Here is a 71,281-nt window from a genome sequence, read left to right on the forward strand (position 1 = left end):
CAATGTCATCGGTAGCTCCCATCTTAGATATAAAGTCACTTGCCTTTATTGGGCGGGTATTTTGGACCACCCTCTGTCTCTGCAACTGCAATTCCTCTGCCTTCAGAAGGTTGGCTTTCTTTTGCTCCTCCAAGAGAGCCACGTTTGCTTGCATCTGGGCTTGCTGGCCAGCAACAAGGGCTTTCAATATGTCCTCCATTTCAGTCGGGCGGGGAGCCTACGGCCAACTTGGAAAACTGGGTGATCAAACCTTCGGTATCCTCCTCTGACATGCACTATTAACGCTTGAGCTTGCCCGTATTCTCCACCATCTGTGACGTCACGAGAGGCTACACAGCTTTCAGCGGGATTGCTCAAGTAGTGCAAGGAGACAAGGTTCAAACAAAACAAGGATTTTATTATAGGTCTTGGGAAATTAACGAAAATATAACAGAATTCTGTTCTCTTGTGGCTCTTTAAGGGTTAACAGTTCAGGGATGTCTCTTCCACATCCAAAATCATAATTCTCACTCACTCAGATAACTTTTCCCCAGCCTTACTGTAGTCCACGTTGCAGCTAGTGGCCAACCCAGCAAAAAGTCCTTCCAAAAATCTCTCACGTATTTCCACAGGTGCATATATCCAAAGGTGAGTATTTCCCAAAGGTAAGTATCTCCAAATCCTTATATTCCTCATGGAAGTGGACGTGCAGCACTCTTGTTCTCCAGAGAGCCCAGGTTGGAGACTGTGTCTCTTCCCTTCCCAAACCTTCAGCTCATCAGCCCCTCATTTGTTTCAGCTGCGTGGGAAGATTGGCCATAGAGGGGTGGAGTTCCCGACCATACCAGCAGATGGAGCCATAGCTGTCTGGGTTTGCAGCCACCTCAGGGGGATGTAACGTCCCTCCAGGACACAGCCTCTCGTGACATCACAGTGTATAAAATCGAGCACACAGCCATGCAATCTCCATAGACAAACAGGGGAAGGGCCTTTCCTGTTTCAGCATGACAAGGCACCCGTGCACAAATCGAGGTCCATACAGAAATGGTTTGTTGAGATCGGTGTGGAACAACTTGACTGGCCTGCACAGAGCCCTGACCTCAAACCCATTGAACACCCTTGGCATGAATTGGAACATGACTGCGAGCCAGGCCTAATCGCCCAACATCAGTGGCGGACCTCACTAATGCTCTTGTGGCTGAATGGAAGCAAGTCCCCGCAGCAATGTTCCAACATCTAGTGGAAAGCCTTCAAAGAAGAGTGGAGGATGTTATAGCAGCAAAGGGGGGACCAAATCCATATTAATGACTTTGGAGTGAGATGTTCGACGAGCAGGTGTCCACATACTTTTAGTCATGTAGTGTATGAGAAATCACTATACATTTCCTTTTCAATTATGATTTTTTTTTTTTTATGTTGCACCTCAACTCACGTTGGTTGAGCACCCTCCACTTCTTTCCAAGTTACTATAGCAAAAATAAACCCTGGGACTGATTGCAGTTAATTACCAGTAGTGTAGTGTATATCACTGTGTAGTGCTAAATAATCTTCATAAATAGTTTTCTGAATACATTTCTTCACTGTTGTATCTGTCTTTACACTGATTCAGACAACAGCTGCCACTGCTAAAGCTACACCAGTGAAGCAACCAAAACCAAGATTAACAGCCAAGACGAAAGCCGCTCCTGCTACCCCAGCTAAACCAGTGGTTGCTGCTACTCCAAGCAAGGCACCAGCTAGTAAGGATTCCAGTGATTCCAAGCAAACTGCATGTGGCCCTTATGTGTGTTCTGCATTGATGGTGGTGTGCATTACAGTATGATTGTCTCTTTCCCTTGTATGTAGCTGCCCCAGCCACACCGAAAAGAAAGAAGGTGACCGCAAAAGACAAGAAAACAACAGCAATGAAGAAAGCACAGGTACAGATAACGCTCTTTAAGTTGACTTTTCTCATCTGTACATGCTCATGTTGAACCACATACTGTTAGCTAGATAACTCCCCCTAACTTAATTATTCTTAACATCCCTGGTTTCAGGCCTCATCTCCATCAGCCAAGAGGAAGAGATGTGAAGAGAAACCAGGGGACATTCTCATTAAGGGCAAGAAGAAGAAGCCTTCCCCTCCACAGGCTGAGACTGTCATGGTCGCCCTGCCTCAGACCCCCCTGTTCCTCCTCATACTGGGGGAGACGACTCTGGCTCAGACTCTGACACCGATCTGGATGTGGAGAAGTGGAAGAAACTGGCACTGGAACTGTCAGGTGAAAGAGGGGGAGAGGAGAGGAGGGAAAGAGGGGAAAGAGTGAGAGAGGAGAGGGAGAGAGGGGAGGAGGGGAGGGAGAGAGGGGAAAGAGAGTGAGAGAGGGGAGGAGGGGAGGGGAGGGATAGGGGGAGGAGGGAGGGAGAGGGGAGGAGGGGAGGGAGAGGAGAGGGAGGGAAAGAGGGGAAAGAGTGAGAGAGGAAAGGGAGAGAGGGTAGGAGGGGAGGGAGAGAGGGGAAAGAGAGTGAGAGAGGGGAGGAGGGGAGGGGAGGGAGAGGGGAGGAGGGGAGGAGGGGAGGGAGAGGAGAGGAGGGAAAGAGGGGAATGAGTGAGAGAGGAGAGTGAGAGAGGGGAGGAGGGGAGGGAGAGGAGAGGAGGGAAATAGGGGAATTATTGAGAGAGGAGAGTGAGAGAGGGGAGGAAGGGTGGGAGAGGAAGGAAAGAGGGGAATGAGTGAGAGAGGAGAGTGAGAGAGGGTAGGAGGGGAGGGAGAGAGGGGAAAGAGAGTGAAAGAGGGGAGGGAGAGAGGGTAGGAGGGGAGGGAAAGAGGGGGGTAGGAGGGGAGGGAGAGAGAGGGGAAGGAGGGGAGGGAGAGCTGGGGGGAAGGGGGGAGGGAGAGAGGGAGGAAGGAGGGAGGGAGAGAGGGAGGAAGGAGGGGAGAGAGAGAGGGGATGGAGAGAGGGAGAGACAAGAAGAGAGCAGGAGGAAGATGAGAGGATGGAGAAGGTTGTGAGTCAGAGAGTGGGTGAAGGATTTAAAATCATAACAGCCAGAAGACAGACAGCATCAGCCTTTAATAACTTCATTATAGAAAACTATGCGTCAATATAAACAGAACAGCATTATGTATTTTACATAAAGTACAGGAGGTGTTGACAGTTCATCAGCATGATGTATTTTATATTAAGTACAGGCGGTGTTGACAGTTCATCCGCGTGATGTATTTTATATAAAGTACAGGAGGTATTGACAGTTCATCTGCATGATGTATTTTACATAAAGTACAGGAGGTTTGACAGTTCATCTGCGTGATGTTTTTTACATAAAGTACTGGAGGTGAATGACAGTTCATCTGCATGATGTATTTTACATAAAGTACAGGAGGTGTTGACAGTTCATCTGCATGATGTATTTAATATTAAGTACAGGCGGTGTTGACAGTTCATCTGCATGATGTATTTTATATAAAGTACAGGAGGTTTGACAGTTCATCTGCATGATATATTTTACATAAAGTACAGGAGGTTTGACAGTTCATCTGTATGATGTATTTTACATAAAGTACAGGAGGTCTTCATAGTAGGTCTCTGTTAGCCATGTTGTTTATTTACTGTCTACCTACCTCTGTCCACAGACACTGATATCGCCAAAATGAATGCCATCACTGCGCTGAATGCTCCATCTGCTCCCACCTCACCTGCCTCTGCAGCAGAGAAAACAAGAGCACCGAGGAAGCCCAGGGCTAAAGCTGCATCAAAGACACAAAAACCCAAGGCTGACCCTGAAGTGAAAAAGGCTGGTCCTGCTAAAAAGTTCAAAGCTACAGCTGAAAAGAAAGACACGGCTGAGGGGAATGGGAAGACCAAGACACCAGCAAAAGCCAGTAAAGCCAAATCTAGTCAAGCGAAGAAGGCAGCACCCCCCACCCCATCCCCTGAAGGCCAAGCAGAGGAGATCAACAATAATACAGCTGACCTAAGAACTGTAGCAGACAAACAGCCAGCCTCCATGCCCTCTACCAAAACACCTAATGGAAAACAGACAGCCAAGAAAGGAAAGAGGAAAAATGGGAACATTAGTGAGGCTAAAGCAGATGAGAATCCACCAGAACCAAGAAGAAGAAAAATAAAAAGGAGATTGTAGAATAGAAGACGGAACCAGAGAAGAAGAAAAAGGAGAATGGGGCAGATAAAGAGAAGGAAACAAAGAAGAAACAGGAGAAGATGAGCAGGGACGAGACTGAGAAGAAATCGACAAAAGAAAAGAAGAAGACTAAAGGAAATGGCGTTAAAACTGACCCACTACCTCCATCCACCACAGGAACGCCTAATCCTCCAACAGAGAAGAAGAAAAGTGAGTGACTTTCTCTAAAAACCTTGTTTCAGACAGCGAAATAACTTTATACTGAAGATTGTCTGTCTAATGTGTGTTAAAAACTCTACAGAGAAGAACAAGCTGAAACTCTCAGTGGAGACTGCAGTGCCTGAGACTCCGGTCACCCCCGCCCAAGACTCCATCACTGTACAGTCACCCACAGAGACCCCTCCTAAAAAGGTAAGGAAGCTATCATCCTCATCTTTACCAAGGTGTAGAAGTAGTAGACCGACAGACATGCTTTTTCTTGACCTTGCATTCCAGCATGTTTATACTGCTCACTGCATGCCTTAGTCCTCAGACCTATAGCTGTTGCAATGACAGAGCCTTAAATGTTTTTGTTTTTCTCAGAAAAAGAAATCATCTAAGAGTAAGTCGGGCCTTTCGAGATGAAGGTCATCTACAGTGGGGCTGTCTCAAGTGTGGACCTGGACCAAGGATTCCACCTAAATGGTAGTAGCGCAATAATGGTAAAGACGGTCTGTCCACACAATGGTCTCTTTAGACCAAATCAACTGGGCCCAGTTTTTCTAAAGTTATCTATCTGGATTTCACCTATCGGATAGGTTTAAATGCATAGAAATAGAATGAATAGAATAGAACTCCCCATTCAAGTCAATGATGCGTCTGTCCTATGCATTCTATTTCTATGCATTTAATTATATCCGATAGGCGAAATCCAGATAGATAACTTAAGAAAAACCGGCCCCTGGGGATTTGTTAGATTTTTTAAATAACATTGTATACTGTATTAAATGAACACTTCTCCTGTTGGTACATATAATTAAAGTTAAAACAGTGTTTTATTAGTTTATCCCCAAATAATGATTGTAAAGTTTGCTGTTTTGCATACTATGTGATGTGCTGCAGCTATCTGTATGTTACTGTACATTTTAGTTATGACGTTTCCTTGCATGTTCGTGTGATAGCAAAAAACAGAATGTTTTATGGAAATGTCAAGTTTAGAATAGCATTAGCCCAGGGGTGTCAAACGTACGGCCCGCGGGCCGGATCAGGCCCGCAAACGGGTTTAATCCGGCCCGCGAGATGATTTTTGTTTTTTTGGGGGGGGGGGGGTTTAAGTATAAAAATGCGCTGCAATTTTTCAATAAAATAAACTGCTGTTCCAATTGCGTCCACTGGATGGCGCAATAGCAATTGTGTTAAGCAAGCAAACTGTTTATACCGGGGCAGAGCAAGTAGGTCAAGCACGTGCAGCCAATGAGCTACTTTGTTTTGCCCGCGATATTTATTACGGCTTCTACTTTTAACATTATGTGCTTTGGCACCCTCATTGCCCCAATATGTCTCTGTCAAAAAAGAGAATAGTGGACGAGAGTGCAGAGTGTTCCAAGAAAAATTGTCATCCTATTTAATCACGGAATTGAATGGGAAAGCTGTATGTTTGGTGTGTTCAGAGCATGTTGCAGTGCTGAAAGAATATAACCTTCGTCGCCACTATGTGAGTCTTCATGCCGACAAATATGACAACTTTCAAGGACAGCGGAGATGAGAGAAGGTGAATGAACTGTTGGCGGGTCTGAAGAAACAGCAGTCTGTGTTTACTCACAGCCGAGACATCAGTGACGCTGCAGTGAAAGCTAGCTACCTCATTGCTAATGAAATCGCAGTGGCTTCAAAACCATTTAGTGAGGGTGAATTTGTAAAAACATGCATGATGAAGGCAGCGGAGATTGTGTGCCCTGAAAAGCGGCAGGCTTTTGCAAATATCAGCCTGACAAGAAACACAGTTGCAGACAGGATTTCCGATCTTTCAGTGGATTTGGACAGCCAGTTGAAGCAAAAAGTAAAGTCATTTATTGCGTTTTCGGTTGCAATTGATGAAAGCACGGACATTACAGATGTTGCACAACTGGCCATTTTTTCATCCGCAGAGTTGATGACACATTGACCGTCACCGAGGAGTTCGTGGAGTTGGTGCCGATGACAGATACAACGACAGCAGCTGATATTTTTACCGCACTCGTCGGCGCACTGGACAGGGTCGGAGTGGACTGGTCCCGCGCTGTCAGACTGGCTACAGATGGTGCGCCCTCAATGATCGGGAAAAAAGCAGGCGTTGTGACAAAGTTCAGAGAGAAAGTGCAATCTGCAAATGGAGGACGTGATTTTTTGACTTTTCACTGTATTTTGCACCAGGAGGCTTTGTGTTGCAAGTCATTAAAGATGGATAACGTCATGAAGGTGGTCATCCAAACTGTTAATTTCATCCGATCCAGAAGCCTGAATCACCGTCAGTTTGACAGCCTTCTCAGAGAGAAAGACCACATCTATGGCCTGCCATACCACACTGAGGTAAGATGGTTAAGCCGAGGTGCTGTGCTGAGGCGTTTCTTTGATTTACGAGAAGAAATTCAACAGTTCATGGAAGAAAAGGGCAAACCAGTGTTAGAATTTCATTCCGCAGAATGGATGCCGGACCTTGCATTTATGGTGGATGTTACAGAGCACCTGAATAACTTGAACAAACAGCTGCAAGGGCGCAACAAAGTTGTCACGCTGATATAGTTCTGTGATCTGTGATATACTTCTGTGAATCACTGAGGCATTGTGTGTTTGTGTGTTCTTTGTCCTCAGAACTTTCAAATAACTTGAGGTGTTTTATGATTAATAGTGATGTTGTGCTTTTGTACACTGTCCTCAGGCTCCAGCTTTATGTTTATATGTTTTTATGTTGATGTGCTATTGTTTTTAATTGATTTTATTTTATTTGTATATTTAACGTATTCTTGACTCTGTGGTTCTTGCACTTGTTTGGGGAACAGGATTTCATTATTTTTATCTACATTTCTGCCTGAGAAATGACACCCTGATATAGTTCTGTGATCTGTGAAACAGTTCTGTTAATCACTGAGGCATTGTGTGTTTGTGTGTTCTTTTTCTTTAGAATTTTCAAATAAACTTGACGTGTTTTATGATAAATAGTGATGTTGTGCTTGTACTATTTTGGACACACTGTCCTCAGGCTCCAGCTTTATGTTGTATGTTGATCGTATTAAAACAAAGAAAACAATCTGAAGTTGTTGTTTTTAAGTTATATATACCATGATTTTTCCGGTCCGGCCCACTTGGGAATAGATTTTCCTCCATGTGGCCCCTAAGCTAAAATGAGTTTGACACCCCTGCATTAGCCCATTATAGACGCTAACTACCTTTAGCACCTACTGATGATAGTATCTTCTGACCAGGGGAGTTTTGTTAAGAGCCCCGGCGCTCATTCTGAACGTTAACATGCATCACTTGCGGTATGGTTTTTGAAACATAAGGAACGTATATTTCATATCAGTGAGAAAAAAATAAAAAATAAAGGTTCAATTACTAAACACCTTTACAGGGTTAAGGTTCCCACACAGCCATGTCTCCATGTTACAGTGCTTGTTTATGGAAAACAGACGGAAGACAGAAGCGACTACCTGTGCTAATTAGCGATCTTTGTCTCCGAACACCTGTGTGTTAATGGAAGACAGACACCACAAACGTGTTGTCACCTGAAAAATACTGTTGGCTGCGTCTGTGTTAATACTTGTTAAAACAGTGTACAGTAAGAATGTATTTTCCATTTGTGAAATTATTTTGATGTGATATGAAAGTAGAGGGATTTATGTTTCTAGAACTGTACCGCAATTGAGAATCGATTTCCATTTAGATGGAGTATCTGGCTGCTTTGGCTGCCAGAGCCATTTCGCCTCTAAACAGAACACGTAAGGTCCTTGGACTATAAGGACTAACGTTAGGCTACTTTAGTCCATTATTGGGCTACGACAGCATCTGCTGCTGTATGTCTTACGTGGTGAATACATAAGGCCGATCCTAAATGGAGGTAAAGATCAAATTAACCTCAAAATAATAATGAAACCCAGAGCCATTGTTTTTACCCAAACACCCTAGTGATGAATGCATAACCTAAATGGTAAGAGAATCATGAGGTTGAAAAATATTTTAAAGATATTAGGACTAAGAAGACATTTCTACATGTTTCATGGTCAGAAAGTATGTTACTTTTCTACTATCTTTCTCATGGAATTAAGTCATATTTTTCTACAGTTTGTGTTTTTAAGTGCATTTTGTTGGAGTGGGTTTGAGGCACTGGTGCCAAGAATAGCTTTATCTCGAAGCACTCATGAAGCACTTTAGTGCTGGCCCACTTTATCACCATTTTTTAACTGCTTTCCTGAAAGATGAACCATGCCGCATGTCAGCCACGCCTGTCCGATAGATGACGTCTCACACCTTGCCTAAAAACATTACTTTGACTATTCTACCGACGAAGAAGATAACGTCAACAACTCTCTGTAAAACGTAATGCTAACAAATTAATGTCTTATCAACGTAGCTATCTAACTTATTAAAACAGATAGATTGGTAGATATATGAAATGTTTAGGTTGAACGCAGTCTGCCACAAGGCTGGTCATCAGGGCAGCGGCTTAGAGGAGTTCAAGTTCAAGAGGCGAGCACATGAAAAAGGTGAGTTCAGCCAGATTGAGACAAGGCAATGCACAACGAGTAGGTAAAATCAGAACCATGGAGGAATAATTCAACCTAATCATCTGCTATACAATAGGCTACTTTTGCTTTCAAGGGCAGAACATTATCGTAAGACTACTCACCAAACAGATGTGCCGTGGGGTAAAAGGTCATTTTGAAATGTCCAAAGAAGAGTCAGTACCTAATCCAAACAAATGTCTATATTATCGAAAAGAAGAAGTTTGAAGGTTTATAACCCTGAATATGAAAGATTGGCGCCGGAGGTGATGGCCGCCGTTTTACGTGCGCCTGACCAATTGTGCTATTTTGTGTTGTTTTTTTTGCTCTGTTTTTAACTTTTGTTTTGTACATACTGTTTCCTATGACCGAAAAGAGCTTCTGGACATCAGAACAGCGATTACTCACCTTGAACTGGAGTCGGAGGGATATACTGCTCTTCCTAGACCAGGCCCAAAAACCCATCATTCATATGAAGAGGAGACGTAATTACAGTGGTCGAAAAGCCGGATGCCTGGCGAAACTGCGTCGGCAAGTGGATAATCCACCTTCCCCCTCCGTTCTACTGGCGAACATGCAATCACTGGAGAATAAACTGGATGAGCTCTGTTTGAGACTATCCTATCAACGGAACATTACAAACTGTAGTATCCTGTCTCACAGAGTCGTGGCTGGACCAGGACATGGATAATATACAATTTGCTGGGTTTTCCGTGCATCGGCAAGACAGAACAGCAGCCTCCAGTAACAACAGCTGGTGTGCGATCTCTAATATTAAGGAAGTCTCTAGGTTTTGCTCGCCTCAGTTAGAGTACCTCATGATAAGCTGTAGAACACATTATTTACCAAGAGATTTTTCATCTACAGTGCCTTCGGAAAGTATTGAGATCCCTTGACTTTTTCCACATTTTGTTACGTTACAGCCTTATTCTGAAATGGATTAAATAAACCAATTTCCTCAGCAATCTACACACAATACCCCATAATGACAAAGCGAAAATAAGTTTTGGGACATTTTCCAAAATGTAATAAAAACTGAAAACAGAAATACCTTATTTACATAAATATTCAGACCCTTTGCTATGAGACTCGAAATTGAGCTCAGGTGCATCCTGTTTCCATTGATCATCCTTGAGATGTTTCTACAACTTGATTGGAGTCCACCTGTGGTAAATTCAATTGATTGGACATGATTTGGAAAGGAACACACCTGTCTATATAAGGTCCCACAGTTGACAGTGCATATCAGAGCAAAAACCAAGCCATGAGGTCAAAGGAATTGTCCGGAGAGCTCCGAGACAGAATTGTGTCGAGGCACAGATCTAGGGAAGGGTACCAAAACATTTCTGCAGCATTGAAGGTCCCCAAGTACACAGTGGCATCCATCATTCTTAAATGGAAGAAGTTTGGAACCACCAACACTCTTCTTAGAGCTGGCCGCCCGGCCAAACTGAGCAATCAGGGGAGAAGGGCCTTGGTCAGGGAGGTGACCAAGAACCCGATGGTCACTCTGACAGAGCTCTAGAGTTCCTCTGTGGAGATGGGAGAACCTTCCAGAAGGACAACCATCTCTACAGCACTCCACCAATTAGGTCTTTATGGTAGAGTGGCCAGACGGAAGCCACTCCTCAGTAAAGGCACATGACAGCCCGCTATGATTTTTCCAAAAGGCACCTAAAGACTCTCAGACCATGAGAAACAAGATTCTCTGGTCTAATGAAACCAAGATTGAACTCATTGGCCTGAATGACAAGGGTCACGTCTGGAGGAAACCTGGCACCATCTCTATGGTGAAGCATGGTGGTGGCATCATGCTGTGGGGATATTTTTCAGCGGCAGGGACTGGGAGACTAGTCAGGATCGAGGGAAAGATGAACGGAGTAAAGTACATAGAAATCCTTGACAGGACAACGACCCTAAACACACAGCCAAGACAACACAGGAGTGGCTTGGGACAAGTCTCTAAATGTCCTTGAGTGGCCCAGCCAGAACCTGGACTTGAACCCGATCGAACATCTCTGGAGAGAACTGAAAATAGCTGTGCAGCAACGCTCCCCATCCAACCTGATAGATCTTGAGAGGATCTGCAGAGAAGAATGGGAGAAACTCCCCAAATACAGGTGTGCCGAGCTTGTAGCGTTATACACAAGAATACTTTAGTTTGTAATCGCTGCCAAAGGTGTATCAACAAAGTACTGAGTAAAGGGTCTGAATACTTATGTAAATGTGATATTTCAGTTGGATTTTTTATAAATTTGCTCAAATTGATTAAAAAACGTTTTTTGCTTTGTCATTATGGGGTATTGTGTGTAGATTGATGAGGGGAAAAAAACGATTTAATCAATTTTAGAATAAGGCTGTAACGTAACAAAATGTGGAGAAGATCAAGGGTTCTGAATACTTTCCGAAGGCACTGTAGTTGTCTATTTACCACCACAAACCGATGCTGGCACTAAGACCACATTTTCAACCTCTCCCTGTCCCAGTCTATAATACCTACATGTTTCAAGCAGACCACCATTGTCCCTGTGCCCAAGAATGCCAAGGTAACCTGCCTAAATTACTACTGCCCCGTAGCACTCACATCTGTAGCCATGAAATGCCTTGACAGACTGGTCATGTCTCACATCAACACCATCAGAAACCATGGACCCACTCCAATTCACATACCACCCCAACAGACCCTCAGATGATGCAATCTCTATTGCACTCCACACTGCCATTTCCCACCTGGACAAAAGGAACATTCTACGTGAGAATGCTGTTCATTGACTACAGCTCAGCATTCAACACCATAGTGCCCTCCAAGCTCATCACTAAGCTAAGGACCCTGGGACTAAACACCACCCTCTACAACTGGATCCTGAACTTCCTGACTGGCCGCCCCCAGGTGGTGAGTGTAGGCAACAACACATCCGCAACACTGATCCTCAACACCGTGGCCCGTGTTTAGTTTCCTCCTGTACTCCCTGTTCACCCACGACTGCGTGGCCATGCACGACTCCAACAACATCATTAAGTGTGCCGACGACACGGCGGTGGTAGGCCTAATCACAGACAACGATGAGAAAGCCAAGTGGTGCCAAGACAACAACTTCTCACTCAACGTCAGCAAGACAAATGAGCTGATCGTGGACTACAGGAAAAGAAGGGCAGAGCACGCCCCCATTCACATCGACGGGGCTGTAGTGGAGCGAATCGAGAGCTTCAATCGAGTTCCTTGGTGTCCATATCACCAAGGACCTATCATGGTACAAACGCACCAAGACAGTCGTGAAGAGGATACGACAACACCTATTCCCCTTCAGGAAGCTGAAAAGATTTGGCATAGGCCCGCAGATCCTCAAAAAGTTATACAGCTGCACCATTGAGATTATCCTGACTGGTTGCATCACCACTTGGTATGGCAACTGCTCGGCATCCCGACCGCAAGGTGCTACAGAGGGCAGTGCGTACAGCCCAGTACATCACTGGGGCCGAGCTTCCTGCCATCCAGAATCTCTATACTACGCAGTGTCAGAGGAAAGCCCTAGAAATTGTCAAAGACTCCAGCCACCCAAGTCATAGACTGTTCTCTCTGCTACCACATGGCAAGCGGTACCGGAGAGCCAAGTCTGGGACCAAAAGGCTCTTTAACAGGTTCTACTCCCAAGCCATAAGATTGCTGAACAGTTCATCAAATGGCTAACTGGACTATTTGCATTGACCTCCTAATTTTATTTGTATTTATTCATATTTTTTGCACTGACTCTCTTGCACAGGCTCGATATACACTCACTGGACTATAACCACATACACACATACACACACACACACACACAAAATATGCATGCATATTGACGCCACGCACACACACACACACACACACACACATTCCTTCACACTCTTCACATACGCTGCTGCTAGCTACTCTGTTTATTATCAATGCATAGTCACTTTACCCCTACCTACATGTGTAATTCTGGAACCCGATTTTTGAAATATGTTTGATCTTAGTCTGTTCAATCCAGGCAAAATGGCTTCCTGCAATAATGGAGCAATGCCCGAAAGTGTTTGTTTAGAGGAGCAGCTGAAGCGCGCACTAGATTAAATCAAAAACATGGGTTATTGCAACGGTCTTTGTCTGGAAACTTTCTACTTCCACAGCTTGATATTACCTCAATTACCTCGACTAACCTGTAACCCTGCACATTGACTCGATATCCCAAAAATATAAACGCAACATTTAAAGTGTTGCTCCCATGTTTCATGAGCTGAAATAAAAGATTCCAGAAATGTTCCATAAACACAAAACGTTTATTTCTCTCATTTTGTGCACAAATTTGTTTACATCCCTATTAGTGAGCATTTCTCCTTTGCCAAGACAATCCATCCACCTGACAGGTGTGGCATATCAAGAAGCTAATTAAACAGCATGATCATTACACAGGTGCACCTTGTGCTGGGGACAATAAAAGGCCACCCCTTAAAATAATATCACACAACACAATGCCACAGATTTGAGAGAGCATGCAATTGGCATGCTGACTGCAGGAATGTCCACCAGAGCTGTTGCCAGAGAATTGAATGTTCATTTCTCTGCCATAAGCCGCCTCCAACGTCGTTTTAGAGAATTTGGCAGTACGTCCAACCAGCCTCACAGCAGCAGACCACGTGTATGGTGTTGTGTGGGCAAGCAGTTTGCTGATGTCAACGTTTTGAATAGAGTGCCCCATGGTGGCGGTGGGGTTATGGTATGGGCAGGCAGGCATAAGCTACAGACAACGAACACAATTGTATTTTATCGATGGCAATTTGAATGCACAGAGATACTGCGACAAGATCCTGAGGCCCATTGTCATGCCATTCATCAGGCGCCATCACCTCATGTTTCAGCATGATATGCACGGCCCCATGTGGCAAGGATCTGTACACAATTCCTGGAAGCTGAAAATGTCCCAGTTCTTCCATGGCCTGCATACTCACCAGACATGTCAGCCATTGAGCATGTTTGGTATGCTCTGGATTTACGTTTACAACACCGTTTTCCAGTTCCCGCCAATATCCAGCAACTTCACACAGCCATTGAAGAGGAGTGGGACAACATTTCACAGGCCACAATCAACTCTATACCAAAGAGATGTGTCACGCTGCATGAGGTGCGACACACCACTTTTTTTTAAGGTATCTGTGACCAACAGATGCATATCTGTATTCCCAGTCATTTGAAATCCATAGATTAGAGCCTAATGAATTTATTTCAATTGACTGATTTTTTATTAACTGTAACTCAGTAAAATCTTTGAAATTGTTGCATGTTGCGTTTATATTTTTGTTCTGTGTATATGCTTCTCTGCAAAAATCTGGGTAAAAGATTGAAAGGAATGTGAGTCTAATTCAGTACATTTAGTTATCACTTGCTTTTCTATAGTCTACCAACCTTGCCAGCAGGCTTGCCAGCTAAGATAGTTAGACAAGCTAGCCACTCTAACTTGATTGATAGTCTGAAATGGCTTCTTGGTAGCTAGTTATGAGGTTGGGTGTCAGGATGTCAGTGTGATGCGGTAGGACGAAGTCAGGCGCATGACACAGAGCTAATCGAAAACATACTTTACTCGTAGATAACGTAAATAACATGACCTCCACGCAGGGCGGAAACAAACCCACTCACCAGACGACAACCAAACATGAACAAACACGCACAACATACAGTGGGAGCCAGAGGGTTAAATAGGGAAGTAATCAATACCTAATGGGAACCAGGTGTGAACAATAAAGACAAGACAAGTAGAACTCAGAAACATAGATCGGTAGCAGCAAGTACTCCGGTGACGACGAACGCCGAAGCCTGCCCGAGCAAGGAGGAGGAGCAGCCTCGGCTGAATCCGTGACATTGGGAGATTGGGAACCTATCTGGGCTAGCTAAAGCCAACTTCATAAAAGTGCTAAGTGGCTAGTAGAATTACATAGAAACAACAAATAAACAAATGTATTTTATATGTATTTATTTGCGTGCCCCTGTGACCCCTATGGGCATGACACCTCTGACCCTGATGATTTCACGCTACTGTTTGTACAATATGCTATAAACACTGTGCTACGGTTGTCATTTGATAAGCTGCATTCACTGTAGAGTTGAGATGGGCCCGGAGGGACAGCCACTTGGTCAGCAAGAGACTCCAACTGAGTGATGAAGAGGATGGCACCATGGACACACGGTCGTTGCTATCCGGGCTCCTTGGAACATCCCTACCGCATTGAAATTGAAATTTTTAATGGTTACGGTAGGGTTTATGGGCAGGGACTTCCCATGGATCCCGGATAGCATTAACCATGGAAACAGCGATCAGGTATTGTGCTCTCATATAACAACCATGTGTCAGAGACGAACATTCTAGTCAGTAACCCAGCAGAGAAGTACAGCAACTGTCAGCTGAAGGATACTGAGTTCTCTCTATCTTGAGACTGTTGTTCTGCCTTCTCTTCCCTAGTTGGTGGACCTGTTCAAGATGCTGGAAAAAGAGGTTCACCTGAGAGCTCTGAGGAAAGCCCTCCTCAGCCCACCTCACCCTCATCATGTATGAGGGTCTTTCTCTATCTGTATGTATCTCTCTATATCTGTGTGTACGTGTGTGTATGTAAGTGTGTGTGTGTGTGTGTATATCAGTAGGTGATATTCCTTGTCTCTGTCTATCCTATCTGTGTTCAGGCAGCAGAGCAGTATTGCGGTCCTGGTGACCAACTTCAGTGGCCCCAACCCTTAGTGGCATCTGGAGGCTGCATGCTGTCTCCACGAGCTGTCCCACTCCCCCCACCGCGAGGTGGACTCCTGGAGGGCACGCTGTCTCCACAAGCTGTCCCACTCTCCCCACAGTGAGATGGACTCCTGGAGGCTCTGACAGGCCACACGCTACCTCATCATCTACCTGTCTGGACAGAGCCCCAAATTCACAGTCAGTCCCACAGTTCTGTTAATGGCGTGGACCCACCTGCCATTGTCTTTCCCAGCTCGTCTCAGCGAACCACACAGCAGGGACAATCATCCCGTAAGTTAACATTATGGCCTTATCTTGGAGATAATAATATACTATATTATAGAAACGTCATTAGACACCTTTCAGAGACGCCATTGAGAGATCCCTGCATAGTCAGTGCTATGCTCTCCTGTCTGTCTGTCTGTTTGTCTGTAAGGTGGTCTTGGCGTCTGGTTTGATCCGTCACCTCCTCTAAGTGTTGACCCCTGACCCCCAGTTTGGCCTGGGACCAGCCATCGAGTGTGCCTGGTGTCTGCACTACCTGGCCTGCAGGTGAGACACTTCACCTTAGACTCAGGGTGCATCCCAAATGGCACCCTATTCCCCATATAGTGCACTTCTTTTGACCTGAGCCCTATGGCCCTTGTCAAAATTAGTGTAATATGTAGGGAATAGGGTGCCGTTTGGGGATGAACACTATAACACCTTAACCTGGGTGTAACATGTCATTCAGGAGGGCCAGCTACTATGTATTGTTGCCATGGATATATTACTGTTATACTGGATGTGGTGGAACTCTGTAATTCATAGTGTTTGTTGCTCTCTTGTCAATAGCAATGCACACAGTGCACTTCCCTCCTGGTGACACTTGGTGGTGCTGTTTCTAAAGGGAGTATAGAGGAGGGAATGGAGCTGATGAGTAGTCGCTGAATCCAAATGCTTTAGAAATTACTCTTTCAATCAAACAATACAAGAACGTGTGTTGTAACTGTGTGGCTGATAGACATACACCAACTGCACCAGAACGCAAGGAATCCATTTGATGAAATGAATTGATATGTAGCTCAGTTGGTAGAGCATGGCGCTTGCAACGCAAGGGTTGTGGTTTCGATGCCCACGGGGGGCCAGTATGAAAAATGTATGCACTCACTAATTGTAAGTCGCTCTGGATAAGAGCGTCTGCTAAATGACTAAAATGTAAAAAAAAAAAAATTGATACAGTGAGGGGAAAAAGTATTTGATCCCCTGCTGATTTTGTACGTTTGCCCATTGACAAAGAAATTATCAGTCTATAATTTTAATGGTAGGTTTATTTGAGCAGTGAGAGACAGAATAACAACAACAAAATCCAGAAAAACGCATGTCAAAAATGTTATAAATAGATTTGCATTTTAATGAGGGAAATAAGTTTTGACCCCTCTGCAAAACATGACTTAGTACTTTGTGGCAAAACCCTTGTTGGCAATCACAGAGGTCAGACGTTTCTTGTAGTTGGCCACCAGGTTTGCACACATCTCAGGAGGGATTTTGTCCCACTCCTCTTTGCAGATCTTCTCCAAGTCATTAAGGTTTCGAGGCTGACGTTTGGCAACTCGAACATTCAGCTCCCTCCACAGATTTTCTATGGGATTAAGGTCTGGAGACTGGCTAGGACCTTAATGTGCTTCTTCTTGAGCCACTCCTTTGTGGCCTTGGCCGTGTGTTTTGGGTCATTGTCATGCTGGAATACCCATCCACGACCCATTTTCAATGCCCTGGCTGAGGGAAGGAGGTTCTCACCCAAGATTTGACAGTACATGGCCCCGTCCATTGTCCCTTTGATGCGGTGAAGTTATCCTGTCCCCTTAGCAGAAAAACACCCCCAAAGCATAACGTTTCCACCTCCATGTTTGACGGTGGGGATGGTGTTCTTGGGGTCATAGGCAGCATTCCTCCTCCTCCAAACACGGCGAGTTGAGTTGATGCCAAAGAGCTCGGTTTTGGTCTCATCTGACCACAACACTTTCACCCAGTTCTCCTCTGAATCATTCAGATGTTCATTGGCAAACTTCAGACAGGCCTGTATATGTCACTAAACCGATGTGGATGTGGTGGAGGAGTCAAGCGCAGGAAACAGAGGTTAGTCCAACAAGACTTTAATAGTCCAAATGCCACGAGTGGAAAACCCCGACCTCGAAAATACACGAAGTGTCGAGGGAAAATTACGCACACGCGTAAAACACTAAACATGAAACAAAACGGAAAACAAGCACGTAGCATAGACAAGATGGCAACAAAATAACAACACACAATTACCCTAGAGCAAAACACGGAACTTATAGGACACGTAATCAACACCCAAACAGACACAGGTGTGACAGACAGACAAAAGCAATCAAATACAGAAACATAGAGCGGTGGCAGCTAGTACTCCGGGGACGGCGAACGCCGAAGCCTGCCCGAACCAGGAGGAGGAGCAGCCTCGGCCGAAACCGTGACAGTACCCCCCCCCTTGACGCGCGGCCCCAGCCCCGGCCTGGGGGACGGCCAGGAGGATGCGGACCTGGGCGCGTGGGATGCCCACGGTGAAACTCAGTCAGGAGGGATGGATCGAGTATGTCCCTCCTGGGCACCCAGCACCGTTCCTCCGGACCGTACCCCTCCCACTCCACGAGATACTGGAGACCACTCCTCCGGCGCCTCGAGTCCAAGATGGTCCGGACCCTGTACGCCGGGGCCCCCTCGATGTCCAAAGGGGGCGGAGGGGTCTCTCCTATCTCATCTTCTTGGAGTGGGCCAGCTACCACCGGCCTGAGAAGAGACACATGGAACGAGGGGTTAATATTTTTATACTCAATTGGCAGTTGTAACCTGTAACACACCTCGTTCAATCTTCTCAGGACTTTGAAGGGCCCCACAAACCGCCGACCCAGCTTCCGGCAGGGCAGGCGGAGGGGCAGGTTTCGAGTCGAGAGCCAGACTCGATCTCCCGGTGCGTACAACGGTCCCTCACTGCGGTGGCGATCGGCGCTCGCCTTTTGTTGACGGATGGCACGCTGCAGATGGACATGGGCAGCGTCCCACGTCTCCTCCGAGCGCCGAATCCACTCGTCCACCGCAGGGGCCTCGATCTGGCTCTCGTGCCACGGTGCCAGGACCGGCTGATAACCTAAAACACACTGGAAAGGTGTTAAGTTGGTGGAGGAGTGGCGGAGAGAGTTCTGGGCCATCTCTGCCCAGGGGATGAACCTCGACCACTCCTCCGGCCGGTCCCGGCAATAGGACCTCAAAAACCTACCCACATCCTGGTTGACACGTTCCACCTGCCCATTACTCTCTGGGTGGTACCCCGAGGTAAGGCTTACCGAGACCCCCAACCGTTCCATGAACGCTCCCCAAACTCTGGAAGTGAACTGGGGACCTCGGTCAGACACAATATCCTCGGGGACCCCATAGTGCCGGAACACATGGGTAAAGAGGGCCTCAGCGGTTTGTAGGGCAGTAGGGAGACCCGGCATGGGAAGGAGACGACAGGCCTTGGAAAACCGATCCACAACGACCAATATGGTGGTATTCCCCTGGGAGGGGGGTAGGTCTGTTACGAAATCCACCGATAGGTGGGACCATGGTCGTTGTGGAACGGGCAGGGGATGTAGCTTACCCTGGGCAAATGTCTAGGCGCCTTACACTGGGCACACACCGAGCAGGAGGAGACATAAACCCTCACATCCCTAGCTAACGTTGGCCACCAGTATTTCATGCTAAGACAGTGCACGGTCCGGCCAATACCTGGATGTCCAGAGGAGGGTGATGTATGAGCCCAATAAATAAGACGATCACGGACCTCGAGCGGAACGTACGTCCGCCCCACAGGACACTCGGGGGGAGTAGGGTCGGTACGCAGTGCCCGCTCGATTTCCGTATCGACCTCCCATACCACCGGAGCCACCAAACAAGATTCCGGCAATATGGAAGTAGGCTCGTTGGACCTCTCCTCCGTGTCATACCGCCGGGACAGGGCGTCTGCCTTACCATTCTGGGACCCTGGGATGTATGTGATCTTAAAAACAAACCGGGTTAGGAACATATTCCACCTAGCCTGACGAGGGTTCAATCTCCTAGCTGCCCGGATGTACTCCAGGTTACGGTGATCAGTCAGAATGAGGAAAGGGTGTTGAGCCCCCTCAAGCCAATGCCTCCACACCTTTAGGGCTTGGACTACGGCTAACAGCTCCCTGTCCCCAACATCATAGTTGCGCTCCGCCGAGCTGAGCTTCTTAGAGTAGAAAGCACAGGGGCGGAGTTTAGGTGGCGCGCCGGACCGTTGTGACAGGACTGCCCCAATACCGGTCTCGGACGCGTCTACCTCAACCTGGAATGGTAAAGAGGGATCCGGATGCGCCAGCACCGGAGCCGAGGTGAACAGGTTCTTCAGTTTGACAAATGCCCTGTCCGCCTCAGCCGACCACTGCAACGAACCGGACCCCCCTTTAGCAGGGACGTAATGGGAGCTGCAACCTGTCCAAAACCCCCGAATAAACCTCCGGTAGTAATTAGCAAAACCCAAGAACTGCTGCACCTCTTTTACAGTGGTTGGAGTTTGCCAATTACGCCACGGCCGATACCCGGTCTACCTCTATCTCCACACCAGACGCGGACAACCGATAACCCAAAAAGGAGACGGACTCCTGGAAGAACAGGCATTTCTCTGCCTTGACATACAAGTCATGCTCCAACAGTCTTCTCAACACTCGGCGCACCTGGGCTACATGCTCGGCTCGAGTAGCAGAGTACACTAGGATGTCGTCGATGTAAACTACTACCCCCTGCCCATGCATGTCCTGGAAAATCTCGTCAACAAAGGATTGGAAGACTGAAGGAGCATTCATTAACCCGTATGGCATGACGAGATACTCGTAATGACCCGAGGTGGTGCTAAATGCTGTCTTCCATTCATCCCCCTCCCTAATGCACACCAGATTGTACGCGCTCCTGAGATCCAACTTTGTGAAGAACCGCGCTCCGCGTAATGACTCCGTCATCGTCGCAATCAGTGGAAGTGGGTAGCTGTATTTAACTGTGATCTGATTGACACTACGATAATCAATACACGGGCGCAATCCCCCGTCCTTCTTCTTCACAAAGAAGAAACTCGAGGAGACTGGGGAAGTAGAGGACCGTATGTATCCCTGTGCCAAGGACTCGGCTATGTATGTCTCCATAGCCGCTGTTTCCTCTTGAGACAGGGGATACACATGACTCCGTGGAAGAGCCGCTCCTGTTTGGAGATTTATCGCACAGTCCCCCTGTCTATGAGGAGGTAGCCGTGTTGCCCTCGATTTGCTAAACACGAGTGCTAAATCCTCATACTCGGGGGGAATGCGCAGTGCGGGCACTTGGTTCGGACTCTCTACCGAGGTCGCCCCTACGGAAACACCTAGACATCTCCCTACACACTGGGCAGACCACTCCATAAGAGCCCTCTGTTGCCACGCTATGGTAGGATCATGGGTGCTTAACCAGGGAAGGCCCAACACCACGGGGTACGCAGGAGAGTCAATCAGATAAAACTGAATGATCTCCTCCTCATCGTCAGTGGTGCTGTGACCTCCCTGATCAGGCCCGACCCCAACGGCCGGCTGTCTAAGGCGTGGACAGGAAATGGAGCTTCTACCGGCCGAAGGGGAATTCCTAACCTACTACAAAATGCCCGATCAATAAAGTTCCCAGCTGCGCCTGAATCTACTAGCGCCTTATGCTGGGAATGAGGTGCCACCTGTGGAAACCTCACAGGAATACTCATGTGACCAACAGAGAGCTCTGGGTAAGTGGGGCGCCTACTCACCTGAAATGACTCCCCAGTGCGTGGCCCGTTGTCACCTCTCCCAGGAGACCCTCCCCAGCACCTGGCCGCAGTGTGTCCTCCACGACCGCAGGTGGTGCAGGGGATGGCCCCCCTCGGGTTCCCTCTCCTCCTCTCTCTAGCGCCAGCACCCCCGAGCTCCATGGGAATCGGCTCGGGGGTGCTGGAGGGTGGACTGGACGACCCCCACTCGGGACGTCCGCGGGTAGCCAGCAGGGTGTCCAGACGGATGGAAATGTCCACCAACTGGTCAAACGACAGGTTGGTGTCCCTGCAGGCCAGCTCCCGACGAAAGTCCTCTCGTAGACTACACCGGTACTGGTCGATGAGGGCCCTCTCATTCCACCCCGCATCCGCCGCTAGTGTCCGGAACTCCAGTGCGAACTCCTGTGCGCTCCTCTTCCCTGTCGGAGGTGGAATAGACGCTCTCCCGCCGCTTTCCCCTCAGGTGGATGATCGAAGACAGCCCTGAAGCGGCGGGAGAACTCCGCGTAGGTGATGGTAGCGGCGTCTATTCCCCTCCATTCGGCGTTGGCCCACTCCAACGCCTTGCCGGAGAGACAGGAGATGAGGGCGGAGACGCTCTCGTATCCCGAGGGCGCCGGGTGTATGGTGGCAAGGTAAAGTTCCACCTGCAGGAGGAATCCCTGACACCCGGCTGCAGAACCGTCATATGCCCTCGGGAGTGAGAGCCGAATGCCACTGGGTTCCGGTGCTGAGAGAGGAGGACTGGCCGTTGGTGATGAGCTGTTGTAAGGGTCCTTGGCCACCTCTTGATTCACCAATCGGCACAGAGTGTTGGACACCTCGTCCATGGCGGTCCCGAGTTGCCGGATCATGGCGTCCTGGAAGTTGATCCGGTCCAGCAGGGATTCGGGTGCCGCCGCTGTTCCTACTGACTCCATGATGGTGTGTTGTTCTGTCACTAAACCGATGTGGATGTGGTGGAGGAGTCAAGCGCAGGAAACAGAGGTTAGTCCAACAAGACTTTAATAGTCCAAATGCCACGAGTGGAAAACCCCGACCTCGAAAATACACGAAGTGTCGAGGGAAAATTACGCACACGCGTAAAACACTAAACATGAAACAAAACGGAAAACAAGCACGTAGCATAGACAAGGTGGCAACAAAATAACAACACACAATTACCCTAGAGCAAAACAAGGAACTTATAAGACACGTAATCAACACCCAAACAGACACAGGTGTGACAGACAGACAAAAGCAATCAAATACAGAAACATAGAGCGGTGGCAGCTAGTACTCCGGGGACGGCGAACGCCAAAGCCTGCCCGAACCAGGAGGAGGAGCAGCCTCGGCCGAAACCGTGACAGTATATGTGCTTTCTTGAGCAGGGGGACCTTCCGGGCACTGCAGGATTTCAGTCCTTCACAGCATAGTGTGTTACCAATTGTTTTCTTGGTGGCTATGGTCCCAGCTGCCTTGAGATCATTGACAAGATCCTCCCGTGTAGTTCTGGGCTGATTCTTCACCGTTCTTATGATCATTGCAACTCCACGAGGTGAGATCTTGCATGGAGCCCCAGGCCGAGGGAGATTGACAGTTATTTTGTGCTTCTTCCATTTTCGAATAATCGCACCAACTGTTGTCACCTTCTCACCAAGCTGCTTGGCGATGGTCTTGTAGCCCATTCCAGCCTTGTGTATATCTACAGTCTTGTCCCTGACATCCTTGGAGAGCTCTTTGGTCTTGGCCATGGTTGAGAGTTTGGAATCTGATTGATTGATTGCTTCTGTGGACAGGTGTCTTTTATACAGGTAACAAACTGAGATTAGGAGCACTCCCTTTAAGAGTATGCTCCTAATCTCAGCTCGTTACCTGTATAAAAGACACCTGGGAGCCAGAAATCTTTCTGATTGAGAGGGGGTCAAATACTTATTTTCCTCATTAAAATGCAAATCAATTTATAACATTGTTGACATGCATTTTTCTGGATGATTTTGTTGTTATTCTGTCTCTCACTCTCCAAATAAACCTACCATTAAAATTATAGACTGATCATTTCTTTGTCAGTGGGCAATTGTACAAAATCAGCAGGGGATCAAATACTTTTTTCCCTCACTGTACTGTCATAATCTACATCTCTTCCTCTTTCTCTCTCTATTTTCAAAGGTTCTGAAGAGAATTATCAAAGTGGGTCAATTAGAGAATATAGTACAAAAGGTACATTCCATGAAGAAAATGTGTGTGCTTGCTTCACCTGACTTTTTCATGGTGGAAGTCTCTCTCTCTCTTTATCTCGCTCACTCCATCCATCGGCTGCAGCAGCTGACTCCAGTGTGTTCTGTTCTGCCCTGTTCTATGTGAATCTGGTTCCTGCTCGGATCCAGCTCCTACCATTCTCCCCGCTATCAACATCATGGTCAGTGCTCTGACGCTTCAGTTCATACTAGTAACATTGTTATCAAGCCAACCCTTCCCTGGAAGGTGACTTACGACTTACTGTTAATACATATTTTCAGTATTATTTGGCTCATTCAACTTTGATGTGTCCAGCACTATGCTTCACCATCCACCCGGCAATACACTATGGGCGTTAGCACTTTGACTCAGTTTGGTTAGGGAAAGGATTTGATAATGAGATTGAATGATAATCGTTCTCCCCACCCCACCAGGTGCTAAGGGTTCTGGGTAACATTGCCCATCAGGGGAGAGAGTACTGTCTCCACCTGGCTCATTCTGGCCTACTGCCTGCTCTCTGCGCCACACTCAAGATGGCCGACCCTGAGGTGGTGACTCTCCACCTGGTTCAGGCTGGCCTACTGCCTGCTCTCTGCACCACACTCAAGATGGCCGACCCTGATGTGGTGACTCTCCACCTGGTTCAGGCTGGCCTACTGCCTGCTCTCTGCACCACACTCAAGATGGCCGACCCTGAGGTGGTGACTTTCAGTCTGGAGGTGCTGGACCAGCTGGTGGCCAGTGACCCACAGATAGGGAAGGCTACTGTAGTATCTGAGGAATTATGACTTTGCTAACGTTTTCAAATGGAACCTGAGAGGAGGTTTATTCAGCTTAGAAGGAGTAGTTTTGTGGGGACACACCATAGAACAGAGGAAGTCTGTTGTGTGGAGACAGGTGATTGGTCTGTAGGGGAACACCCATATCAGATTACATAGGATATATACCACAGTTGGGACAAAGGACGACAGAATAATCAGATTTGAGATGGGGCGATTATTCTCCAGGTATCTGCAGGTATCTGTAAATCGACGCTGTAACCCTTTGTTATGAATAAACCTTTATGATGAAAATACAGCGTCAGCGGTTCTCCTTGGTCACACAGCATGATTAGCAACGTTTGCTCGACACAACACTAACAACTTAACCCCTCCACCACACTAAAGATGGCTGCCTGCCATGCAATTAAACATTAAAAACAAAGGCATAAAGATGTTGTAAAAAGCAACCATAGCACAAAGGCTGAGGATTACTTTGATTGTGGGTTCGATTCCCACGGGGGGCCAGTATGAAAAATGTATGCACTCACTAACTGTAAGTCGCTCTGGATAAGAGCGTCTGCTAAATGACTAAAATGTATATGTAAAATGAAGCAGTTTCTTCTTCTCAGCTGGCGGAGGAGTTTGTGAGGCAGAGTGGGCTCCCCCTGCTGGAAGCCACCCAGTATAACAGCCAGGAGACTTTACACCTCAGAGCAACACACCTGCTGGAACATCACCTGCCCCCACGGTGAGGACTCTTGCCCTAACACAGGCTGTGTTCGTGTGTGAGTCCAGACTTTTATGAGTGCTTTGTTCTGTTGTTAAAGCTGGAAACTTTTTCATCCCTGTGAGGAGCCTACAGAACGGGAGTGCCACAAAAAAATACTTCCAAATGATTTAACTAGGTTTACTCAGAAGACCTACCATGTACATTTAAAATGTTTTTATGAAAATATGTGATGTTCAAATGTTTTTTCAATAATATTATGTGCTGGATATCTGTACAGTAAAACAATCATATGTTATTTTTATACTGCTTTAATAAAATGTGAAATCCTACTAACAGAATGTGATTTGTCTTAAGAGCCTCTTGATTTCAATAGATAGCAGATGTGTTTTGACCGGTAGCCTAGCGGTTAACAGGCACCTAACCCTAATTGCTCCTTTAAGTCCTTCTGCCCACTTGTTATTCAGGCCAGTTGGAGAAACAGGAAAAAGTCTCTGCACACTGTATTGTAATAGAGGCTAAGCTTTCGGTCAGTCGACCTTCATCAGAGCATATTAAAATGTGTGTGTGCGAGAGAGTGACCCTGTAACCTCTTCCCCAGGCTAATTGTGCATAGCCAGGAAGTGTCCAGTGAACAAGGTTAGTGACTCAACAACAGTAAACGTACACACCATGTTCCCATCAGTCATCAGGTTTTATAAAGGTTGATTACTTCTGATAACATTACTTTTGTCTGGGTTGTGTGTTTCAGAAAATCTAAGAGGCCAGCCCTTGACCATCCCAGTGGTCAGATAGCCAGAGAAGCTGGCTGGTACAACGTGTGTGTGAAGTGGTGAGACCGACTGATAGTGTCGGACTGTTAAAATGTGCCCTATACCTGTCCTATACCTGCATGGCACCTGATAAGGTAGGGGAACGTCCCTTAGTCGACACTCACCTGTAGAGCCTGTCAGCTGGTGCAGAGGTACAGCCTGGCTCCTTAGATCCCCTGCCAATCAACGCCCGTCCTGGAGACCTGCAATCTACTCCGTCTGTTTACATTGGCAAAGTTCAGACATTAAAGGCCAACGATAACAGCGTCGTATCAGAGAGTCAAGTTGTATTGAATTTCAATTACAGAAAAGGAATGAACGTTGGAAAACGGTAAACTAAGTGAAAAATGGATGCCCATTTGCAGACTACGCCAAGAAGTATGTGTTATTATAATAGAACAACAGGTTGGCATTCCTGTGATCTCCAAGGTCAATGGAAGTGCCGGGTGCTCACAATGTGTTGTTTTTTACAAAGTCAATATCGGTCAGCGTACTAATAATGTTACAACTTAAATGTATTAGGCTCAAATGGGCCTTTTACAAGATATTACTTTTTACAAGAGATTACATAGCATGTCATTTGTTATGTTTTTACTTGTACTCTTCTTCTCTGCTATCTGCATGCTGCACTTTTCTTCTTTCTGACCACTCCCTCCTCTGACCCCTCCCTCCCTCCTCTGAACCCTCCTCTGACCCTTTCCAGCCTGCTCCCTCCCTCTCTCTTTCCTTACCCCTCTCACTTTCTTCCTCTTTCTGTCATTTCCAGGTTGCCACTTGGTCACTGCAGACACTATGGTGAGTTGAGAAAGACAGATTAGTTGAATGAACGTTGATGTGAGTTTATATCGGCAGGTGTTCAATGTTTCTATTTTAAGCAAGTGTTCCTTAGCTTTTCTGAAAAGCTTTTCTTGTAATTGTGTGAATGAGATAGTGTTTTTCCATGTTGTATGTTATTGCATGAAGATATTTGAATCCTTGTCAGATGATAAGTCTTCAAAGATGCAAATGCAATTGAGTGCAACATGTTTGTGTTGAAATACAATGCCGTACAGTGCTTTTGTTTTGTGACAATAATGTCCCAGAAAATCAGGGATAGAGCGAGGAATGAAAGAGGGAGAGAGACTGAGGGTGTCAGAGACCAAAGGAAGGGGTGTAAAGAAGAGATATTGCTGTGTAGCGGAATAAGGAGAGATTGGAGGGAAAGCAGCTGCAATGTTACTCTCGGAACCGTTACAGTTCTGCCTGTTGTCTGTGTACTGTCTGTGTACTGTCTGTGTGAGAAACAGTGTCTGAGGGTCTTTGCGTATCGTGTTAAATTTAGAGTGTCAAGTGTGATTTACAGAGGTTATAGTGCAAGTAATGCAGAGCGAGAGGTGGGGCTGTATTTCCTGCAGTATTTATAGTTTCATTTAATATTTTTTACAGTATGTGAAACTGAAAACCTTGGCATTCTTTCATATGACATGATATTACTGTGATGAAGCAGCAAACTACTGTAGCTGGTGGTGGTGGGAATTAAACAGTAGAGTAAACCCCTTCAGGTGTGTACCAGTAGCCAGTAGGAAAGAAGTTAGAAATAGAAAGGTAGGGCCTCCCGAGTGGCGCAGCGGTCTAAGGCACTGCATCACTACAGACCTGGGTTCGATCCCAGGCTGTGTCACAGCTTGCCGGGAGACCCATGAGGCGGCGCACAATTGGCCCAGCGCCGTCCGGGTTAGGGGAGGGTTTGGCCGGCCGGGATTTCCTTGTCCCATCGCGCTCTAGAGACTCCCTGTGGCAGGCCGGGCACCTGCAAGCTGACTTCAGTTGCCAGCTGGACGGTGTTTCCTCCGACACATTGATGCAGCTGGCTTCCGGGTTAAGCGAGCAGTGTGTCAAGAAGCAGTGTGGCTTGGCAGGGTCGTGTTTCGGAGGACGCATGGCTCTCGACCTTCGCCTCTCCTGAGTCCGTAGGGGAGTTGCAGCGATGGGACAAGACTGTAACTACCAATTGGGGAGAAAAAGGGGTAAAAGTACACAAAAAAATAAAATAAAATAAAAAACAATGGCAGCAGGTTGAGGAGTGAGCGAGGTAACTTTGGTCAACTGAGTTCAACTCGGGATAACCGGTAATACGAAAGTGGCTCACCTTTTAGCTATGGCAACGAATCCTTCAGATCTAACCTGCTCCGGGTCAGGCTAACTCAAGGCTAACTCCACTTCCCCTGAATGAAATGATTTAGCTGCGAGTTGAGGACCAATTGAATCAGATTCCCACCCTCTTGCAAAGATCGCATCACTTTCCCCTTCATTTGAGGAAGACGACTGATTAAATATGACAGACTGCATTTTAAACTTAATGCACAGCAACACTTTTGTACAGGGTTGCCTTGTCCGCGGGTTTGCTGCAAATTGGGCTACTTTGAAAACGATGTTGTGGGTGAAAATGTATTGGTTGCAGGTTTTTGCGCTACTCCTAAATTGCACCGCGGCCGCCCTGACATTTTTCTTTAAAATATATATTTCACAGTGACCTGCTGCTGCTGACTATCAGGCAGTGAGGCAGCCTGTTGCTTAGTGAGTGAGTGGTGGGGAGGGGAGGGCAATAGGCATGTGTGTGTTGAGATTGAGCACTGCAGCTGAGTGACTTGAGTGAGAGGAGACAGAGCAGCACGCGCGCTTGTCGTGTCAACTTTTTACCAGTTGTAGGTTAGATTGTCATTACGGAGACAACCTAATGTATTTCCAACCCTTTTTCCATATTAAGGTGCTAGAACTGAAAATAACAGCGACAAAGCACAGGAAAACGACTTTAGGTGCTCTAGAGCGCATTAGATACATTAGCTAGGAGGTGGTTTAAACTGCATTATAAACTGGGTGGTTCGAGCTCTGAAAGCTGATTGGCTGAATGATGTGGTATATTAGACCATACAAACAATTATTTTTACTGCTCTTATTAAGTTGGTAACCAGTTTATAATAGCAATAAGGCACCTCGGGTGTTTGTGGTATATTGCCAATATACCACGGCTAAGGCCTGTATCCAGGCACTGCGGTGCATCCTGCATAAGAACAGCCCTTAACCCCCCTCGGGCCTTATTGCTTAATTCTAATGTCGACTTTGCTTATGGAAAACCATATCAAGCAAGGGTTGTAGGCATGCTCAGTTCTTGGGTCTTGAGCCCTGTGCTGTGCGAGTGGAAATTTTAAATGGACGTTATGGAACTCCCTTGCGTGCTTCTGAAAAGTGCACCATGAAACTGACATTAAATGTGGAGAATGATACATTTGTATCTGTTGGCCATCAAGTAGGCTATTAATTTATATGCTATTGTAGGCTACTTTAGCAATAAATACTTTTACAATAAAATAAAATACTTTACAATAAATATGTTGAAAAGATATCACTGGAGCCATTGCAAATCAATTTGTGCTACTTGTGTAGCCTACTTGGAGCTGGCAAACAGATTTAATAAATAGCCTATAACTTCAGTTTATTGTTGTTGTAGCCTTGTGTTGTTATGCAATTATTAATGGCCATGTTTAGTTAATGAAATTGAAAGTTATCAATTGTGATCATGGTCACAGTTCTATCGCAATTGCCGATCAGCTGTAGTCAGAATGCATTAGATTGAAGGTAACAGTCAGTCAGATTAGGCTACAGGTTTTTTTTAAAACATCCATATTATTAATATATGATTCAGTGATTGAAATTACGACCCTCAGTGTCCTCAGTAGCCTATTCCAGCAGGCTATTGGGCAACAGCAGCACTTCTTACCTCGAAATCGCCTCGCTATTCATGTTGAATAAATTAATCTGTCAATTTGAACTATGCAAGTTGCTAAATCGTTCATTTTACATCTTGCCTAAATTACTGTAGGCTATCTGAAATTAGATGTAGGCCTATCAGGGGCTATATGCTACCTGCATCTAGTTCTAGCTAACCAAACCATGGCAAAATTAAATTACAATCATAAACCCAGATTTTAGTCAATTGGCCTAGCCAATGCTTATTGAAATGACATGTCAATTCATTTATAACGGTTTGCAGGTTTGCAGTCTTAACATCTGGCACATAATACGGCACAAATGCCTGAAAATAAATAGCCTAACATTCGTTTTTTGAAGTTCGTACAAGTGTTTCTTGCACAGAGATTTCGAGATCCTCTGTCCAGCTTTCATCCCTCAAACTCTCCTTTCGGATTTATCTATAGTTATGCATATGCGCATTTCCAATCATAGCATTTCCAATCATAGCAGTTAAAATATTTTAGGCTAGTTTTCAGGCATTGTGGGCGGGTTTTGAGTGGTCATTTCTGGACATTTTATCTAGACGGCACTTCTAAAAGCTTATTTCACACCATAGCCTGCTGAATTTGCACGATTTTGTGTTTTTTGTTTTTGTTTCGATTTCGGCACAAATGAAAATGTCACTGACTTGGCCATGGATTGATGTTTCACCATTGTCTTCAATGCAGACTTCAGCGTTCGACTAGCCATGTGTGACATGCATGCGCAGTTACAAGCCTGCTAGAGTTGGCTGTAGGCGGATGAGCAACATCCACCGTCGTAGTACGGATAAAGCCTGAGCTGGAATGTGAAGCTAACTGAAGCTGGTTAGTTTTTGAAAACCCTGAGTAGATCTAGCTTGCTTCGTAGGATACCCCTCTTGACAAAGAGAGAGGTTTAAAGGAGAACAAGTGGACCGTGTGTATAGTTCTCTCGAATGACTGCGTACCAAACAATGTCGTTTCTGTGTAGGTGATTGTTTTGCATAAATAATTAATGCATGCGGTTTGTTTGTGTGTAATATCTGATCTGAGCGCCCACATAACCTGGTATGGAAGGTATACAGAGCCATGGAGAATTTCACAATGCAAGTTCAATGCTTTAGCCAGCTAACTAATAAATATTCTGAAATAACATTTTATGTTCTAAAAAAAGATCAACTTCAAACAGTATAGCTGTAAATGACTGATTTGATTATAATATAAACCCTATAAACATAAAAGAGAGATCGTAGCATTCAATGTTTGCTGGCGGCCATATCAATCCATACTTTGTTGGAATACATTCCAGTGTTTAAAAAGCCATAGGACCATAACTGCGTGTGTGTTTATGCTAACGAAAGAGTGTGTTTACTACGTGGGTGTGATGCGGTATTGTATGTACACACACACACACACACACACAGCTGTCAGTCGCATGTGTTTAACATTATCATTGTGACTGAAGTTCACGTTCCTCTCTCAAGGAAGTGTCAGCTGTCAGTGGCATGTGTTTAACAGTATCAGTGTGACTCTGACGTTCATGTTCCCCTCTCAGACAGTCTTTGGAAAAGTTGTGTTCACAATTTACATCATGGAATGGTTTATTGACTATTAATTATTTATAGTTGGAAAGGGAAACTGGTTGGAAATCAATTGGGGGGGAAAAGTGTTCATACCTTACATCAAGGAAAAGCAGTTCATGAAGGGTTTGTAAAGGGTTTTTAAGTAGTTTATAGTAATGATGGGGGGGTGGGGATCGATGCAGTTAACTATCGCAATATACAATTTGGACGATATTACACTGAACAAAAATATAAATGCAACATGTAAAGTGTTGGTGCCATGTTTCATGAGCTGAAATAAAAGATCCCTGAAATGTTCCATACACACAAAAGCTTATTTCTCTAAAATGTTGTGCACAATTTTGTTTACAACCCTGTTAGTGAGCATTTCTCATTTGCCAAGATAATTCATCCATACCCAGGTGAAGACAGCTTGTTGGTTATTAGGTTATTAAATTATTGCATCTGAGCTCCTAGAATGTGCGGCTCTCCTTTTCTTTTTCAATATAATCCATCCACCTGACCGGTGTGGCAGATCAAGAAGCTAATTAAACAGCATGATCATTACACAGGTGCGTGCACCCTGTGCTGGGGACAATAAAAGGCCACTCTAAAATGTGACTGACCACCTTGATTCGGTCTTATGTAGCAAAATTTGAAATTGTGTTTTTTACATTGGATAAAAGCATAGACACCGAGCTACAAAATGGTATATCATACATTGCATTTAAGGGAACAATTGGAAAGTAATTCTGCTTTGAAAGTTGATAAACTTGTAATCTCACTTTTGAGAAAATGGCCTTTGAATGTTTTGGTACCTAGTGAAGAGCTCTTCTTTGTCTACACCCATTCAGCATCGTTCACACCCTCTTAAGCTTTAGCCCCACCCATCTTGTTTTGCTCTCAGAGCGTTCAGAGTGCAGACTTGACGCTCTGGCCGATGAGTAGGGTTGATCCGAGCGTTCTGACCTCACAGCGGCAGTAAAGCACCCAAGCTAACTGGCTAACATTGGCTAGCTTGCTATTTCCTTTCAGATACAAAATTGGGATTATGGTTCATTGTTTACCTCTGGATAACATGAAAACAGCCTAACCAGCTCTGCTGGCAACAATTTCATTACGCTTTTTTGCCGAAGTTTACTGACACCGGCCATATTCAACGGGTGTTGTGCGTTTGTAAATTCATTCTAAGCAACCAGCTCTGAGATACGAATAATAACATCATATACGTAACGTTAGCTAGCGAGCCAGCCAGCTAACGTTAGCTAGTTAAACATTGAACCAAAGTGCCAAAACATGACGTTACTACCCTCGCATGAATCTGCTGGTAGTGGTAGCTACCCAACCAGGTTCAATGTTAGCTAGCTAACATTAGGCTCTAACTATCCAAGCAAACAGCTCTGAGATATATGAATAATAACATCATGCACATAACGTTAGCTTGCGAGCCAGGCAGTTAGCTAACTTTAGGCTCTAGTCTAACTAGCCAAGCAAACGGCTCTGAGATACGAATAATAACATCATACACGTAATGTTAGCTAGCGAGCCAGCCAGCCAGCTAACGTTAGTACACTTTAACTTGAAATGAAACCACTTTCTGTCAAAATTAGAAACGTGTAATATCTGAAAATGTAGCTAGCTAGACTATCTTACATGTATACATCATCATGCATGATGGACGTGTCTCCCTGTCACGGATGCCATGCATGGTTGCCCTTAGTTTGAAGATGTAATCCGGAGACAGGTGTTTTCTCCATCTCTTTAGCTATCACACGATACATTAAAAAAAGCTGCGTTAGACAGGATTACCTACACATACTGACCAGCTCAAATAGACAGAAGCCTTCTATATGGCAGACCAATCCGAACTCCTCTCTCGGCATGTCCAGCCCACTCATTATCTCAGCCAATAATGGCTAGTAGGAAGGTTGCTGTATTTTCCTGTGGCTTAACCAACTAGGCTCGTAATTTAACAATGTTATTAGTATTTACAGATGGCATACAAGTTTGTTATTAAGGTACATGAAAGTTCACATGTTCCAGAAGGCATTTCTGCCAAAAAAAACGCATTTTAATAAAAAAATAAAAAAGTTTACATTCAAATGGGTCTCCTGTGAAGTAGTGACCTGTGACATATGTCTAGTTTCCTGAAACGAGTCACAAATGTGCAGTTTTGTCACACAACAAAAGTTTTAAGGGAGAGTGCAATTGGCATGCTGACTGCAGGAATGTCCACCAGAGCTGTTGCCAGATAAGTTAATGTTCATTTCTCTACCATAAGCCGCCTCCAACGTTGTTTTAGAGAATTTGGCAGTATGTCCAACCGGCGTCACAACTGCAGACCACGTGTAATCACGCCAGCCCAGGACCTCCACATCCGGCTTCTTCACCTGCGGGATCGTCTGAGACCAGGTTTGCACAACTGAAGAATTTCTTCACAAACTGTCAGAAACCGTCTCAGGGAAGCTCATCTGCGTGCTCATTGTCCTCACCGGGGTCTTGACCTGACTGCAGTTCGGCGTCATAATCGACTTCAGTGTGCAAATGCTTACCTTCAATGGCCACTTAAACGCTGGTTCATGGTTGAATCCCAGTTTCAACTGCACTGGGCAGATGGCAGACAGCGTGTATGGCGTCATGTGGGCAAGCGGTTTGCTGATGTCAACGTTGTGAACAGAGTGCCCCATGGTGGCGGTGGGGTTATGGTATGGGCAGGCATACGCTACGGACAACGAACACAGTTGTATTTTATCAATGGCAATTTGAACGCACAGATATACCGTGATGAGATCCTGAGGCCCATTGTCGTGCCATTCATCCGCCGCCATCACCTCATGTTTCAGCGTGATAATGCATGGCCCCATGTCGCAAGCATCTGTACACAATTCCTGGAAGCTGAAAATGTTGGCCTGCATACTCACCAGACATGTCACCCATTGAGCATGTTTGGGATGCCCTGGATTGACGTGTACAACAGCGTGTTCCAGTTCCCACCAATATCCAGCAACTTTGCACAGCCATTGAAAAGGAGGGGGACAACATTCCACAGGCCACAATCAACAGCCTGATCAACTCTATGCGAAGGAGATGTGTCGAGCTGCATGAGGCAAATGGTGGTCACACCAGATGCTTCTGGTTTTCTGATCAATGCCCTTACCTTTTTTTAAGGTATCTTCATATCTGTATTCCCAGTCATGTGAAATCCATAGATTAAGGCCTAATTAATTTATTCAATTTTACTGATTTCCTTATATGAACTGTAACTCAGTAAAATCTTTGAAATTGCTGCATTTATATTTTTGTTCAGTGCATATCAATACTTTTTAAAATAGTGAGCCAACATGTTTTTAGCACTTTTATTTCCATGACTGATCAGAACTCATTTTCTCATGATCTCTCTTGTCTCTCTGCAGCAGACATATAGTGACCAATATGTTTGGAACATGAAATCGCAATAAAATCACAGTATCGAATTGCAATACATATAGAATAGTTAGAATCACAAGACATATTGTATCGACACCTAAGTACCGTAATAATATCGTATCGTGAGGTCCCTGGCAATTCCCATCCCTAGTTTATAGACTATTCATTATTTGTAGATATAGTATAAATGTATAGATTATAATACAATCCCTTTGATGACACGTTTTCTTTCTCTGTCTCCTTCTCTCAACTTTATATTATTTTCTCATTAATCCTATTATATTATTATCGCTCTCTCGCACACACACACACGCGCGCGTGCGCACACACACACACACACACACTGTCCATCTCACACCTATCCCCCACAGCTCTCTCTCAGCTCTCTCCCCAGCACCGTTGTCCCCAGCCTCCCCTCCTCTCCAGGGGGCTGTGCTACTGGGGGACCGAGGGCACGGTCCTCAAGCCAGGAGGTGGCGCTGTTCCAGACCCTGCAGGAGGCTCTGAGGGAGATCGACCTACCTGAAACACAGGAACTGCCACAGGGTGAGACCCGAGCTACGATCACCAGGCTGAAACATCCAGGATGTGGCAGATAGAAGTGTACCAGGCTAGAAAGACACCTCCCTGTTTATTACAATCCCTATGATATTGGAATCATGGCTGCTCTATCACCTTACATTTCTACCTGCGACTCTCTGAACCCTTGAACCAGAGTTAAGCCTACAGGCCAGGTGAACCTATCACTGGATCTTAACCTGCACAGTTACCCAGACCAAGTGAGTTTAGTACTATATGTCACTGGGTTAGCAGGTGAACAGGTGTGTCAAGGTGTGTTTCCGTTGACTCTTGCACGGTCCAAAAAACAACATCTAGCCCCTTCCCCTAGCCCCTACCTATTTAGTGTCTGCAGACCCCTATATGGTTGTTTTTGGACCTAACTACTTTCTATTTCATGAAAGGCTGCAGCACTGATGCATGGGGAATTTGACCATGCCACTATTGGCTGTTCTACTGTGTTCTCTTCCAGGTATGAGTCACTCTGAGATGTGTGTCTGCGTTTTGGGATCCCCCCTCCCCTACCTCTCTCTGCTGTTGGAGGCAGGCCAACGGAGCCCAGGTATGGTAGCAGAACACACCCAGACAGAAAACACAACAGATATGTACACCAGGGTTCGTACTTTCATGAAAATCCTGGAAAATACCTAGATTTTTACAATTGTGGATTCCAGGCTGTCACGCTCGTTTAAGGACGGGTCAGACCAAGGCGCAGCGTGAAATGCATACATGTTTATTTCAACGATAAACACACGAACAAAACAACAAACCAAGTGAAGTCCTCAGGCTAAACACAAACCAAGCCTACACACGGAACAAGAACCCACAACAACTGATTGCCAATAGGCTACTTCAGTATGATCCCCAATCAGAGACAACGAGCGACAGCTGCCTCTGATTGGGAATCACACCCGGCCAAACATAGAAATACACAACCTAGAATGAGAACATAGAAAATACCACATAGAACTCCACACCCTGACTCAACATACTAGAGTCCCATAAGTCAGGGCTTGACACAGGCCTGGAAAAGTTTTGGGAAATGATCAAATGTGAAAAGTTTAGGGAAAGTCATGGAAATTAATTTAATAATTTCTGTTAATGTAATTTATTTAGGAACAGTTTAAAAAAATATTTTATCAATCACATAATAATCACCATATCAGCCAGGATCGGAATATGACACTAGCACAGGACTATTCAACTGGCGGCCCAGCGGCCAGATCCGTTCCATTTTATTAATTTAGACAGGCCCTTTGATCAATTCTGAAAGTTAATAAAATATCAACAACAACAAAAATAACGGTAAAAAACGCTAGAAATCACCATTCAGTGCCAAAATGACAGCACTGTCTACTGTATAGTGTAGTATAGCTTCTAGCATTTTTTTTGTTGCGGTTTCTAGCACCTGTGTGGCATGTTGATTCTTTTTTCTTCGCCTGTTCTACTGACACTCGCGAATAAGGCCATACAAAGTTGATTTACTTTTTTGAACAATTTGTATGATTAGATGAAACTATAATTTTTTACGAAACTAACGGTTCATTTCGCCATTGTATTAGTTGGGATTCTGTTCAATCGCGGTGAATCAAATCATGTGAATCGTGAAAAGTAATTTTAGGAAAAAATATTAGATATAGCCTTTCTTTTGGATTAAGTGGCTTCAACTTGTTTTATAGATACTTCCAGTTGATTTGGGCATCCAATGTATGGGACATTGAAACATCAATAGATGCTAGTCAGCCTGCAAAGTAGCCTGGGCAACTGCTAGTGGGCTTCATTGATCTCTTTTTAGTTTAGTTTAAAAATTCAACCATTAAAAAAAAACAAGCACACATAAAACTTGTAAAAGCCATACATGCACATGAGTAAAATCATCAAGGATAACACACAATAAAGTCTGGGACATATTTCCATTGTGGTCCTCTTGAAACAAGATGGCTAAGCAAGATCGAAAACGGTTGAACACAGTATGTGACAAAGAGATAATAAAACAAAAAACAAAGAAGAAGAACATATACAGTGGGGGAAAAAAGTATTTAGTCAGCCACCAATTGTGCAAGTTCTCCCACTTAAAAAGATGAGAGAGGCCTGTAATTTTCATCATAGGTACACGTCAACTATGACAGACAAAATTAGAAAAGAAAATCCAGAAAATCACATTGTAGGATTTTTAATGAATTTATTTGCAAATTATGGTGGAAAATAAGTATTTGGTCAATAACAAAAGTTTCTCAATACTTTGTTATTTACCCTTTGTTGGCAATGACACAAGTCAAACGTTTTCTGTAAGTCTTCAAAAGGTTTTCACACACTGTTGCTGGTATTTTGGCCCATTCCTCCATGCAGATCTCCTCTAGAGCAGTAATGTTTTGGGGCTGTCGCTGGGCAACACAGACTTTCAACTCCCTCCAAAGATTTTCTATGGGGTTGAGATCTGGAGACTGGCTAGGCCACTCCAGGACCTTGAAATGCTTCTTACGAAGCCACTCCTTCGTTGCCCGGGAGGTGTGTTTGGGATCATTGTCATGCTGAAAGACCCAGCCACGTTTCATCTTCAATGCCCTTGCTGATGGAAGGAGGTTTCACTCAAAATCTCACGATACATGGCCCCATTCATTCTTTCCTTTACACGGATCAGTCGTCCTGGTCCCTTTGCAGAAAAACAGCCCCAAAGCATGATGTTTCCACCCGCATGCTTCACAGTAGGTATGGTGTTCTTTGGATGCAACTCAGCATTCTTTGTCCTCCAAACACGACGAGTTGAGTTTTTACCAAAAAGTTATATTTTGGTTTCATCTGACCATATGATATTCTCCCAATCCTCTTCTGGATCAACCAAATGCACTCTAGCAAACTTCAGACGGGCCTGGACATGTACTGGCTTAAGCAGGGGGACATGTCTGGCACTGCAGGATTTGAGTCCCTGGCGGCGTCGTGTGTTACTGATGGTAGGCTTTGTTACTTTGGTCCCAGCTCTCTGCAGGTCATTCACTAGGTCCCCCTGTGTGGTTCTGGGATTTTTGCTCACCGTTCTTGTGATCATTTTGACCCCACAGGGTGAGATCTTGCGTGGAGCCCCAGATCGAGGGAGATTATCAGTGGTCTTGTATGTCTTCCATTTCCTAATAATTGCTCCCACAGTTGATTTCTTCAAACCAAGCTGTTTACCTATTGCAGATTCAGTCTTCCCAGCCTGTTGCAGGTCTACAATTTTGTCAGCTCTTTGGTCTTGGCCATAGTGGAGTTTGGAGTGTGACTGTTTGAGGTTGTGGACAGGTGTATTTTATACTGATAACAAGTTCAAACAGGTGCCATTAATACAGGTAACGAGTGGAGGACAGAGGAGCCTCTTAAAGAAGAAGTTACAGGTCTGTGAGAGCCAGAAATCTTGCTTGTTTGTAGGTGACCAAATACTTATTTTCCACCATAATTTGCAAATAAATTCATTAAAAATCCTACAATGTGATTTTCTGGATATTTTTTTCTCAATTTGTCTGTCATAGTTGACGTGTACCTATGATGAAAATTACAGGCCTCCCTCGTCTTTTTAAGTGGGAGAACTTGCACAATTGGTGGCTGACTAAATACTTTTTTTCCCCACTGTACAGTGGGGAGAACAAGTATTTGATACACTGCCGATTTTGCAGGTTTTCCTACTTACAAAGCATGTAGAGGTCTGTCATTTTTATCATAGTTACACTTCAACTGTGAGAGACGGAATCTAAAACAAAAATCCAGAAAATCACATTGTATGATTTTTAAGTAATTAATTTGCATTTTATTGCATGACATAAGTATTTGATACATCAGAAAAGCAGAACTTAATATTTGGTACAGAAACCTTTGTTTGTAATTACAGAGATCATATTTTTCCTGTAGGTCTTGACCAGGTTTGCACACTCTGCAGCAGGGATTTTGGCCCACTCCTCCATACAGACCTTCTCTAGATCCTTCAGGTTTTGGGGCTGTCGCTGGGCAATACAGACTTTCAGCTCCCTCCAAAGATTTTCTATTGGGTTCAGGTCTGGAGACTGGCTAGGCCACTCCAGGACCTTGAGATGCTTCTTACGGAGCCACTCCTTAGTTGCCCTGGCTGTGTGTTTTGGGTCGTTGTCATGCTGGAAGACCCAGCCACGACCCATCTTCAATGCTCTTACTGAGGGAAGGAGGTTGTTGGCCAAGATCTCGCGATACATGGCCCCATCCATCCTCTCCTCAATACGGTGCAGTCGTCCTGTCCCCTTTGCAGAAAAGCATCCCCAAAGAATGATGTTTCCACCTCCATGCTTCACAGTTGGGATGGTGTTCTTGGGGTTGTACTCATCCTTCTTCGTCTTGTATGTCTTCCATTTCCTAATAATTGCTCCCACAGTTGATTTCTTCAAACCAAGCTGCTTACCTATTGCAGATTCAGTCTTCCCAGCCTGGTGCAGGTCTACAATTTTGTTTCTGGTGTCCTTTGACAGCTCTTTGGTCTTGGCCATAGTGGAGTTTGGAGTGTGACTGTTTGAGGTTGTGGACAGGTGTCTTTTATCCTGATAACAAGTTCAAACAGGTGCCATTAATACAGGTAACGAGTGGAGGACAGAGGAGCCTCTTAAATAAGAAGTTACAGGTCTGTGAGAGCCAGAAATCTTGCTTTTTTGTAGGTGACCAGATTCTTATTTTCCACCATAATTTGCAAATAAATTCTTTAAAAATCCTACAATGTGATTTTCTGGAAAAAAAATTCTCAATTTGTCTGTCATAGTTGACGTGTACCTATGATGAAAATTACAGGCCTCTCTCATCTTTTTAAGTGGGAGAACTTGCACAATTGGTGGCTGACTAAATACTTTTTTCCCCACTGTATCTCATCATTGCAGTTACATCATAGGGGTCATTCATATGGGCACAGAAGACATCAAACAGTTTTTTACTTCATTTTTAAAGCTGCCCAGAGAGGATGTCGTTTTTATGGTCAGAGGCAACTCAATCCACTCTGAGGCTCCAGTATACAAGAAAGTACCATTCCCAGCATTACTCCTGAACCTGTGTAAGTACACATTAGCAACACCTGATCTGGGGCTGTCATTGTGTGCATCCCTAACACGGGGAAAGTAATCAGTTAGATATCTGCAGAACCATAGATACTCCTGTAAACCAAAGCCAGTCTAATCTGGGACACCCTAGCCTCAACAGGCAGCCAGTTGAGTTCCTGAAAGCAGCTCCTGCCTATTTGAGTATGTGGACTCACCTTCAATACTACCCTGATCAGCTTATTCTGGGCTATCTGGAGCTTCCCCTTCAGAAGCTTAGATAAGCCCCCAAACCAGGAAGTACTAACATAGTCAAAATGGTATTGAATGAGGGCAATGGCTAGCACTTTCAGGAGTCCTTATCCAGCAGCTTGGACTTTCTAGCCAAAAACTTAGTGCTGGCATTAACCTTCCCTAGCACTTTAGTGGCCATGCTCACACCTCCCAAGCTTCCATCAAGGACGCATCCCAGGTAGCTAACAGAGGTTTTTGTAGTCAGCACCTCACCCCCTAACTCCACTCTGATTTCAGAGGACCAACTCAAAAGAATTGCCTCAGTTTTACCTGTGCAGAGATAGCTTATTATCTCCAAGCCATTTGCGAATGTTAGTAAGCTCTGTGCTAAGTATGCTCTCCAAAATAGTTTTACTTTTGTGAGACACCAGATGTGTAGAGTCATCCGCATAAAGGAATAGACGGCAAGAACAAGCATCTTTCATATCGTTAATATACAGTAAAAAAAAAAAGTAGAGGCCCAAGCACACTCCCCTGTGGAACGCCACAACTCATTGGTTTTGCCTGAGACAGTGAATCATTAATCTCTACTACTTGCTCCCTACCTGATAAATATGACTTTACCCAGCCTAGAGGGATACTGCTTAATCCCAGTGCATCCAGTTTGGAGATTAGGAGACAGTGGTTAACTGTATCAAAGGCCTTCTGTAGGTCAAGCAGTACCATTCCACAGAGATTTCCCTCATCAATCTCTTTCCTGATGAAATCAGTGAAGTAAAGTAGACATGAATCAGTGGAGTATGTCTTTCTAAAACCTGACTGAATATATATATATTTTTTATTTTATTTTGTCATTTTAGCAGACACTCTTATCCAGAGCGATTTACAGTTAGTGAGAGCATACATTTTTCATACTGGCCTCCCGTGGGCCTCGAACCCACAACCCTGGCATTGCAAGCGCCATGCTCTACTAACTGAGCTACAGGAGGCAGAGTTGCAAAGAAAAAGCCATATCTCAGACTGCCCATCTTAATCTTTTTTTTATATATATATATCTGAGATATGTCTGAGATATGTATTTTTCTTTGCAACTCTGCCTTGAAGGTCAGCATCCCGGAGTCGCCTCTTCGCTGTTGACGTTGAGACTGGTGTTTTGTGGGTACTATTTAATGAAGCTGCCAGTTGAGGACCTGTGAGGCGTCTGTTTCTCAAACTAGACACTCTAATGTATTTGTCCTCTTGCTCAGTTGTGCACCGGGGCCTCCCACTCCTCTTTCTATTCTGGTTAGAGACAGTTTGCGCTGTTCTGTGAAGGGAGTAGTACACAGCGTTGTACGAGATCTTCAGTTTCTTGGCAATTTCTCGCAGGGAATAGCCTTCATTTCTCAGAACAAGAATAGACTGACAAGTTTCAGGAGAAAGTTCTTTGTTTCTGGCCATTTTGAGCCTGTAATCGAACCCACAATTGCGGAAGCTCCAGACACTCAACTAGTCTCAAGAAGGCCAGTTTTATTGCTTCTTTAATCAGCACAACAGTTTTCAGCTGTGCTAACATAATTGCAAAAGGGTTTTCTAATGATCAATTAGCCTTTTAAAATGATAAACTTGGATTAGCAAACACAACGTGCCATTGGAACACAGGACTGATGGTTGCTGATAATGGGCCTCTGTACGCCTATGTAGATATTCCATTAACAAAATGGCAGTTTGCAGCTTCAATAGCCATTTACAACATTAACAATGTCTACACTGTATTTCTGATCAATTTGATGTTATTTTAATGGACAAAGAAATTGCTTTTCTTTCGAAAACAAGTGTCACGATCGTCAAGCATAGAGGTGGACCAAGGCGCAGCGTGTGCAAAATACATCTCTTTATTATGGAAGAGAGAAAAAACACGAAACCGAACACTATCCAAAACTTACAAAAAAACAACAAACGACCGTGAAGCTAAATAACGTAAGTGCACAGACAAGCAACAAACGTACAACTTAGACAATTACCCACAAACACATGATGCCCATGGCTGCCTTAAATATGGCTCCCAATTAGAGACAATAAACCACAGCTGTCTCCAATTGAGAACCAATCTAGGCAGCCATCAACATACAAACACCTAGACAAGACATTACCCCATTAAATCTACAAACCCCTAGACAAACCAAAACACATACTTCACCATGTCACACCCTGACCTAACTAAAATATTAGTGAAAACAAAGATAACTAAGGCCAGGGTGTGACATAACCCCCCCCTTAAGGTGCGAACTCCGGGCGCACCTGCATAAAGTCTAGGGGAGGGTCTGGGTGGGCGTCTGTCCACGGTGGCGGCTCTGGCACTGGTCGTGGTCCCCACCCCACCATAGTCACTACCCGCTTTCGTAGCCTCCTCCAAATGACCACCCTCCAACTTAACCCCACTGGATTAAGGGGCAGCACCAGGATAAGGAGCAGCACCAGGATAAGGGGAAGCACCGGGCTAAGGGGCAGCACCGGACTAAGGGGCAGCACCGGACTAAGGGGCAGCACCAGGATAAGGGGCAGCACCAGGATAAGGAGCAGCACCAGGATATGGGGCAGCACCAGGATAAGGGGCAGCACCGGGCTAAGGGGCAGCACCGGACTAAGGGGCAGCACCGGACTGAATGGCGGATCCTGGCTGGCTGGCTCTGGCGGATCCTGGCTGGCTGGCGGATCCTGGCTGGACGGCTCTGGCGGATCCCGGCTGGACGGCTCTGGCGGATCCTGGCTGGACGGCTCTGGCGGATCCTGGCTGGACGGCTCTGGCGGATCCTGGCTGGACGGCTCTGGCGGATCCTGGCTGGACGGCTCATGGCTGGCTGACGGATCTGGCTGCTCATGGCTGGCTGACGGATCTGGCTGCTCATGGCTGGCGGAAGGCTCTGGCTGATCCTGTCTGGCGGAAGGCTCTGGCTGATCCTGTCTGGCGGAAGGCTCTGGCTGATCCTGTCTGGCGGAAGGCTCTAGCGGCTCCTGTCTGGCGGAAGGCTCTAGCGGCTCCTGTCTGGCGGACGGCTCTGAAGGCTCATGGCAGACGGGCGGCTTAGCAGGCTCAGTACAGACGGGCAGTTCATGCAGCGCTTGGCAGACGGACAGTTCAGACGGCGTTGGGCAGACGGGCAGTCCAGGCGCCGTTAGGCAGACGGCAGACTCTGGCCGGCCGAGACGCACATAAGGCCTAGTGCGTGGTGCCGGAACTGGAGGTACCGGGCTGAGGACCCGCATCTCAGGTCTAGTGCGGGGAGAAGGAACAGGGCATGCTGGACCCTGGGGACGCACATAAGGCCTAGTGCGTGGTGCCGGAACTGGTGGTCCCGGGCTGAGGACACGCATCTCAGGGCTAGTGCGGGGAGCAGGAACAGGCCGGACCGGGCTGGCGACGCGCACCGTAGGTTTGGTGCGAGTGGCAGGAACAGGCCGGGTCGGGCTGGCGACGCGCACCGTAGACTTGGTGCGGGTGGCAGGAACAGGCCGGACCGGGCTGGCGACGCGCACCGTAGGTTTGGTGCGAGTGGCAGGAACAGGCCGGGTCGGGCTGGCGACGTACACCGTAGGCTTAGTACGTGGAGCAGGAACCGGCCGGGCTGGACTGGCGACGCACACCGTGGGTCTGGTACGTGGAGCAGGAACAGGTCGGGCTGGGCTGGCCACGTACACCGTAGGCTTAGTACGTGGAGCAGGAACCGGCCGGGCTGGACTGGCGACGCACACCGTGGGCTTGATGCGTGGAGTAGGAACAGGCCGGTCCGTACTGGGAACACACACCACTGGCCTTAACCGGGGATCAGGAACGGGCCGGACCGGACTGGTAACACACCTCAGTCTCTTACGCCGTGCCTCAACTGCTTCCCTCCCTCTACTCGCCAATGGCTCCCGTAAACCGGTAGCCTTCTCTCCACGTCTCCCTGTGGCAGCCTCCTGCTGCCCAGCCGCCCAAGCCATGTGCCCCCCCCCAAAAACTTTTTGGGGTTGCCTCTCGTCCCTCCGACGATGGCCCTGCTGACGCCGTTGCTCCTCTCTCAGTCGCCTCTCCACTGTTTCACTCCATGGCCGTCGATCCATCCCATCCAGGATTTCCTCCCAAGTCCAAGACCCTTTACCTTCCAAAATCTCCTCCCATGTCCAGACCCTTGGCTCCTGGACACGCCGCTTGGTCCTTTGGTGGTGGGTAATTCTGTCACGATCGTCAAGCATAGAGGTGGACCAAGGCGCAGCGTGTGCAAAATACATCTCTTTATTATGGAAGAGAGAAAAAAACACGAAACCGAACACTATCCAAAACTTACAAAAAAACAACAAACGACCGTGAAGCTAAATAACGTAAGTGCACAGACAAGCAACAAACGTACAACTTAGACAATTACCCACAAACACATGATGCCCATGGCTGCCTTAAATATGGCTCCCAATTAGAGACAATAAACCACAGCTGTCTCCAATTGAGAACCAATCTAGGCAGCCATCAACATACAAACACCTAGACAAGACATTACCCCATTAAATCTACAAACCCCTAGACAAACCAAAACACATACTTCACCATGTCACACCCTGACCTAACTAAAATATTAGTGAAAACAAAGATAACTAAGGCCAGGGTGTGACAACAAGGACATTTCTAGGTGACCCCAAACTTTTGAACGGTAGTGTACGTAGAGACGTCGCCAATTGCTGGTCATGGAAATTTGATTCAAAGTCATGGAAAAGTCATGAAATTCCATCTGTCAAAATGACTAAACAAAGTAAAAAATGTGGTCACAGTTTTTGGGGGTATGAATCCTGTAATCACTCCACTTTATTGGTACTTTGTACCAACCAGTACCAGTACGTGCTTACCGGTATCAGTCTGACAGTAAATCAATGTAAAAGCCTGTTTGGCTAGAGCATCTGCCAAAACATAGAACTTTACCCTTCAAAGTATGTGCAAAAGTGTTTTCCAAGAGGTCTTCCAAGAGGTCTTCCAAGTGTCCCTTAGTGCCTAACAGAATGGCGTTAGATTGTACATAGTTTTCTTAACCATCTATGGACCTAAAAACTTTGCCTTGCCAGAGCACCAGTAAAACACACTAGATATAAAAAAGTATGTGGACACCCATTCAAATTAGTAGATTCAGCTATTTCAGCCACACCCGTTGCTGAGAGATGTATAAAATCGAGCACATAGCCATGCAATCTCCGTAGACAAACATTGGCAGTAGAATGGCCTTACTGAAGAGCTCAGTGACTTTCAACGTGCCACCGTCATAGGATGCCACCTTTCCAACAAGTCAGTTCGTCAAATTTCTGCCCTGCTTGAGCTTCCCCGGTCAACTGTAAGTGCTGTTATTGTGAAGTGGAAACGTCTAGGAGCAACAACAGCTCAGCTGCGAAGTGGTAGGGACCGCCGAGTGCTGAAGCATGTAGCGCGTAAAAATCGTCTGTCCTCGGTTGCAAGACTCACTACCGAGTTCCAAACTGCACTGGAAAGCAATGTCAGCATAATAACTGTTCGTCGGGAGCTTCATGAAATGGGTTTCCATGGCCGAGCAGCCGCACAAAACCTTAAGATCAACATGCGCAATGACAAGCGTTGGTTGGAGTGGTGTAAAGCTCACCGCCATTAGACACTGGAGCAGTGGAAACGTGTTCTCTGGAGTGATGAATCACGCTTCACCATCTGGCAGTCCGACTGACAAATCTGGGTTTGGTGGATGCCAGGAGAACGCTACCTGCCCCAATGCAGAGTGCCAACTGTAAAGATGGGTGGAAGAGGAATAATGGTCTGGGGCTGTTTTTCATGGTTCAGGCTTCTTAGTTCCAGTGAAGGGAAATCTTAATGCTACAGCATACCATGACATTCTAGACGATTCTGTGCTTCCAACTTTGTGGCAACAGTTTTGGGAAGGCCCTTTCCTGTTTCAGCATGACAATGCCCCTGTGCACAAAGCGAGAATATACAGAAATGATTTGTCAAGATCAGTGTGGAAGAACTTGATTGGCCAACCCCATCGAACAACTTTGAGATGAATTGGAACGCTGACTGCGAGCCAGGCCTAATCGCCCAACATCAGTGCCCGACCTCACTAATGCTCTTGTCCCCGCAGCAATGTTCCAACATCTAATGTAAATCAAATGTAAATCTAGTGGAAAGCCTTCCCAGAAGAGTGGAGGCTGTTATAGCAGCAAAGGGGGGACCAACTCCATATTAATGCCCATGATTTTGGAATGAGACGTTCGACGAGCAGGTGTCCACATACTTTTGGTCATGTAGTGTATATATTGGAACGGCAATCCTTTTATGGGATTCATTAGTGTCATTATCAAATAACATAATCGCCCTCTAGAGAGAAAAGCTCTGAGTCTAATAGTAATAGCTCAAATTGTAGCCTGATGGCCATCAGGTTGAGGGGAAAGATAACTAGTGCAGGTTGACATTTAATGAGAATGTCACTCCCCTCCTTGACTCTATTTATACATAAATAGCAGACATGGGCAGAAAATAGTTGCATTTTGTAGTTACAGTATGTGTTTATTTGTAGTTTATTTGAAAATACTGAGGTTGTCAAATATAGTTTCAACTAAAAGGCAAATATTTTCTGTGATATTAAAATACAGGTCTCAGAAAAACAAATAATATTTGAAAGTAATTTGAATACCTCTCAGAAAAACAAATAATATTTGAAGGTATTTGAATATATGCAAGTTATTTGAAAAAAATATATAAATACATTTGATGGCTGCCAAATATTTGACAAAGAACCAAAAACTACAACAGTTAGTTGAATTAGTCTAAATATATGATCATTAGCACATGGTTTTGAGGGCTCTCAGATATTAATCTTAATATAGCCTATAGCATGGTTCCCCAACTGGCGGCCCGGTGACATGGTATCACCTCAACATTAGAGTAGACCACTTCTGCAGCTTCAAAATGACTAACAAATATATTTTCATAATGAGTGACATAAGGTTATACAGTAACACTTAACATCAAGTTCTTATACATGTGTAGTAACTTTGTGATTATCACTTTCTGAGATCTGTATTCAAATCGTTTTAAGAAGTAGTCATTTTTTGGGATCTGTATTCAAATAGTTGTACACTAAAGAAAAAAGGGTTCCAAAAGGGTTCTTTGTCTGTCCCCATAGGAGAACCCTTTTTGTTTTCAGTAGAACACCCTCTGTGCAAAGGGTTCTACATGGAACTCAAAAGGGTTTTACCTGGAACCAAAAAGGGTTCATCAAAGGGTTATCCTATGGAGACAGCCGAAGAACCCTTTTAGGTTCTAGATAGCCAAAACAATTATACGATTGTAGGCACCTCCAAAGTAACTGTTTGTTCCCCCAAAAAAGATGTACTTTCTACAAAATATAGTTAAAACTATAGTTATCCCAGGTATGATAAATAGTTATTCTCCCGCCCGCTTTGTCCCTCTGTTATGACTAATAACAGATTAAAACACTTTACTCCAACGTTGAAGTGGGACCAAGTGGTAAAAAAATAGTTTGGTTTACATGTGACACGATCGTCTCTATGACTTTTGACCTTTTTCTATGGAAATATGTCAATCATATTTCCAATCTCCAGTTTTCTAGGTACATCGGCCCTATGCCAAATACTCTCTTACCCCCATCCAATTTCTCTCTACCTCACTTCCCCCATCACCTGCTCCTTCTGTCCCTCCCTCCTTCTCTCTCTCTACCCCACCCCTCCCTCTCTTCCTCCCTTTAGGAGATGCTCTCCTGTGTCTCTGTCCGTCTTGGCTCTCTCGCTCCTCCTCCTCCCTCCTGGTCCACAAGGCTGTCACCTTTGACCTGGGAGGGCGCACTTTCCTATCCAACTTCAACCCCCCTCGCAGGGTCACCTACTTCCTGTCATGTGACCCGTGGGCTGAGGAGGAAATGACCCGAGAGACAGACTGCCCAAGCGGAGGTTCTGGAGCACTGGGTCGGTTCTGGGGGAATGTTCTGACCACCAGGGTTCTGCTGCAGAAGGCCAAGATCCACTGCCCCCTGACCCTGGCCCTTCTTTTTCCCCCGGGGCAGATGGGGCTGGAGGAGGGCAGGACAGGAGGGGTGGAGGTGGTGCACCTAGAAATGGGGGCGGAGGAAGGGATGAACTCTGTTCGAAACAAGGTGGACTCTTTCCTGGAGTCTGAGAATATGAGGGGATCAGAGAGGGTATGTCCTGTTTTTTAGAGAATTCAGTCAGCCTTTATGTAAAAGTACACAAATTCTCAAGCTTTCCTTTCTCTCTGTGCCTAGGTGGTGCTCAGGTGCAGTGGGGGGAGGTTCGTGGGCGAGGCAACCTCACCCCCTGTCTACCTGTCCAGGAACAGCAGGGATGAGGTCTGGGCCAAGGTGAGTTATCTCCTGCCCCAGCTCCTCCCTGGAGAGGCAGTGCTGCTGGAGGCCTACTGCTCCCCACTGAAGCCTGGGCCACGGGTAGAGGACCGCACCTGGGAACAGTACAATGGTGAGGGCTTTAGTCGGGATTATGAATGTAGTTTGAGGTTTGAGGACCTTGTTTCATGCTTATTTGTATGTGGTGTTCATATGACATTGAACTTGTAAAGACTCTCTAACTACTTTCAATGTAATGTACTACGACCATTACTATAGATGGTCCTCCCACTCTCAGTTGTAATGAGGTAGTTGTTGTGTGCCTGTGTGTCTGTCAGACTGCAGGCCTCAGGTTACAGACCTGTCCTTCAGACTGTGTGCCATAGTAACTCGCTCACCTCTGGACCTGCCTCTCCTCTACAAGGTGAGAGTAAGAGAGAGAGAGAACAAAAGAGAACGAGGTAGGAGAGAGAATTGAAATGTTGACTATGTGCATCATGAAAACGTTGTTGTATGACTAGCAGCAGCTGTTTGACCCTTGACTTTGCTGCCCTTGTCTTTGCGTTGTGTTTATCATGTCTTTGCATTGACCCTCGATACTGTAAACGTACAGTGCATTCGGAAAGTATTCAGACCCCTTCCCTTTTTCCACATTTTGTTACGTTACAGCCTTATTCTAAAATGGATAAAATGAAAATCCTCATCAATCTACACACAATACCCCATAATGACAAACCGAAAAAACAGATTTTTAGAAATGTTTGCAAATTTATTACAAATAAAAAACAGAAATACCTTATTTACATAAGTATTCAGACCCTTTGCTATGAGACTCGAAATTGAGCTCAGGTGCATCCTGTTTCCATTGATCATCCTTGAGATGTTTCTACAACTTGATTGGAGTCCATCTGGGGTAAATTAAATTGATTGAACATAATTTGGAAAGGCACACACCTGTCTATATAAGGTCCCACAGTTGACAGTGCATGTCAGCGCAAAAACCAAACCATGAGGTCGAAAGAATTGCCCGTAGAGTTCTGAGACAGGATTGTGTCGAGGCACAGATCTGGGGAAGGGTACCAAAACATTTCTGCAGCATTGAAGATCCCCAAGAACACAGTGGCCTCCATCATTCTTAAATGGAAGAAGTTTGGAACCACAAAGACTTTTCCTAGAACTGGCCGCCCAGCCAAACTGAGCAATCGAGGGAAAATGGCCTTTGTCAGGGAAGTGACCAAGAACCTGATGGTCACTCTGACAGAGCTCCAGAGTTCCTCTGTGGAGATGGGAGAACCTTCCAGAAGGACAACCATCTCTGCAGCACTCCACCAATCAGGCCTTTATTTTAGAGTGGCCAGACGGAAGCCAATCCTCAGTAAAAGGCACATGACAGCCCGCTTGGAGTTTGCCAAAATGCACCTAAATGAATCTCAGACCATAAGAAACAAGATTCTGTGGTCTGATGAAACCAAGATTGAACTCTTTGGCCTGAATGCCAAGCGTCACGTCTGGAGGAAACCAGGCACCATGAAGCATTGGGGTGGCAGCATCATGGTGTGGGGATGTTTTTCAGTGGCAGGGACTGGGAGACTAGTCAGGATCGAGGGAAAGATGAATGGCGCAAAGTACAGAGAGATCCTTGATGAAAACCTGCTCCAGAGTGCTCAGGACCTCAGACTGGGGCGAAGGTTTACCTTCCAACAGGACAATGACCCTAACCACACAGCCAAGACAACGCAGGAGTGGCTTCGGGACAAGTCTCTGAATTTCCTTGAGTGGCCCAGCCAGAGCCCGGACTTGAACCCGATCGAACATCTCTGGAGAGACCTGAAAATAGCTGTGCAGCGATGCTCCCCAGCCAACCTGACAGAGCATGAGAGGATCTGCAGAGGAGAATGTAAGAAACTCCCCAAATACAGATTTGCCAAGCTTGTAGCGTCATACCCAAGAAGACACAAAGCTGTAATCGCTGCCAAAGGTGCTTCAACAAAGTACTGAGTAAAGGGTCTGAATAGTTATGTAAATGTATATTTTCCGGTTTTAATTTTTTATACATTTGCTACAATTTATAAAACTTGTTTTGGTTTTGTCAATATGGGATATTGTGTGAGGGAAAAAACGATTTAATCAATTTTAGAATAAGGCTGTAACGTAACAAAATGTGGAAAAAGTCAAGGGGTCTGAATACTTTCCGAATGCACTGTATAGTTGAGTATACAAAACATTAAGGACACCTGCTCTTTCCATGACACAGACTGACCAGGTAAATCCAGGTGAAAGCTATGATCTCTTATTAATGTCACTTGTTAAATCCACTTCAATCAGTGTAGATGAAGGGGAGACAGGTTAAAGAAGGATTTTTAAGCCTTGAGAGATTTGAGACATGGATTGTGTATGTGTGCTATTCAGAGGGTGATTGGTCAAGACAAAAGATTTAAGTGCCTTTCAACGGGGCATGGTAGTAGGTGCCAGGCGCACCGGTTTGTCTCAAGAACTGCAACGCTGCTGGGTTTTTCACGCTCAACAGTTTTCCTTGTGTATCAAGAATGGTCCAGCACCCAACAGACATCTAGCCAACTTAACACATGTGGGATGCATTGGAGTCAACATGGGCCAGCATCCCTGTGGAACGCTTTAGACACCTGACGAATTGAGGCTGTTCTGAGGGCAAAAAAGGGGGGGGGGGGGTGCAACTCAATATTAGGAAGGTGTTGGTAATGTTTTGTACACTCAGTGTATATTGTATATAGCTCTGTAAAATGTTGATGTCTCCTCTTGAACGTTATGGCAAAATGTAGATTTCAATAGACATACCCAAAAGTAATACTTTTTTATGAGATAATCATAAACAATAATGAGTAATGATGCCTAGTTTTCTGGTAAAAAATAGTTATAAATAGTTGAGGTGTATTGTACATAGTACAAATATTATGAAAATATACGATTTATTTAAAAAAATGTCCTATACATCGAAAGTGGGGGAATAGGGCTTGAAATGACTGAAATGCTTTCTAAATATAGTAACAACCAAATTATTGATGACTTACTATAAGATTTCACCTTTCATATAACTGTAAAATAAATATGATCCTATTTAGTGACAGTACAAATTTGGCCCCATTTCATATAACTGATGACGGAGCATTTTCTGCCAAGCGTCCTCTGAGCGACGCACAGACACCATTCGAATGTCTGCAGACTCGTTACAACTTCAGCCAAGAGACAGTGGTCGTGTTTCAATTCTACAGTGAGATTAAACTACAGCGGTTGGATTCGCTAGACTGTCCCCTTCAATATGTCATCTCCTAGGCTGGCCTCCGTCGCTCAGAGGCAGAGGAAATCGATAGTTTGTCTAGATAGGCCAGAAAATGTGACACGTCACTCCCAATGCAAATGTATGAAACCTGAAACTTCAAGTCAGGTCTGACACTTCAAGCCAACCTGACACTTCAAGTCAGGTCTGACACTTCAAGCCAACCTGACACTTCAAGTCAGAGTGGTAGCGGAAAGCAGACAGATGGGGCTTACTGGCACTATAAGGAATTGGACCCTGCGACGTTCACAGAGAGCTCTGTACACCAAAATATCAGTTGGAACCGGTCCAGAACCACTCAAAGTCCCCTAAATAGGGGACTTAACGTCTAAGAGGTTGTCTTTAACTCAGGAATGCGAGACAAATTCATGTAATAGGCTAAATACTTGAACTGAACTGTTATGACCTTATATCTAACTTCTCTTCTATCTTCATCTACTCCCCCTCTCTCTCTCTCTCTCTCTCTCTCTCTCTGTCTCTCTCTCTCTCTCTCTCTCTCTCTCTCTCTCTCTCTCTCTCTCTCTCTCTCTCTCTCTCTCTCTCTCTCTCTCTCTCTCTCTCTCTCTCTCTTCCCCTCCATCAGTTGGTGTGTAGAGTGGGTTTGTCCAACGACCCTCTCTCTCACAGCCACTCCCTCTCTCAGTCTTTGGAGACCACCCTATTAGAGTGCGGTTTCACTGACCCTACCATGGCAAAATCTTTCTGTCGCCTAGCACTGGATACCGCCCTGTCCTGCCTCTGTGTTGTCATGGAAACAGAGTCAAGCATGTCCGCAGAACAACGCGGTGGAGCGGGTGCCCAGACCGACATGATAGGTGTGTGTTTGTGTGTGTTGGCTCACTGCCCATGTTTTCCTCTAAGGCAGCATGAAGCTGTCTGAGTTGATATATGATTTGATAAAGATTACTGCAGATTACTGTTGAAGCCTCTGAAAGCATAGGTATACTTATGCCATCATAAGTCTCACCCTCTGTCAACACTATGTCTCACTGAGCTACTATCTGACCCTTCTTCTCCCTCTCCATATCTCTCTATTTGTCTATCTATCTCCCTCTCTACCACTCCATATCTCTATCTCTTTCTACCTCCTTTCTACTCCCTCTCTCCTAGGCGTGGACCTCCTTTTCACCATGGATGGCTCCATCATCAGGCCTGTTATTTTGGGCCTCCACCCCTCCCTATGTCTCCACTCCTCCTTCCAAGAGCGAGGGATGGGGATGGAGGGATGTGACAGTGGGATAGAGGGGTGGAGTAGGGGCACCCTCCTCCTCACCCCCCTCACCCGCTCCCAGTACTACCTGATGCAAGGGAAAACTGTGCTGGTGGTGGGAGCTGGAGGACACAGTAAGAAGTTCATCTGGAAAGCAGCCAAACAGTACAAACTCAAGGTGAATGTCTACATGGAGAATAACTATATGGATAAATGTGGAATAACTACACTCTTAGAATTTTTTTTTCCAAAAGGGTTCTTCAGCTGTCCCCATAAGAGAACCATTTTTGGTTCCAGGTAGAACACTTTTGGGTTCTATGTAGAACAAAAGTCTTCTACCTGGAACCAAAAAGGTTCTTACCTGCAACCAAAAAGTGTTCTTCAAAGGGTTTTCCTATGGGGACAGTTGAAGAACCTTTTAAGGTTCTAGATAGCACCTTTTTTTCTAAGAGTGTAGACAGTGAAAGTGAATACAGTAGATCGCCCAACATAGACTTTTCAGCTATTTTAGAAGTGCATTTTACTGCACTGCAAAGTCTGATTAAATTACACATTAATGGTTACTGGTTAGCTAGTTATGCTAATGTACGAATTGAACTCAATAACTTTCTCCCCTCCAATCAGATCCTGCTGGTGGACAGTGACCCTGCCCACTTTGCCTCCCAGTTGGTCGACCACTTCCTCTCCCTGCCAGACCTCCCCGACCATCGCCGTGATGACCAGCACTGCTCCCGCATCTGTGATTGGCTATTGTCCTCCAGCCTCCGCCCTGACGGCTGCGTGTGCTTCTGGGACGAATGCGTGGTGCTGACATCGCTGGTCTGTGATAGGCTGAAGCTCAGGGGCCCTCCCCCCGAGGCCATCCGCATCGCAAAGGAGAAGAGCCGCACCCACAGGCACCTCCTGGGCCTACTGAAATCTACTGGGACTAACCTGATCAGTGTTGAGCAGCCCTCCGGTCAGCCGGATAGCCTGGTTGAGTTTAGAGAAGATGAGAGGAGAGGTAGACAGCAGAACGGCATGGTCAACGGCATGGTCAACATGGAAGGAGATAGCATGAGAGCTATGGCCGATTTTGACAGGGGGGATCTCTTCAATGAGGCAATGGGCAAACCCGACACTACCGCCCCTACCTCTTCATCCACCTCACCCTCCTCTTCCTCCTCACATTCCTTTGGCACTTTCCGTCCCTCCTTTCCTCTCCTCTCTCCTTCCCCTTCCTCCTATGCTGTTCCCTGTATCCACGTGGAGAGCACCCTAGATCTGGAGAAGGCAGCCAGTGGCGGGGCAGGGGGGCCTGGTGGAGCCAGTGTGGGGGTGGTGAGGTTCCCAGCGGTGATGAAGCTGGAGTATGGCGCGGGGGCGGTGGGCGTGAGGAAGGTGGGCTCTCTGGAGGAAAGTCTGGCACACTTTGAGAGGATCGGAGGGGACCTCCGGGAGGAGACAGACTACCCCGGCATCGGCCTGGGCTGGGGCAACGCCATGATCCTCATGGAGTACGTGGGAGGCACCGAGCACGACGTGGACGTGGTCCTGTTCGAGGGAAGACTGGAGGGCGCCTTCGTATCCGACAACGGCCCCACGCGCACACCGGCCTTCACTGAGACGGCCGCCCAGATGCCATCAGGGCTTGCACCGGACAAGCGTGCTCAGCTGATCCGCGCGGCGCACCACGCATGCCTGGGCTGCGGCCTGCGAGACGGCGTGTTCAACGTGGAGCTGAAGATGACAGAAGTGGGCCCGAGGCTCATCGAGATCAACGCCCGCATGGGCGGCTTCTACCTGTGTGACTGGATCCGCCAGCTATACGGCGTGGACCTCCTGATGGCTGCCTTCATGGTGTCCTGTGGGGTGCGTCCCTGCCTGCCCTCGGCCACAGCCCTCCCAGCCAGAGGCCACTTTGCTGGGGTGATGGTGGTGGTGTCACGGCACCTCCAGGCCCTGAGGACCACAGCCAGCCCTGAGCGCCTGAGAGGGCTCCACAAGGAGGGGGCGTTGTGGCTGAACGAGCTGGCGGAGGAGGATGAACTGATCTCTGGGGAGTACGAGGAGCCCTTCTGTAATGTTGGGGTGAGAGACGCCCACAATGCCGCCAACGCTCGCCAGCGCCTCCTCGCCCTCTGCCAAGGGCTGGGCCTGCACTGTCCTCCACGCTACGACCTGGGGTACTTCCTGTCCCATTTCAACTAGACAGGAACTCAGGGGGGAGAAGCAGGGTTTGTTCAGGAGGGTGACACATTTACATTTTAATCACAGATCAAAATAATACAAAGAGCTGAAACGATTCCTTACTCTGCAGAATTATATCTATTATAATCCTGCCTGAATGTTTGTTCATAACATTGGACCCTTCTGAATAGAACCCATGTTTAGCACAGGTGTGCTGTGTGCAGGGGTTAGTTTAGTTAGCTTAAAAGGTACATCACAGGATGAAAAAACACTCCTCTACTATCAAAACATTATATGTTATCTCAAAATTGCAATTTCAGGGACTATTCATTCAGGTAGCAGAACCTTTCCATTTATAGCACTTATATTTTGGGGACCATCTCAGGAATAAAATACAAGTTTTGAAAAGGTATCTTCATCAGTGATTGGGTAGAATATGAAATGGGTGTCTATCTATCTACCAGGGTTCAGGAAGTGATTTGAATTTAACATTCAAATATGGAAAAACTTTTGGAAAAGCATCTACTTTTCAGTTTATTGACAAGTCATAAAACAAATAGAGGCCCTTTGTCCAATTAATGAATTGGAATTTCAGTTTACTTCCTGAATTGACAGCCTTCAATTCAAATTGACCCCAACCCTGTTACTTGTGGAATCAGCAGTCTACCTTACTACATCATAATGTAGTAGGCTGCACACTGTGACCACATAGCAGTTGATTAAAAGCCTGCACACTGTGAACACATAGCAGTTGATTAATAACATGCACACTGAACACATAGCAGTTGATTAATAACATGCACACTGTGAACACATAGCAGTTGATTAATATAATATAATAATAATAATATAATATATAATATTAATAACATGCACACTGTGAACACAGCAGTTGATTAATAACATGCACACTGTGAACACATAGCAGTTGATTAATAACCTGCACACTGAACACATAGTAGTTGATTAATAGCCTGCACACTGTGAACACATAGCAGCTGATTAATAACCTGCACACTGTGAACACAGCAGTTGATTAATAACCTGCACACTGTGAACACATAGCAGTGCAGGGTTGGAACGGGTGGGAGAGGGGAGTTATATTACACATGCAGTAGGTCAGAGTGTCATTAGCTAAATACTTATATGAAGGAAGAGCAGAGGAAGACGGCAGATTTTGAGGAAGGGGGTTTGAGGAGAGCAGTGGAATAGCTCGAACAGGTGGACAGGGGTTGCGATCGCGGAACCATTTAACTCCATTTAACTCTTTGGCCCAGAGATGTCTGCGGGGTCGGTGCGTTTGAACTTTTGGGAAAATGTGAATTTAGGAATGCTGACTCCCATACATGTGAAAGTTCATGTCTTAATTTAAAAGGTTGAGGTAAAAGGTTGTTCCCCCAAAAATAACTCACTAACTAAAAGTGTTTGGAAATGGGGATTTAATTCCACCACATATTCACACCAATTTTTCCCTTGAGGCAGCTTAGCCCATGAAACGAAGTGCGTTATTTTGTTTATGGGAAATCATTTGAGGCAGTTTCACCATTGCAAACCTGTTGACCCTGGAACAAGACCTCACCTTGGCAGTTAGTGTCTGTGGTGTGGCATTTGGGGTCTGGTGTCAGACTGACCCAGTAAGCTGGGTGAAACTGAGATGCCATACGTATCCTGGCCATCCCTCACAACCCCCCAGACAAGGGTTACAGTGGTCAAAAGGTTGGTGATTTCCCATGTCTTCTGTTTCTGATTGTTTGTTTATGTATTTCTGAGGTAACATTTGGGAAAATGTAGTAGCAGACACTTCTGACTTTTACTCGAAAAGGAGGTGGGAGAGGAAAAATCAAGAATAAAATAACCTATCAAGATTACATCATTAAAACCAAATAATATTTCAATGACAGTGACGGGTTTCAATGATCTGTGCCCTATTAAACAAACACACACTACCCAGGCCAACGACCTCCTTAAAGATGGACTCTACTGCAGGTCAGCATGGGGCATATTAGGCTGTGAAAACAAATCCAGATCTGACCCATTCACACATCAATGACTGACTGCAGCCTCTATTCAACCACAGCAGTGTGTTGTGGCTTGCCATTTGTTCTAAATGGCCAGATGCTATGTGTTGTTGTTGTAGTACTCACTGTTAAGCACTTAAAACACCCAGTAGTTCACCTTATCTTCAGCACTACTCACTAGCAGTGAATCGAATGGTCATCTATGGCTGCTTCAGGTTATGGCAAAAGATGAGCCTGTAGTTCCTCATTGACAGACCTCGAATCCTGATCAGGGGAGAATGACTTTATATTATATTGACAAGATAGTCGAGTGACCGCTCGAACAATGGAAATACATGTCCTCAAAGATGGAAGGCAGGCGGGAGGAAGCGAGATCAGGTGGGACCATTCTAGGGTTGTCTAGATGGGATACAATTTATGTTAGAATTGACTTTTCGTTTCAGGTTAGGATAATTTATGCAGCAGGTTAGGATAATTAGGGTAAGCGAACCTACTAAGCCCAAGTACCTACTAAGCAAACTTCCATCTTTGGATTCAAATAAAAAACAAAAAAACAAACATTTCCTGCTGTTTAATGAGTCGACTAAATCATCTGGTTGTTATGTCCATACATTTTTTTGTTCTAAGCCAATCAGATATTTTATTATTAAGTTATTGACAATGTGTAAGTTCCCACTAGTGGCCAATTTCAAAGCTGCAAAATTTTTTTGGGTGTTGAGCAGGGGTTGGAACCTAAATTAATTTCCAATCGTTTTGTTCTGAACAGAACCACAATTTATTTCATTTCCTTCCACTGTTCCGACCAGCAAAATAATGTTCTGAACCGGTTCGAACCAAAAAAAAGTACCGGTTTATATTATTCCTTTCTGTTCCTTTTTTAACCTGTGAAATCAACAATTTTTTACATTTAGCTCATAAAATTACTTCACCAATCAGTGCGGATAGAGCAGTCAAGCTAGTTGTTTACATGCGTGATGGACAGACAAGTGTAGTTTACGGCGCAAAATGCGACTGAAATTTTGCGGGTGGGGAGAGAGCGAGAGAGGTTTGAGGAGGAGTCTTGAAGCGTTGGGCATCTTGTTATGACATGCATTATCTGAATTAGGTCCACATAATTATACCTAGGAGGAGCGGCTTCTATGGAGGAACTTTGAATGTCCTTTGAGCTAGCTAGCTAATACGCTTGTGTGTGCAGAGCAGCACCAGAATTATAAATATGTCTTACCTTTTTGGAGTTAAGAAATCCAACGTGAAACGTGATAACTAGGCCTATAGTATTCTTAACTAGCATTGAAAAAGTTATTTTCCGGTTTTCGGTTCTGTTCCCTGAACTGGTTTAAACCCCTGATACAATGTTTACATTTACACAATGTTTTACAAATATATGTATCATAAATCATTTCACTGCATGAGAGCAATGGAGAACAAAGCCTTATTATTAACACATGTTTAATTTCGGTTACCCAGAAGTAGAATTGTCTCGCAAAAGTTTGTCATTTCCTGTTACGAGAATCTGTCCACAAGAGATTAACACAGATTTAAAGTGATTTTTCTGTTGACAATAAACAATGGCTGATGTGGAAATGTATTTTCCTTAAAGTTTTGAATCAATAAAAAGAGAACCAATATTGTGCTCAAGATCAAGTGTTATGATTCAGCAACTGTTTTGATTAAAATATAATCAATTCACATTTCCTGTGTTATGTAAAATACAATAAACATTCAAATCAACACTCTTCTGTCTTTATTTTATTGACAAATTGTTTAAATTAAATTGATGTAATAATGAAAATCGAACTGAAAACAGAGCTCCTATGCATCATACAAACCTCATGTGGTCTCAAACCTGCTGTTCTCTCTCTTTCACACTTTGTGTAGATGGGGTGATTATTACAGAAAGTGAAGCTGAGTTATTTCACTAAGAGAAAGAGAGACTTCTTTTTTATTTTATTTCTATATCCTGGCACTGTGAGGTGTTTTCTCCTGGACCTCTCTCTCTCTCTCTCTCTCTCTCTCTCTCTCTCTCTCTCTCTCTCTCTCTCTCTCTCTCTCTCTCTCTCTCTCTCTCTCTCTCTCTCTCTCTCTCTCTCTCTCTCGCTTGTTTTGACTCCTAGATGCAGTCCAGTCCTGTTGCTAGTAGAGACTATCGGAACTGCTTCAGTTCAGTTACACCTCAAACTAATCACTTCAGTTCTGAACCTTAGTGACATTTGGTTGAGTTTTTCACTCTCTTTTTCTCAGTGCTCCCTTCTTCCCGTTTTCATAAGTGAGTCTCAAAACAAGCCTGCCAAAATGATTCCCTGTGGATGATGAACTGCACAGCAGCTGTATGTCATCAGTTGGTCAGACTTACTGTAGCGGTAATAATAGTAAGAGTATTATTTTTATTATATTTATTATTATTATTACCTGCTGTCTCCATAATTATTCCTGTAAATTCAGTGTAACAAGTATTTTAATTACTCATTGTTGCCCTGTACTTACAGAAGTATGTACAGGGTAACAATGCAGGGTACGTACAGGGTAACAATGCAGGGTACGTACAGGGTAACGACGAGTAATTACAGTACTTGTTACACTGAACTTACAGCTATAATTAGACTGTAATAAGGGCACTATAATGTGATCTTTTTATCCCTCCTCTCAGTCACAGCCAAATGAACTCAAGACCAGCACCTTTGAGAATGGACATTCCCATGACGACGGATGGAGGGAGGGATGGAGAGAGGGATGGAAGGAAAGAATGGGGGGATAGAGGCGATTAGGGCAGTTATTGGACAGAAGCCTTTTCATCGATTCATCAGAGGAGAGCCACAATGTCTCGGGGTAAGAAGAACCAACATAAGACCTATTAATTATGACATTAGAGTTACTCATGATGAGAAGTAAAAATGCCACAGTATTGATCTGTTCATAGTGTGCATGTAAACATGACGCTGGCATACATGTCCTAACATAGATCTATCTGTGGGTATTGGGCTACTCTGGTTTCAAGTTGTGGCAGGAGTCAAGTGTTAATACATGTCTCACCAAGAGAAAAAGAGACTGCTGCTGGGTTGTTGCCCTCCTACGGCCTCCTCCACGTCTCCTGATGTACTGGCCTGTCTCCTGGTAGCGTCTCCATGCTCTGGACACTACGCTGACAGACACAGCAAATCTTCTTGCCACAGCTCGCATTGATGTGCCATCCTGGATGAGCTGCACTACCTGAGCCACTTGTGTGGGTTGTAGACTCCGTCTCATATACTTATTTACAGTATACTTGAGAGATACTGTTCATTCATGTTTGCGCTTGCTATCTGTGTGTAGATCACTTTCTAACTGAATACCCCCTCTCTCTCTCTCTCTCTCTCCCCATCCCTTTCTCTCTCTCCCCATCCCACTCTCCCAAGATTGTGATCTTGTTCTTTGGCTGTGGGGAGCTCATAATGGGAACTGAGCTGGCGAGGAACCCTAATGTCCATAATAGCGTGGGTTCTTACAACTCATCCTACATCCTCATCCCCTTCTGGCAGGGGGCACTGGTACCCTACCTGCAAGGAAGGGGAGTAACAGATTACACTTTTTTTTTTAAAGCTGTAATCGATTACGTTACCAGCTAAAATATTGTAAGGATTACAGATACTTTAGAAAACTAGAATTACTTTTAATTCAGAAAGGATATTTGCGAAAAAAATATATTTTACATCATTCTGTTTTCTCAATGACATTCAAATCAGCATTGAAAAAAGGCGTACATTTAAGTTTGTTCTGCGTGAGCGAGTCTGACCAAAAATCAGAGACCACTATGATGAAATATCAAATGCGTTGGATGGATCGCGGGAAAAGAGCAGGAATAGGCTTTTGTAGGCTACAGTGCAAGCTATGACTTCCAATGGTGCTACTGCTGTCGGCATCCAAAGATGATCCAACTTGAATAAACGCTTGGAGGTAAGGGGAGGTAAGGACGACAGCAGTGGCGTAGCTTTTTTGGACAAAATAAAATGGCAACATATTGGCAATGGACGAAACCCACACACAAATGGATTGTGTACTCAAATGGACGCCAAATCGTGTAAAACATATTGCGAATGCCATATAGCAAATGGCAAGTGTGGTAACTCAAAAATCCTCAGGGTGGCGAGCTCGCTAAACCGTACGAAAGCATATTGCAAATGTACACCCAAGTCAAATCTCGAGGGTGAAAACACCATCTGTAAAATTTTGTCTCAATTATACATTATTAAAGAACCGTATGGATATAGATTTGTTTTATTTTATGTGAGTTTGTCCATTAGGCCTATGGAATGTCCACATCAGGCATATTACACTGCAAAATGGACAAATTATCCATTTGTTACACATTATACTGCAAATGGACAAAGTGTCCACTTGTCACTTCTGATCATAGGAAGTCGGGTTCCGAACCCAAAAGTCACATAACCATGTCCAAATGGCACATGACATGTACAAAAGTCATGTGAAATGTCCAAATGGCATATGAAATATACAAATGATACAGTGGGGAAAAAAAGTATTTAGTCAGCCACCAATTGTGCAAGTTCTCCCACTTAAAAAGATGAGAGAGGCCTGTAATTGTCATCATAGGTACACGTCAACTATGACAGACAAATTGAGAAAAATATTTCCAGAAAATCACATTGTAGGATTTTTTATGAATTTATTGTCACACCCTGGCTATGGGACTCTAGTTGTTGAGCCAGGGTGTGTTTGTTCTATGTGGTGTGTTTCTATGTTGGGGGTTCTAGTTCGTCTATTTCTATGTTTTGCCTGAGTGACTCCCAATCAGAGGCAACGAGTGTCAGCTGTTGGCTGGTTGTCTCTGATTGGGAGCCATATTTAAACTGTATGTTTTCCCTTTGTGTTTGTGGGTTTTTGTTCCGTGTCGGTCATTGATACCGTGGACTTCACGAGTCGTTTGTTGTTTTGTTCGTGCTTTAATTAAATAAAGTAAACATGTTCGTTCATCACGCTGCGCATTGGTCTCTCCCTGACGATCGTGACAGAAAAACCCACCATACCAGGACCAAGCAGCGTGTCCAGGAGCAGGCAGCCTGGACATGGGAGGAGATATTGGACGGGAAAGGGTCCTGGACCTGGGAGGAGATCCTGGCCGGGATGGATCGCCGGCCATGGAGTGAGACAGTTGAGAGGCGACGGAGAGAGGAGCAACGGCGTAAGCAGTGTCAGCGTCGGACGGTCGAGAGGCAACCCCAAAAAAAATTTAGGGGGGGGCACACGGCAAGGGCGACTGGGCAGCAGGAGGCTGCCACAGGGCGATTAGGTGAGGAGGCCACCAGGTTAAGGGGGCTACTGGCCCAGAGGGAGCAGGAGTTAGTGTTGCAGAGGATGGAGCTATTGGAGGCGATAAGGGAAAGGGTGAGAAATGAGGCACGGCGAGAGGAACTCGGTAGGCAGCTGAGGGAGCGGAGGGTTATGATGAAACCCAGTCCCGCTCCTCACACCAAGCAAGTGGTGTGCGTCACCAGTCCGGTCCGGCCCGTTCCTGCTTCCCGCACTAAGTGTACGGTGCACGTCGCCAGCCCAGCCCGGCCTGTTCCTGTCCCTCGCACCAAGCCTACGGTGTGCGTCGCCAGCCCGGCCCGGCCTGTTCCTGCCCCTCGCACCAAACCTACGGTGTGCATCGCCGGCCCGGGCCCGGCACCGTTCCTGCTTCCCGCACTAAGTGTACGGTGCGCGTCGCCAGCCCGGCCCGGCCTGTCCCTGCTCCACGCACCAAGCCTACGGTGTGCGTCGCCAGCCCAGCCTGGCCTGTCCCTGCTCCACGCACCAAGCCTACGGTGTGCGTCGCCAGCCCGGCCCGGCCTGTCCCTGCTCCACGCACCAAGCCTACGGTGTGCGTCGCCAGCCCAGCCCGGCCTGTCCCTGCTCCACGCACCAAGCCTACGGTGTGCGTCGCCAGCCCAGCCCGGCCTGTCCCTGCTCCACGCACCAAGCCTACGGTGCGCGTCGCCAGCCCAGCCCGGCCTGTCCCTGCTCCACGCACCAAGCCTACGGTGTGCGTCGCCAGCCCAGCCCGGCCTGTCCCTGCTCCACGCACCAGGCCTACGGTGTGCGTCGCCAGCCCAGCCCGGCCTGTCCCTGCTCCACGCACCAAGCCTACAGTGCGCGTCGCCAGCCCGGCCCGGCCTGTTCCTGCCACTCGCACCAAGTCTACGGTACGCGTCGCCAGCCCGGCCCGGCCTGTTCCTGCCACTCGCACCAAGCCAGGGGTGCGAGTCGTCAGCCTGGTCCAGCCCGTTCCTGCTACTCGCACCAAGCCAGGGGTGCGAGTCGTCAGCCTGGTCCAGCCCGTTCCTGCCACTCGCACCAAGCCAGGGGTGCGAGTCGTCAGTCCGGTGAGGTCCGTTCCGGCTCCACGCACCAAGCTAGGGGTGCGCATCGTCAGCCCGGTCCGGCCCGTCGCTGCTCCACGCACCAAGCCAGGGGTGCGTATCGTCAGCCCGGTCCGGCCCGTTGCTGCTCCACGCACCAAGCCAGGGGTGCGCATCGTCAGCCAGGTCCGGTCCTTTCCTGCCTCACGCACCAAGCCAGGGGTGCGTGTCGTCTGTCCGGCACAACCCGTGCCTGGGTCACCGGTGCCTAACCAGGTACCGGTCAACGGCTCCACTACGGAGTTGAAGCTAACCGCTCCTGCTACGTCCAGTCCAGCTCCAGCCAGCGGGGCCAGACCGGACCAGGGGCGCTATGGGGGGTTTGTTGGAGGGTGGTGGGCAAGCCCGGAGCCAGAACTGCCGCCGAGGAGGTATGCCCACCCAGCCCTCCCCTGTTTTGCTCTTTTTGAGGCACGGTCGCAGTCCGCGCCTTTAGGGGGGGGTACTGTCACACCCTGGCTATGGGACTCTAGTTGTTGAGCCAGGGTGTGTTTGTTCTATGTGGTGTGTTTCTATGTTGGGGGTTCTAGTTCGTCTATTTCTATGTTTTGCCTGAGTGACTCCCAATCAGAGGCAACGAGTGTCAGCTGTTGGCTGGTTGTCTCTGATTGGGAGCCATATTTAAACTGTATGTTTTCCCTTTGTGTTTGTGGGTTTTTGTTCCGTGTCGGTCATTGATACCGTGGACTTCACGAGTCATTTGTTGTTTTGTTCGTGCTTTAATTAAATAAAGTAAACATGTTCGTTCATCACGCTGCGCATTGGTCTCTCCCTGACGATCGTGACATTTATTTGCAAATTATGGTGGAAAATAAGTATTTGGTCACCTACAAACAAGTAATATTTCTGGCTCTCACAGACCTGTAACTGCTTCTTTAAGAGGCTCCTCTGTCCTCCACTCGTTACCTGTATTAATGGCACCTGTTTGAACTTGTTATCAGTATAAAAGACACCTGTCCACAACCTCAAACAGTCACACTCCAAACTCCACTATGGCCAAGACCAAAGAGCTGTCAAAGGACACCAGAAACAAAATTGTAGACCTGCACCAGGATGGGAAGACTGAATCTGCAATAGGTAAGTAGCTTGGTTTGAAGAAATCAACTGTGGGAGCAATTATTAGGAAATGGAAGACATACAAGACCACTGATAATCTCCCTCGATCTGGGGCTCCACGCAAGATCTCACCCCGTGGGGTCAAAATGATCACAAGAAAGGTGAGCAAAAATCCCAGAACCACACGGGGGGACCTACTGAATGACCTGCGGAGAGCTGGGACCAAAGTAACAAAGCCTACCATCAGTAACACACTACGCCGCCAGGGACTCAAATCCTGCAGTGCCAGACGTGTCCCCCTGCTTAAGCCAGTACATGTCCAGGCCCGTCTGAAGTTTGCTAGAGTGCATTTGGATGATCCAGAAGAGGATTGGGAGAATGTCATATGGTCAGATGAAACCAAAATATAACTTTTTGGTAAAAACTCAACTCGTCGTGTTTGGAGGACAAAGAATGCTGAGTTGCATCCAAAGAACACCATACCTACTGTGAAGCATGGGGGTGGAAACATCATGCTTTGGGGCTGTTTTTCTGCAAAGGGACCAGGACGACTGATCCGTGTAAAGGAAAGAATGAATGGGGCCATGTATCGTGAGATTTTGAGTGAAAACCTCCTTCCATCAGCAAGGGCATTGAAGATGAAACGTGGCTGGGTCTTTCAGCATGACAATGATCCCAAACACACCTCACGGGCAACGAAGGAGTGGCTTCGTAAGAAGCATTTCAAGGTCCTGGAGTGGCCTAGCCAGTCTCCAGATCACAACCGAATAGAAAATCTTTGGAGGGAGTTGAAAGTCCGTGTTGCCCAGCGACAGCCCCAAAACATCACTGCTCTAGAGGAGATCTGCATGGAGGAATGAGCCAAAATACCAGCAACAGTGTGTGAAAACCTTGTGAAGACTTACAGAAAACGTTTGACCTGTGTCATTGCCAACAAAGGGTATATAACAAAGTATTGAGAAACTTTTGTTATTGACCAAATACTTATTTTCCACCATAATTTGCAAATAAATTCATTAAAAATCCTACAATGTGATTTTCTGGATTTCTTTTTCTCATTTTGTCTGTCATAGTTGACGTGTACCTATGATGAAAATTACAGGCCTCTCTCATCTTTTTAAGTGGGAGAACTTGCACAATTGGTGGCTGACTAAATACTTTTTTTCCCCACTGTATATATAGTGTCCAAATGTCATATGAAATGTCTAAATGTCATTTGAAATGTCCAAATTGCATATGTAAGTATTGAAAGTACCAAATCAGTATGTTATGTCCATTTGCCAGATATGATCTTAGGAAGTCAGTTCCAAAGCCAAAGTAAGTGAACCATGTCTAAATGGCCTGTATAATGACCAAAGTGTATATACACTGCTCAAAAAAATTAAGGGAACACTAAAATAACACATCCTAGATCTGAATGAATGAAATAATCTTATTAAATACTTTTTTCTTTGCATAGTTGAATGTGCTGACAACAAAATCACAAAAAAAGTATAAATGGAAATCAAATGTATCAACCCATGGAGGTCTGGATTTGCAGTCACCCTCAAAATTTAAATGGAAAACCACACTACAGGCTGATCCAACTTTGATGTAATGTCCTTAAAACAAGTCAAAATGAGGCTCGGTAGTGTGTGTGGCCTCCACGTGCCTGTATGACCTCCCTACAACGCCTGGGCATGCTCCTGATGAGGTGGCGGATGGTCTCCTGAGGGATCTCCTCCCAGACCTGGACTAAAGCATCCGCTAACTCCTGGACAGTCTGTGGTGCAACGTGGCGTTGGTGGATGGAGCGAGACATGATGTCCCAGATGTGCTCAATTGGATTCAGGTCTGAGGAACGGGCAGGCCAGTCCATAGCATCAATGCCTTCCTCTTGCAGGAACTGCTGACACACTCCAGCCACATGAGGTCTAGCATTATCTTGCATTAGGAGGAACCCAGGCCCAACCGCACCAGCATATGGTCTCACAAGCGGTCTGAGGATCTCATCTTGGTACCTAATGGCAGTCAGGCTACCTCTGGCAAGCACATGGAGGGCTGTGCGGCCCCCCAAAGAAATGCCACCCCACACCATGACTGACCCACCGCCAAACCGGTCATGCTGGAGGATGTTGCAGGCAGCAGAATGTTCTCCATGGCGTCTCCAGACTCTGTCACGTCTGTCACATGTACTCAGTGTGAACCTGCTTTCATCTGTGAAGAGCACAGGGCGCCAGTGGCGAATTTGCCAATCTTAGTGTTCTCTGGCAAATGCCAAACGTCCTGCACGGTGTTGGGCTGTAAGCACAACCCCAACCTGTAGACGTCGGGCCCTCATACCACCCTCATGGAGTCTGTTTCTGACCGTTTGAGTAGACACATGCACATTTGTGGCCTGCTGGAGGTCATTTTGCAGGGCTCTGGCAGTGCTCCTCCTGCTCCTCCTTGCACAAAGGCGGAGGTAGCAGTCCTGCTGCTGGGTTGTTGCCCTCCTACGGCCTCCTCCACGTCTCCTGATGTACTGGCCTGTCTCCTGGTAGCGTCTCCATGCTCTGGACACTACGCTGACAGACACAGCAAATCTTCTTGCCACAGCTCGCATTGATGTGCCATCCTGGATGAGCTGCACTACCTGAGCCACTTGTGTGGGTTGTAGACTCCGTCTCATGCTACCACTAGAGTGAAAGCACCGCCAGCATTCAAAAGTGACCAAAACATCAGCCAGGAAGCATAGGAACTGAGAAGTGGTCTGTGGTCACCACCTGCAAAACCAGTCCTTTATTGGGGGTGTCTTGCTAACTGCCTATAATTTCCACCTGTTGTCTATTCCATTTGCACAACAGCATGTGAAATTTATTGTCAATCAGTGTTGCTTCCTAAGTGGACAGTTTGGTCCTCTGTAGCTCAGCTGGTAGAGCACGGCGCTTGTAACGCCAAGGTAGTGGGTTCGATCCCCGGGACCACCCATACACAAAAATGTATGCACGCACGACTGTAAGTCGCTTTGGATAAAAGCGTCTGCTAAATGGCATATTATTATTATTTATTATTATAGTTTGATTTCACAGAAGAGTGATTGACTTGGAGTTACATTGTGTTGTTTAAGTGTTCCCTTTATTTTTTTGAGCAGTGTATATCAGTATGTTAGGTTCCTCTCCCTCACTAGTTGGTTTGGAGTTCAGCCTGTCCATTTGGTGATGGTAAATCACTGCATAAACAGTGTTAATTTGCAATATGATACATTGCCAGTGCTAATATGTAATACTGGACATGTTGGCACTGGCAATACATCAAATGGAAAATGGACACTGTCCAATTGCAGTATAACATGTTAAGACTGGCATGTACAAAAAGTCCATTATCAATGTACAGTATGAGTCAAACAGACATAGTGATTCCTCTCCCTCAATAGTTGGTGTTGAGTTCAGCCTGTCCATTTGGTGATGGTAAATCACTGCTTAAACAGTGTCCATTTGCAATATGATACATTACCAGTGCTAATATGTAATACTGGACATGTTGGCACTGGCAATACATCACATGGAAAATGGACACTGTCCAATTGCAGTATAGCATGTTAAGACTGACATGTACAAAAAGTCCATTAGCAATGTACAGTATGAGTCAAACAAACATAGTGGTTGTTCTCCCTCACTAGTTGGTTTTGAGTTCGATTCCCAGTATGAAAAATAAAAAAATAATGTATGCACTCACTAACTGTAAGTCGCTCTGGATAAGAGCGTCTGCTAAATGACTAAAATGTAAATGTAAATCACTGCTTAAACAGTGTCTATTTGCAATATGATACATTGCCAGTGCTAATATGTTATACTGGACAAGTTGGCACTAGCAATACATCACATGGCAAATGGACACTGTCCAATTGCAGTATAACATGTTAAGACTGGCATGTACAAAAAGTCCATTAGCAATGTACAGTATGAGTCAAACAGACATAGTGGTTCCTCTCCCTCACTAGTTGGTTTTGAGTTCAGCCTGTCCATTTGGTGATGGTAAATCACTGGTTAAACATATGAGTAATGGACAGTGTCCACATAACATGTTAAGACTGGCAATGTATTATGTGTAATGGACACTGTCCAATAGCAATTTCTTACAATGGGCATTTAAGATCACGAATTGGACATGCTGTAATATGCTCTTACAAAGCTGAAATGCCCAAATGTAAAGCTCACTCAACTCATGATGGCCTAGATGTGTGGATCCTCTCCCTTGCTGGTTGGTGTTGATTTCAGCATGTCCAATTGGTGATTATAAACGCCCATTGAAATGTATTGCGCCATATGAAATATTGGCACTGGCAATACGTTCATTATAACATATTGGCATTGGCAATATTTCATATGGCAAATGTACAAGTCCATTTGCAATACATTTCAATGGGCATTTATAATCACCAATTGGACATGCTGTAATATGCTCTTACAAAGCTGAAATGCCCAATTGTCAAGACTATTGAACTGGGGCTGGCCAAGAAATGATAGTGGATCCTCTCCCTTGCTCATTGATGTTGATTTCAGCATGTCCATTTGGTAATGGTCAATCACTGCTTAAATATATGAGTAATGGACAGTGTCCATCATAATATGTTAAGACTGGCAATGAATTATGTGTAATAGCAATATCTTACAATGGGCATTTATGATCATGAATTGGACATGCTGTAAAATGCTCTTACAAAGCTGAAATGCCCAATTCTCAAGATTACTGAACTCGGGCTGGCCAACAAATGATAGTGGATCCTCTCCCTCACTAGTTGGTGTTGATTTCAGCATGTCCAATTGGTGATTATAAATGCCTATTGAAATGTATTGCAAATGGACTTGTCCATTTGCCATATGAAATACAGCCAATGCCATTATAACATATTGGCATTGGCAATATTTCATATGGCAAACGTACAAGTCCATTTGCAATACATTTCAATGGGCATTTATTATCACCAATTGGACATGCTGTAATATGCTCTTACAAAGGTGAAATGCCCAATTGTCAAGATTACTGAACTGGGGCTGGCCAAGAAATGATAGTGGGTCCTCTCCCTTGCTCATTGGTGTTGATTTCAGCATGTCCATTTGGTAATGGTCAATCACTGCTTAAATATATGAGTAATGGACAGTGTCCATCATAATATGTTAAGACTGGCAATGAATTATGTGTAATAGCAATATCTTACAATGGGCATTTATGATCATGAGTTGGACATGCTGTAATATGCTCTTACAAAGCTGAAATGCCCAAAGGTAAAGCTTACTCAACTCGTGATGGCCTAGAATTGATAGTGGGTCCTCTCCCTTGCTGGTTGGTGTTGATTTCAGCATGTCCAATTGGTGATTATAAATGCCCATTGAAATGTATTGCAAATGGACTGTCCATTTGCCATATGAAATACAGCCAATGCCAATATGTCCATTATAACATATTGGCATTGGCAATATTTCATATGGCAAACGTACAAGTCCATTTACAATACATTTCAATGGGCATTTATATTCACCAATTGGACATGCTGAAATCAACACCAACCAGCAAGGGAGAGGATCCACTATCAATGTCTTATAATGGGCTTTTATGAACACGAATTGGACATGCTGTTAAAGGGTTTAAACTAATAAAGTCCACTACTGGGACACTCTACTGTACATATACAATACATATGTGCTGTCCTTTCTGTTTATGATGATTATGATGATTTGAAGCAATGAAATGGCTGACTTGATTGCTGTCCAATTGCAATATTTTACAATTACATTTGCCATATGATATATTGCAAGTTCATACTTCCCGTTTAGTTCATACTTCGCCCATGGGTAACTGTAGCCAATCATGAGAGAGGGTACCAGTCCAAATTTGGGACCTCTAACCCCTATGGAAGTATATTTTTTTTAAATGGAAAATGTGAAAAATGGTCCAAAAAACGACTAAGTGCCCCTTTTTCACTCATTGCACTTAGTCCAGCCGTGCACAGAGTGATCGGACGGCTTACCAGGAGTACAAGGTGGGGATGGCTCCAGGGGCCCACGGGGGTTGGCTAGGGGTCCATGACCGGGTTGGGGGAGACCCCCTAGGTGGGCCACACACACACCACCCAGGTTCGGCCACAAGGGGGCGACACTGATCATTTAAATACGTTTTTAACAATATGCACTTGGTGACCCAATCTAAATCAATGAGAGAGCTTCTGGTTGTCACAGGACGCTTAAAATCAACACAGGTAATCCTTATAGTGGCCTGATGGGTTGTCAAAGAAGACAGTTTGATATGGCAATCAAAACCCACATAGGCATCAAGTTGAAGTTAGGGCAGCAG

General features: G+C 45.6%; 1 protein-coding gene across 1 annotated transcript; it reads left to right on the top strand.

The window, feature by feature from the left end:
- Nucleotides 1–26,633: 26,633 nt before the first annotated feature.
- Nucleotides 26,634–59,249, top strand: LOC121579852 (carnosine synthase 1-like). The gene is made up of 9 exons (XM_041894786.2): nucleotides 26,634–26,711; nucleotides 35,025–35,199; nucleotides 35,684–35,773; nucleotides 48,198–48,646; nucleotides 48,731–48,941; nucleotides 49,147–49,232; nucleotides 52,705–52,936; nucleotides 53,232–53,509; nucleotides 53,956–59,249. Exons 1-9 carry the CDS (start codon nucleotides 26,709–26,711, stop codon nucleotides 55,519–55,521), a joined length of 3,090 nt encoding a protein of 1,029 aa, XP_041750720.1. The 5' UTR covers nucleotides 26,634–26,708; the 3' UTR covers nucleotides 55,522–59,249.
- The last annotated feature ends 12,032 nt before the right edge of the window (nucleotides 59,250–71,281 follow it).

This window comes from Coregonus clupeaformis, chromosome 2, assembly GCF_020615455.1.
Source record: "Coregonus clupeaformis isolate EN_2021a chromosome 2, ASM2061545v1, whole genome shotgun sequence".
NCBI classification, from domain to species: Eukaryota; Metazoa; Chordata; class Actinopteri; order Salmoniformes; family Salmonidae; genus Coregonus; species Coregonus clupeaformis.

Bases quoted from the DNA above. Each gene is read 5' to 3' on its own strand.
- LOC121579852 (XM_041894786.2), top strand. The intron at 52,937-53,231 runs GTGTGTGTTTGT...CCTCTCTCCTAG, and splicing joins TGCCCAGACCGACATGATAG to GCGTGGACCTCCTTTTCACC. The intron at 53,510-53,955 runs GTGAATGTCTAC...CCCTCCAATCAG, and splicing joins CCAAACAGTACAAACTCAAG to ATCCTGCTGGTGGACAGTGA.